A 72,089-nucleotide genomic window follows, 5' to 3' on the forward strand; every position below is an offset into this window, starting at 1 on the left:
ACTTTCTTACTTTCATACTTTCTTACTTTCTTTTGTATTAACTTACTTTCATATCTTACGTTATAAAGAGCATTACGCCCTACATTCCTCGAGTATTATTAGGGCTCGGTACCCTCTTTCCTCGAGTATTATTAGGGCTCGGTACCCTCTTTCCTCGAATATTAGCAGGGTTCGGTTCCCTAGTTCTCGAATATTAGTAGGGTTCGATTCCCTCTTCGTTACCATACAACCATACATCATACCTCGAGTATTAGTAGGGCTCGGTACCCTTTTCGTAACCATACAACCATACATCATACCTCGAGTATTATTAGGGCTCGGTACCCTTTTCGTAACCATACAACCATACATTATCATTTCTTTCTTCTATTATCTCTATCATGTTCATACACATAAACATACATAACATACTTACCTTATACATAGCGTTACAACCTGACAGTACGTGCAATATCCGAAGATCGTTCACGTACCTCAAGCAATCATTCATACATTTCACATTATCCACATAAGGCATACACTTATCTCTTAGGATAAGTGTATTAACAAACATATTGAGTATGCACACAGCCCCGAAAACGTAACACATAAATGGGGCTAGAAACTCACCTGAACACGGTTACGTTCACCGTTAATCGTAATCCCTTTCTTCAGTTGTGCACGGCTGACTGTATAACAAGTATACGTATCAATTAACTATCACTTCTCATAATGTATTTCTATCTTTATATGACCCACAACGAATGGGGGTCCGGGGGAAGCGCCCCTGGCAGCGGGGTCTAGGGCGGCAGCCCCTAGCAGGGTCCAAGGGGCAGAGCCCCTGGCTGGGGTCGAGCTGCCAGGTCAGCTTGGAAAAATTTTATTTCCATTAACTGTCTTAACACATATTTCATTAGATTTTTAATTTATTTTCTAATCGAACTTGACTTTAAGCGAAGTTAAACCTTAGGCGAACTTAGCTTTAGGCGAAGTTATCAGGCGAACTTGGCTTTAGGCGAAGTTAAACCTCAGGCGAACTTAGCTCTAGGCGAAGTTATCAGGCGAACTTAGCTTTACAGCGAAGTTGCCATCAGGCGAACTTAGCTTCAGGCGAAGTTGCCAGTTAGGCGAACTTAGCTTTACAGCGAAGTTGCCATCAGGCGAACTTAGCTTGCAGGCGAAGTTCATCAGGCGAACTTGGCTTGCAGGCGAAGTTCATCGCTTTGAAGGCGAAGTTGCCCAGATGAGGGCGAAGTTGCCCAGATAGCCGCTGTTTCGGTTTCTGTCCAACATTTCGAGCGATTTTAACACCCTTGTTACGGTCCAACATCACCCACTACGCTTCCCGACCATTTTCGGTCGTTTATACACTAAAAGCTCGGATCTTTAAACTTCAAAGATCAAGAATCATACCTTTTTGAGCTTGTTTGGGTCTTGTTTACTCGTTATCACAACTAATCTCTCTCTCTCTCCCTCGGATCTGCCGCCTTTCTCTCTTCCGGCCGGCCGGCGGTTGTAGTGTGTGGTGTGTGTGTGTTTTGGAAGTGTGAAAGGATAAGATGGAAATGAAGATATTTTGGGTTTAGGGGATATTTATATCCCTTAGATCCCATTCTCATTTAACCCATCTCAATTAATCCAAGTCCATGGTCCGCTCCTTACCCGACCTTAATTAATTACGCGAAATCACTAAACATAACTTCCTTTATTCAACATTATAAATTTTAGGATGTTACAAGTCTTCCCCCCTTAAAGAGGTTTCGTCCCCGAAACCTAACTATTACATAAACAAACTAGGGTAAAACTTGCGCATCTCATCCTCGGCTTCCCAAGTAGCATCCGATCCTTTGCGGTGTTTCCATATCACTTTTACCAAAGGTATAATCTTGTGACGAAGCTGCTTCTCCTTGCGATCAACGATCTCTATCGGTTGCTCGATGTAGTTCAATTGTTCATCAACCTCAATATCCATCAATGGCACGTGAGACGTGTCATCAGCTAGACACTTCCTCAGATGAGAAACATGGAAGGTTGAATGAATTCCTTCTAACTAATCGGGTAAATCCAGTTTATAAGCTACTTCACCCCACGATATACAATCTTGAACGGTCCAATGTACCTCAGACTCAACTTTCCTCTTTTTCTAAAACGGATAATCCCCTTCCAAGGCGAGACCTTGAGCATCACATAGTCACCCACGTTAAACTCAATTGGTCGTCGCCGCTTATCTGCATAAGACTTTTGTCTGTCTTGCGCGGCTTTCAATCTTGCTTTGATCAGATCGAACTTTGAAGACGTTTCCTGAACCACTTCTAGGCTTCCCATTTCTTTCTGACCAATCTCACCCCAACACACCGGGGTTCTACATCGTCTACCGTAAAGCATCTCAAACGGTGGCATACCAATACTTGAATGGTAACTGTTGTTATAGGAGAACTCTGCCAGATGCAGATGATCATCCCAACTTCCACCAAAATCTAAACACAAGCACGTAGCATATCCTCAAGGGTTTGGATCGTCCTTTCAGACTGTCCATCAGTTTGAGGATGATACGCCGTACCGATGTTCAACCTCGTCCCCATAGCTTCATGGAATTTCTTCCAGAACTTCGAAGTAAACCGTGTATCTCTATCAGACACGATCGATAACGGTACCCCATGCTTGGTTACAACTTCTTTGATGAACAAGCTTGCTAACGTTTCTGACGAGATGGCCTCTCGTATGGGCAGAAAGTGAGCACTCTTGGTCAAACGGTCCACAATCACCCAGATGGTATCATGTTGCTTAGCTGTACGAGGTAGCTTAGTTATGAAATCCATGGTGATGTGTTCCCATTTCCACTCAGGTATCTCTAGCGGTTGCATCTTCCCATAAGGCTTTTGGTGCTCGGCTTTGACTTGTAAGCAAGTTAAGCACTTACTAACATAATCCACTACATCATTCTTCATTCCTGGCCACCAGTAATCTCTTTTCAAGTCTTGGTACATCTTTGTAGCTCCAGGAAGGGATTGAGTACCTTGACTTATGAGCTTCATCTAAGATTCGACTTCTAAGATTACCATAGCGTGGGATCCACATACGGTCGAACCTAGTTTTAACTCCATGAGTGTTTTCCATCAACTCGTCTTGCTGGCCATAAATCCTTTCTTTCTTTACTAACCCTTCATCTACTAACACCTCCGACTGCACCTTGACGATTTCTTCAAAAAGACTCGGGTTCATGATCAACTTGTATGACTTCACTGCTGCAATGACTTCCTCATTCTTACGACTTAGCGCATCAGCGACCACGTTAGCTTTACCGGGGTAATACTTAATCTCACAGTCGTAATCCTTTATCAATTCTAACCATCTTCTCTGCCTCATGTTCAATTCTTTCTGTTCGAAGAAGTACTTTAAACTCTTATGATCTGTATAGATAGTACACTTAGTACCGTACAGATAATGCCTCCATATCTTGAGAGCATGCACTACAGCTGCTAACTCCAAATCATGCGTCGGATAAGTACTCTCATGGACCTTCAACTGCCTAGACGCGTAGGCTATCACCTTCCCTCGTTGCATCAACACGCAACCTAACCCTTGATGCGAGGCATCAGCACAAACAACGAAATCCTCGTCGCCATCGGGTAAAGTAAGGATTGGAGCTTGCGTGAGCCTCTTCTTCAATTCTTCAAAGGCTTCCTCCTGAAACTTCCCTCAACTGAATACTATCGACTTTCGGGTCATACCGGTCAGCGGTGCGGCTATCTTGGAGAAACCTTCGATGAACCTCCTATAGTAGCCAGCTAACCCTAGGAAGCTTCGTATATCAGTCGGATTCTGCGGAGTCTTCCAATTCGTTATCGCTTCAATCTTAGCTGGGTCCACGGTTATCCCCTCCGGATTAATCACGTGACCTAAAAATTGCACTTCTCTTAACCAGAACGCGCACTTCGAAAACTTGGCATACAGCTTCTCTTTCTTCAGAGTCTCCAATACCTCTCTCAGATGCTCAGCATGTTCAGACTCGTTCTTTGAATAAATCAATATATCGTCAATGAAGACGATAACCGACTTATCCAACATCGGTCGACACACCCTATTCATCATGTCCATAAATGCTGCAGGAGCATTGGTTAGACCGAATGACATTACGAGGAACTCGTAGTGTCCATACCGCGTTCGGAACGCTGTCTTAGGGATGTCTACCTCTTTCACCTTCAGCTGATGGTAGCCTGATCTGAGATCTATTCGTGAGAACCAACTTGAACCTTGCAGTTGGTCAAACAGATCATCAATCCGTGGCAAAGGATATCTATTCTTTACCGTAAGCTTATTCAACTCACGATAATCTATGCACATTCTCATACTTCCATCTTTCTTTTTCACGAACAATACTGGTGCGCCCCACGGGGAAACACTCGGTCTTATGAAACCTTTGTCGAGGAGTTCTTGCAGTTGTGATATCAATTCTTTCATCTCGGACGACGCTAGACGGTAAGGCGCTTTCGCGACGGGCTGGGCTCCTGGTATTAAATCGATCTGAAATTCTATCTCTCGCTCCGGTGGCAACCCCGGAAGATCCTCAGGGAATACTTCTGGGTAGTCGCGTACGATAGGAACATCTTTCATTTCTTTCGCCTCGGCCGTAGCGTTGACGACATACGCCAGGTAGGCACAACACCCTCGCCTTAACAAACCCTCGGCTTTTATCATTGAAATGACATTAAGCCCAGAACTTTCCTTATCACCATAAACTGTCACCGCACTACCATCCAATGATTTTAACCTTACCATCCTACTCTTACACACTATCTGAGCCTCAAACTCAGACAACCAATCCATTCCCAAAACCACATCGAACCCTCCCAAGGTCATAACGTACAAGGTAACAGGGAACTCATGTCCTTCCAATTCTATCTTACAGTTCTTAACCATCTTTGTTATTTTAACCGAAGTGTCACTAGCGGTTTCTACCACAAAAGTTTCAGACACTCGGCAGCCTTTCATTTTAGCGAGTTTACTAAATGTCGTCGCTACAAAACTTCTATTCGCACCAGAATCAAATAATACTGAAGCAGAAATGCCGTTTACTAGGAACGTACCGGTCACAACATCAGGAATCTGCTTGGCTTGCTCTTGGGTCAGCATGTAGGCTTTAGTTCTTGGCCCAGCTTGATCGGCATCCTTCCTTCTACTACCTCCAGCTTCACTCTCGGTACACTCCCTAGCAAAATGACCCATCTTACCACACTTGTAGCATGCAGGCTTAGAACTGCACTCATGAGCATAATGACCTGCCTTCCCACACTTGTAGCAAACATTCGACCCAAGTCTACATCCTCCGGCATGTATCTTTCCACACTTATGACGTGTATCCGAACCCTTTCCCCACCTACACTCACCACTGTGCGCCTTGCCACAAGTCTTGCACGACCTGTTCTCCCAAACTCTCGGCTGTTTGTTCTTAGGGTTCCACATCTGGGTACCGGGTCGTTTAGCAGGAGCGACCCATTTCTTCTCTTTCTTTTCATCTCCCACCACCACATCATCCGCAACCAAGTCTGCATAAACCATTTCTGCGAGTTTGACAGCAGAATCGAAAGTAGTAGGTTTACTTGTTCTGACTAACATGCGAACTCTCTGTGGTAATCCCCTCACATAACACTTGATCCTTTTAGCCTCAGTGTTGACCATATCGGGCACCAACCTAGACATTCGATTGAACTCGGTGGTGTACTCACGATGTGTCATTGTCCCAGCTTTCAAGTTTAAGAATTTCATCTCCGCCCTTTCAACCTCGGCGTCAGCACAGAACTTCATCATCACTAACTCCTTCAGATCATCCCACTTCATCTCTTTGATCTCTTCACGGGTCTTCCTCTGCTCCACACTCTCCCACCAATACATAGCCTCATCTACAAATGACTGAGTAGCATAACCCACAGCTTGGTCGGGACAGCATTCGCTAATGCGGATAACCTTGTCCATAGCGGTTATCCATTGGAGAGAAGCGATTGCGTCTCCCAACCCGGTCAGCTTTGGCGGGTCACAACCTTTGAAGGACTTATAGTTGCAACCGCCTCGGCCCCTCTTCCTATCATCATCTTTCACAGACCTATCCCCACTCGAGGCCTCTCTTTCACCTTCCCCATCCTTCCTACCATCACCACCCGCCCCTTCAGCAGTTCGTTCACGGCTTCCAGCAGATCCTTCGGGATTCAGGTTCTTCACAGCAGCAACTACAGCCTAAACGACGGCTGCTTGAACTGCGAGGCTAAGTTGAACTTCTTCGTTGTTGTTCTGGTCTCCTCCAGCTGCGCTTCCTTCAACTTCGGTGTGGGAAGCTTCTTCTACCGAAGGTTGCCGGACAAGACGAGGCCTGCCACGACGTCCAGTGCGACCCCCAGTTCCAGCAAATTCTCCAGCTCCAGCCATCAGTATTCTAAAAGGAAAAACACAAACATCATCACTCAAGGAACTATTTAGTACAAGGATAGCAAGCCTAACAGGTAATAACGGTGGCCAGTTGTGATTAGCTGATCACGTTACTTTCCGTGTCCTATACACTTCCCTTTATGAGTCTATTCGTGCTGGTTCTACTTAAGCAGTCTGTCACATCAAACAATCAATTATTCCTATCCCTGCCGTTCAAATATCTTTTCTTTCTCATTAACATATGTCATTTAATCATACCATATACCTTGACTGATCTTGCTTGAGCGACACATGGCATTCTTGAACTGGCATCTTCTTTCCTTTCTTACTTATATCCCAAACTCTGTTCGAGTCTAAGCATGTAGGATGCTTAAATCTCTCGAACTTTGCTCTGATACTAACTTGTAAGGCCCCGTTACCGGTAACCCTACTTTCGTGTTGGATTTACTCATAAACACAGTTCTAAATATCAGGGTTAATTAAAACATTTACGCGGAATATAAAACTTTCATAAAACATTACAATATTTCATAACTTGTCTCAAAACATCCTTTGTCTTTCACATTAAAACATTAAAATTAAAACATCATAAGTCTTCAGATGCCAGACTCTTGTTCAGTGCCACGTGTCTCCTCAAGCAAGCTGCCTCAATCTACTCACCTGCGTGCATACTAAAAGTCAGCTACGCTGAGTGAGTTCTAGTTAATCACATAATCATACCATACACATAAAATTATATCCTTTCATTCATACTTTTATACTTTCATACTTTCTTACTTTCATACTTTCTTACTTTCTTACTTTCTTTTGTATTAACTTACTTTCATATCTTACGTTATTAAGAGCATTACGCCCTACATTCCTCGAGTATTATTAGGGCTCGGTACCCTCTTTCCTCGAGTATTATTAGGGCTCGGTACCCTCTTTCCTCGAGTATTATTAGGGCTCGGTACCCTCTTTCCTCGAATATTAGCAGGGTTCGGTTCCCTAGTTCTCGAATATTAGTAGGGTTCGATTCCCTCTTCGTTACCATACAACCATACATCATACCTCGAGTATTAGTAGGGCTCGGTACCCTTTTCGTAACCATACAACCATACATCATACGTCGAGTATTATTAGGGCTCGGTACCCTTTTCGTAACCATACAACCATACATTATCATTTCTTTCTTCTATTATCTCTATCATGTTCATACACATAAACATACATAACATACTTACCTTATACATAGCGTTACAACCTGACAGTACGTGCAATATCCGAAGATCGTTCACGTACCTCAAGCAATCATTCATACATTTCACATTATCCACATAAGGCATACACTTATCTCTTAGGATAAGTGTATTAACAAACATATTGAGTATGCACACAGCCCCGAAAACGTAACACATAAATGGGGCTAGAAACTCACCTGAACACGGTTACGTTCACCGTTAATCGTAATCCCTTTCTTCAGTTGTGCACGGCTGACTGTATAACAAGTATACGTATCAATTAACTATCACTTCTCATAATGTATTTCTATCTTTATATGACCCACAACGAACGGGGGTCCGGGGGAAGCGCCCCTGGCAGCGGGGTCTAGGGGCGGCAGCCCCTAGCAGGGTCCAAGGGGCAGAGCCCCTGGCTGGGGTCGAGCTGCCAGGTCAGCTTGGAAAAATTTTATTTCCATTAACTGTCTTAACACATATTTCATTAGATTTTTAATTTATTTTCTAATCGAACTTGACTTTAAGCGAAGTTAAACCTTAGGCGAACTTAGCTTTAGGCGAAGTTATCAGGCGAACTTGGCTTTAGGCGAAGTTAAACCTCAGGCGAACTTAGCTCTAGGCGAAGTTATCAGGCGAACTTAGCTTTACAGCGAAGTTGCCATCAGGCGAACTTAGCTTCAGGCGAAGTTGCCAGTTAGGCGAACTTAGCTTTACAGCGAAGTTGCCATCAGGCGAACTTAGCTTGCAGGCGAAGTTCATCAGGCGAACTTGGCTTGCAGGCGAAGTTCATCGCTTTGAAGGCGAAGTTGCCCAGATGAGGGCGAAGTTGCCCAGATAGCCGCTGTTTCGGTTTCTGTCCAACATTTCGAGCGATTTTAACACCCTTGTTACGGTCCAACATCACCCACTACGCTTCCCGACCATTTTCGGTCGTTTATACACTAAAAGCTCGGATCTTTAAACTTCAAAGATCAAGAATCATACCTTTTTGAGCTTGTTTGGGTCTTGTTTACTCGTTATCACAACTAATCTCTCTCTCTCTCCCTCGGATCTGCCGCCTTTCTCTCTTCCGGCCGGCCGGCGGTTGTAGTGTGTGGTGTGTGTGTGTTTTGGAAGTGTGAAAGGATAAGATGGAAATGAAGATATTTTGGGTTTAGGGGATATTTATATCCCTTAGATCCCATTCTCATTTAACCCATCTCAATTAATCCAAGTCCATGGTCCGCTCCTTACCCGACCTTAATTAATTACGCGAAATCACTAAACATAACTTCCTTTATTCAACATTATAAATTTTAGGATGTTACAACAGTATTTAAAGGTTGACACGTACCTTCAACAGTATCAATGCGGTCAGCAAGGCTGTATTGCAGCTTCTTGGGACGATGCACTCTTCGTTTTTTCTTCGACGGTCCCGTCTCAGTATCCGCAGTCTTCACATTTGTGTGACCCGTCTGAGAAGCTAAGAAAGCTATCTTTTTCTCCAATTCTACTAACAAAGATGAGACAGAGGAAAATTCAGAAGCACCCTCATCAGAGTCTCCCTCTTCTTTCGAAGACTGAGAAACATCTCCATCATCATCACTTGATGATAAGATGGCAATCGTTCCGTCGGAAGTAACGGCAGTAAGGGGAGGAGGGTTTAGAACATACGCACCTGTTTCAAAGGTGGCATTCGAAGTTACAGGTTCAGCCCGAACCTTATTCGGAAACAGAAACTGAGACTTAGTTTTGTCAAGTATAGGTTGGTCCCCCGCCTCGCGGATGCTCTTGCGGACACAACCCCTGCCCTCAAAAAGAGCATTGAACATAGAACTTCGACCTGAAAAGATAGAAACTTAATCATCAAAACATTCAAGAAAGAGAAGAGACAATACAAGGGAACTTACGCTCATGCAGATCTGCAAAAATGGGTTCCATGAATTCCGTTGGCGACAAACGACTCATGCCTACCCACACTAATGCTTCTTTCGGTAAGGCACTCATAGGTGAAGGTTCCATGGTAAGCACATGATACCACTCACGACCTTCATGAGCGGCTGTGACAACCTCCGGAAGAGCAGAGTTCACCGGACGGCGAACCATGGTCAGAGGCACCACATCCTCAGATATCCAAAAAAACTTGTTGCGCCAATCTGAGGATAACTTCTCAACTTCGTACCCGATACTCCGGTCAGAAAACCCTTGACATGTATACCAACCGTTGCGGTTAGCAAGGCAATAAAAAACCGGAAATCGATCAATATGGGGCACCATATCACGTGCTATACATACAAATTCGTAGTGACGAATTCGCATCATAGCACGCGGATGCAATTGGGATAAATGGATCCCATAGGCGGTCAAAACTCTCTCAAAAAATTTTGTTATGGGAAAACGGAAATTCCCATAAACAAAATAATCAGCATACATAGCCATTTTTTCAGGCGGCGGGAAACTGGCTATGGAACCAGGGGAAGGAAACTCCGGCCCCCATTCAGGTGGAATACCATAAGTCTCCAGTAATCCTTCATACTCAGAGTAATCCCATGAAACTTCTATTTCGTCGACTTTAGTTTGGACGTTCGACATTATGGTAAAGTACAATAAGAGAGAAGAAAAGATGTATGAGAAATTCAGAGAAATTATATGGATAATCAAAGGAAAAGAGCGATAAAACTTCGAAAAGAAGGAGTCTCTCCCTATTTATACCCATCGCAATTAATGCGATGGGATATGAACATTAGAGAGAGAAAAACATCACCCAACCAGTGACTGCCACGTCACGCGGGAAATTCGAAAAAGAGAAAAAAGTTGTACAGTCGGGTACAGTGACAGCCGTCAAAAACGTCCCATCATCTGTTCACGCGCCTGCGAGTGGTCAACTTGTCCTTTATTCATGATTATTCATACCAACAGAAGATATTTTCTACCTAATTTCAAAAAGAATAAAAAATCCCCAACATACATTAAGTCCAGAATTTCACCCGCATAAAAACTTCACACGGAAGAAACACTGAACTGGGGGGACTTATAGAGGTAGGGTACCAAAAAGACCCAAATACCCTTAAGTACCACCCGCGGGTCACAGAGAATGCTCTTATAAGCCACCCGCGGGACATACGGATCACCCGCATATCACGATAGAGGAAGAACGTCATCATAACACGCGTGGAAGCATCCGAGCATCCTCAAAAGTCATCCGCAGGATAGGACACCCGTCCACCTAAACAACCGGAAGACAATGCCAGCGGGACAGCTGTCACCAATCAAGTACTCTCTAGAAGAAGGTTCACGATTCTTACTTGGGGAATACGTGACATACTAACCAATGAACAAAGGACACCTTGCCAGGTTGTTATAACAGTGCACATGGCCAGGGTGCGATCAGTCCTATCAATTGGTGACACGTGTCCAGGTTGTTATACTCATGCACATGAGACGTATAGCCCAACCTATCATAAGAGGACACGTGTCCAGGCGGTTATCAAAGATCTTCTAGAAGAGGACAGATGCCCCAATCATCTTCCATCATCCTTCGGCTATAAATACCTTGTCAAATGGTATGAGGTATTCATTCACTCACCTATATTCTGATTACACTTAGTCTCGATACTTCAGTACGTTCTACATTACGAACGTTACTGATTCTCACGCCGGAGGGTGGTTACAGGAAGACCCCCCCCCCTTGTCCTTCCTGTAACGAGACTCACGGTGTCTGTTTTGCAGGTTCCGGTCACTGGACTTTAGGAGGTTGTACTCATATTTTGGTTGTAATTATCGTATCCTACCTTGTGAACTCACTAGATCCAGGACCCATACCCGGAGATCAGATCTGTGTTGCTTCAAACATACACACTAGAACTAACGAAGTAACGAACCATAAAGAAAAACTCGGGTTTGTCGTTCAAGCTACCTTTACATCTATTCCATTTCCATCTCTATCCAATTTAATAGTAATTTTTGTTATTTTATTTCTCTTTCTTATAGTTGTAAAAGTTGAAGGTGAAAGAATGAGAAAATAATAGTGAATCTACAGTTCTAAATTTCGAAGGAAAAAAAACGAGAAACTAATAGTAAATCCCTTGTATATGAGATATGGGAGGCTAGAGGCGAGCCTGTAAATTTCATCTCTATTTAAGAGAATGGGATGAACGAGATGTGAACGCTTGCCTACATAAAATGAGATCAAACACATAAAGGTGACGAGTATATTAGAAAGATAAGGATGTGTCACTAAAGCTACACAAAGCCCACAGGCATGCACCCACTCAAAAGCTCTTCGAGAAAGCATAATGATAACGCATGCACTCGACCTAAGTGTACACAGTCTCTCGCTTGATATCGTCTTTTGCCTAGACCTTCCTTATTCTTACATTAAATGAGCTTTTAACAGGTATAAGATTATGGTTATGAAAAATATTAAGATGTACTTTAATTTTCTAATATTATTTAACATGCTAACTATTTAGGAAAACATAGCACACAAATTTGGGACCCAAGTAGATTAGTTATAAGCAAAGCCGATGCTAGTAGCATAAGGTGCTTATCTTCACTAAAGTGATGCAAGTTCGAGTCCCACAAAGTAGGCACCATTTGGGAGGGTGTTTGTTCAACATTAAAAAAAAGTATGCGATAAAATAATTTGTGAGTGTGGTTTTATAGGGTCCCACAATATGTTTTTTAGAACGGTCACTCATAAACCATCTAATTCTACTTGTTAATCTACGTTTTTTTGTCCATTACAGGATTTAAACCCCCAACACTAAGAGACCTTTTTTCCAACATCTTGACACCATCGGTCGTTAAATTTGGCATACGGATATAAAGAGGGATTTTACAAACATACCCTTTCCGTTGTCACATTAGTCATTTAGTCTTGCATACAGATATGCCAGTCTGGTTTACGGGCGTAAAGTCCTCAAATCAATAGGAGGTTGATTAGTAAAGAGGGGACGTATGCATAGCTTCGATAATCGCTAAACATAATTACCAGTCCTTGTGATTTTGACATGAGTTTGGTTTTTATTAACATAACTAACATCTTAGATAATTGACAACCTTGCAATCAAACTGTTCTCTCTCTAGATTTAATTTGATTATAATCAGATTATTAAATACTCACTCTATCTCAAAACAATGCAGCCGTGCGATGTCGAATGCGAAATCCGGAAGATGTCGGTCTTGATCCGGAAAGTTTGCACCAAAATCTTTCAAGTGGTGACTAGATTCATCCTCTCCCTTTGACTCCTAGCCCAGACCTTATACTCGCACCAGCGTCGATTGCATCCTTTACCTATGTCATCAAAGCTCATAGGTTATTTGATCCGGAAAGAAAGCTTTATATATATATATATATATATATATATATAGGGTAAGGATCCTAAGAGAACTATTTGAAAATTGAGAACTTTGAGAACCATTTTGGACCTCTAAAAAATTATTTAAAAAAATTATAAAACCAAAATTCTTATATTTCATTCCGGTTTCATAAAAAACTTCGTATTAAACACGTGTATAATTTCATTTAATCTCTAGTTACGTAATGTACACATATGTACATTATCATTTACCTCAAATTGTACATGTGTACAAAAAAAACATGTATGTACATATTATACATATATGTATAATTTGGCTAAACCGAGACGATTTTTTTAGAAATCGGGATGATAAATAAGAATTTTGGTTTTTTTTTACTTTTTTTCATTTTTGCGTTTTTTTTTGTTTTATGATTATTTTTTTATTTTTGGATTTTTTGTGGTCCAAAATGGTTCTCAATTTTCAAATAGTTCTCACATGATCCTGATCATATATATATTGTGTGTGCCATTGACCACTTGAGCCACATGTTTTAGGCTGTTTTAGATTTGATTATAGGATCAAACACTAATTACTGCAAAGTGTGTAGTCTTTTTATTTTTAACTATTTTGCTCATATGCAGATCAACTAACAAAAGACCTAGTGTGCGTCAACATACACAACATGACGAGTTGAATCAAACTCAAAACTGAAAACGGAAGACCTAAACAAAATCTGATATTTGCAATATTTGAGCATCAATCGACAAATGTGATGTCAAGTTGGGGTTCGCAAGAAATATAATAAACACGCAGAGGCGTTGATCGAGGTAAAGTCAACTGCTCTAACCAAATACAATTATCTGATCAATATTTTCAAATGTCATAGTGTGTGCACAAATAAATTCTTCTACAGTTGACTATTCACACTTTCTAGACAACAAAGGGGGTGTTTGGATCAACAAGAACTTCTATTGCCATAAAACTAATACATTTTTATCATGAATGTAAAATTACATTCAGGACCTCAGGTGCGGCTTCTCCTACAATAATCCTAAATTGAAAAAGAACCTATCTATGATCATGATGATATAAAGCACAAAGAAGAAACTAACCAAAAAGTAAAATAGTATACGAGAATTACTGTGTAGCTTACTAATAGGGGCGCTAACGAGTCGTGCCACTAGCGAGCTACTCAAGATCGAATCAATACAATGCTCAAAACAAGCCGAACCTTATTGAGCCCGAGCCTTGTATGGTAATATTGTTTAGGCTCGTCAATCGTCATGCCTAGTGTGTTTTAAAATTTCAACCTTTTGGACTTCTATTCTATGTATTAATTCAAGTCCCGTATCGATAATCAACACACGAATTAAACGAATAACTCTCGTTTATATTAATCAGAAAATATCACTCAAAAAACTGATTACAAACCCTCAAACCCTAACTCGGTTACACCAAACTCACCCCCTCTAATGTCTAACCATAACTCGGTTTATATAAGACTAACCTAACTTGTTAGCCAAGACATTACCATATATAATAAAACCTAATTATTGGGTTGGGCCTTACACTTGGGCCAAACAACAATTGACCCAACAATCACCCCCGCAATTGTTGTACCCGAGCCACCCGACTCACCCCCTAATTTCCTACTCGAAATTGGTGGGTCTTCACCTTCACGCTTGTCAACATTCTCTTGATTCTCCCGAGGCTTTACATGATCTCTTGCAATGTTCTTTCGGCTCCACTTGGCTAGAAGAGACACTTGCTTCATTTGATCATTAGACGCCTTCCCTTGGGCTTGAATCTCTTTCTTGACCACACGTTTAGTTTCTTGAACACTCTTCTTTGAACTTTGAATTTTGGAACTTGGATCTTTGATTGGAATCTGACTCGTAACCGGCTTGTCTTCTTTCAGTCCAATACTTTCAAGATCCCTACCTGCAAAATTCTTCATTCCACTTATAGCTCGTTTACCGAGACTTGTTATCTTGAGATTAATCTTGTACAATCGATTCTTGTTCCTTGTCACCTTCATCAAAAGCTTACCTGTATCATCTTTCATGGTTAGCAAATCATGTTTCATGTGAATCTCGCATCCACCTTCCGTTGCTTGACCAAGACTTATGATATTGCACTGTAGGCTCGGAATGTAGTAAACATCGGTCAACAAACGTTGCTCCCCCGTTTTTCCTTCAATTAAGACCGACCCTTTTCCCCGAATATCAATACAAGATTCATCTCCGAACTTCACCGTTCCCGTGACTTGTTCATTCAATTCATAAAAATACGATTTATTACCCGTCATGTGATTCGATGCTCCGTTGTCGAGATACCAAACATCTTTCTCCATCGGTTCGGTTTCGAAACGCTTTGGAATCACACCATCTTCATTCAGAAAAACCGTTTTCAGATCACCTTTAATCATAAATAAGCTTGGATCAAAATCATCTATTTTGTTCAGGTTAGATTCTTCCTTTTTCTTCATACGTTGCGGACACGTAGACGCAAAGTGACCAAACTCATCACAACGGAAACACTGAACCTGTGACATATCCTTTCTTCTCCATTGACGATCCTTTATTTGACCCGTATACCTTGACCCACGATGTTGACTATCTCGGTTGTCACAACCATCTTGATCCTCATCCTCTCGGTCTTGACCTCCGGTTTCACGGCCTTTTCCACGTCCCTGTGAACTCGGCCAACCCTTACCTCGGCTACCGGACTGATCATACAACTTCCCTTTGTAATTACTTTCTGTTCGATTGAAAAGTAATTGACCTTGTGAATTTGAAGCACGTTCACTCCCTCGTAGACGTTCCTCAAACGCCTTAAGTCTTCCAACAGCATCTTCAAACCTCATACTATCGAGATCAACCGTTTGCTCGATTGAGGCTACCAAGTTAAAGTATTTGTCTGGAACTGTGTCAAGTAACTTTTTCACCAAAACATCTTGCTCGAATACGTGAACAAGACCCGTTGCCTTTGAAACCATACCGGTTATTTTTCCCGCAAACTGATCAACAGTCTCGTCTTCCGCCATCTTGAGTTTCTCAAATTCACTTTTCAACGTTAGTAGTCGAGCCTTTTGAACTCGTTCGGCCCCAACAAACTGTGCCTTCAAAGCCGCCCATATTTCTCGAGCATTCTTGTATTGAGAAACCTGAAGAAGAATATTACCTTCCATAACTTGGAACAAAAACGACCTTGCCGTTTTATTCTTCTTCGCATTAATAACGGCACCCTCATTCGGTTGAACAATTTCTCATAACTCTTGATCATCCAAGATCGCTTCCACCACAATCGCCCATGTGATGTAATTAGTTTCGTTCAACTTTGGAACCTGCAACGATATCCCCCCACTTGCTTTGGGTTGGATTACCGGCTTTTCTTTATCACCTGCCATTGACGTTTTCAAACACCCTTGCTCCACTACATTGGAACAAATACGAACAAATCAGTCCCGAACAACTTTTCAGAACCAAATTCGTTTGCTCGCCAAACAAATCAAACCTTGTTTTTCCTTTTAAATTCGACGTAACAGTGTGCACAAAAAACTTTAATTGCAATAATTTCCTTTTTTCTTTTCTTCGTAACTTTGCACTGGTTACCAATCAAATAAGTTGACTTTTGTAATACATTCTTTAATATTCTTTAATAACAAAGATATACAGCTCACAAAAGTCAATCGAAAATCCCAACGCCGCTACGAAACAATTAAGTCACGAAACCGATTTCCGATAACAACCTTTTTACGCCTAACACCCCGATTGGAAACCACCGTGTTTCCAAGTTATTGCCGCACAAACAACCTACGCGTTGCCTGTCGCTATTTGATCGCCGGCTCGTAACTCCTTAGCCGCCTATACCCAGTTAACTCGATTATCGACTTCTTGAACTTGGCTCTGATACCAATTCAAGTCTTGTATCGATAATCAACACACGAATTAAATGAATAACTCTCGTTTATATTAATCAGAAAATATCACTCAAAAAACTGATTACAAACCCTCAAACCCTAACTCGGTTTGACTCTTGATGAACCCTAACTCGGTTACACCAAAATCACCCCCTCTAATGTCTAACCATAACTCGGTTTATATAGGACTAACCTAACTTGTTAGCCAAGACAGTACCATATATAATAAAACCTAATTATTGGGTTGGGCCTTACACTTGGGCCAAACAACAATTGACCCAACATTAATTTCACAATGCATAACCGAGTTTTGGCTTGTTTAAGGTACCGCACATGACCTTAAGCCGAGCTTAGGCTTGTTCATGTTTATTCTCAAAATTAATAAAAAAAATGTATTTACATTTATTAATAAATAACAAACGAGTCAAGCTCGGGCTTTAAAAAAGTACTTACGAGCTGAGCTCAAGCTTTACAAAAAGAGGTCAAAACGAGCCAAGCTCTCGGTCTCGGGCTGGCTCTTTGCATTTCTACTTGCTAATATTGCAGGATCCCAACCAAAACAAAAAATCTACCTGTAAACATACGCTTTAACCTAACTAAAATTTACTGTAAAATTAGACTATGACGAGCTCTATAATTTAATTTTCTCTGAAATCTGACCTCAAAGAGCAATAATAATAACTTGTTGAAACCAGTTCATCTCACTGCTATCTTAAAACAAACAAAATGCTATGATTCATGTATCTAATTGCAAATTAATCAATGCAAATTGGGTGAATTTGACCTAATTTCTTCTAATTATCAAATAATTGTAAAATTAGAAGAAGAATTGGTACCGAGTGGATGCCGGAGGCACTTAGGGTTCCGACAGTGGCAGTGGCGGTGGCGCCGACGAACAGAGAAGCAACGCCAAAAGCTTTAAGAGGCATGAGGCGTGAGTCGCCGGAGTAGCCTTTACGGAAGGAGTATATGCCCCAAACTAATTGGACACCACTCGCAGCTGCCCACCACCAGTAACCACCACCTACACCGCCGTTGGTGTTATTATTATTATTATTATTATTATTATTATTATTATTCTCTTTCTCCATTTGGCTGTTGTGGAACGGTTAAGAAAGTAGATGACGGAGTGTAACCGTTGTTTGTTAGTCTTGCTAGTTAAACCACGAATCACTTCAGTGTGACTTTAGCTAACTCATTTTTAGTTAGCATATATTGTGGATTAATTAACTAGTACTAACTAGTAAGGCATGGTTTAATACAAAAAATGACACTTTAATTAGCTCATCTTTAATTAGCACGTAATTGATTAATTAGCAATAATTAGCTCATTTTTTTAAATATATATGTATATATTTATTTGAAAAGAAAATATGTATTCTTAATGTTTAAACCAAATTACTAAACTAATTTAATGCCCAAATTTTTTCGTCTTCGGTTCGAAAAATTTCCACGATTTTCGGAGACAGTCCTGATAACTAGCTAGTTATTATGGTGAATGAAATAAATAAATAAAAAAAAGGGTTGATTGATTGTTAGTGGGTGGACTCACAATTTATTCGTTATCTGCCAAATGATTGTCCAAGTGAAAGCATTGGCCCTTTAATAACGCGGCGTGGTGTACTCGACGTTAAGGGGTTGGCACATTGCATAACGTCGATGTTTTTCATCCCTTACAATTATTTAGGGTCTTTATTTTCATTTTCTTTTTTATTCGACCTTCTAATATAATAACATTTGCTTTTCATCAACGATGACCAGTTTTATATTATTTAGGTCCTATTATGTTTTATTATAATAATATTTGTTATGTTGGAATACATTATCAAGTTTATGTAACTAATCAAGCTCGTCGTCTAACTTACTTATTAAATAAGTTATGGTAACTTGAATAGTTGACTCAGTGATAGAGGCTTATATTTTTTTATGAAAAGTTTCGATTCAATTATTGGACATAGAATTAATTTAGAATAGTGTAGTCTAGAAGTAGTGCAGAACCGTAGATTCGGGTTAATAAAAATGAGTTTCATCTTAGACGTGTTCATTTAAACTCGAACCAACTAGACTTACTACATGTAATCAAGTATTTTATAAGCATCTTGACTCATTTACATTGTACATGTATTAAAGGTTACTAGTATAAGTGTCCGCGCGTTGCGGCGGGCAGGCAAGGGATGTGTTCGGTATGGGGTCGATTTGCGGTGTGTTGGTGACGCATAGAGAATTCAGTCAGTAACTGTTTAGGGCAATGTAGCGAGTGCATGATCGGTGTAAGTGAGCAAATAACTTATATAATTGAATAAGAAATAGAGCTATTGTGATTAGAATTGGATGTAAGGAGTTAACTATGAATAATGCATAACTATACGATGTTATAAAGCAGATTAGTTGGATTAGGTTCCATCCATTAGTGGCCCCTACGTCGATTGTATATGATTTAGTTTGTAGCATAACTGGACAAAAAATGCATTCGAGAAGTAATAATAACTTGTTATCATAAAGACATGTTTTTATGTTGTGAAATTCACCCGAGCGGTGGTGTAATGGTTGGCTCGTTCTAACCACATGAAAAGCTAGTAAGGAGAACAATATTATATAGTTCAGGAAAGGTGGAACATAACATTCCTTTCATAATATCAAAATATTTTTTGGAAAACCACATGACCTGTTTGACTATTTTGAACCCTTTTTCCGGATTCATTTCAAGCACCTATTTGGACCTGCTTGATTTCTTAATTTTAATTCACTACCTGAACTGGTTATCACTAATTCATTATGTTTTGACCCGTTTCATTTTAATACACCATATTTTGACTCGTGTGTGTGTGTATATATATATATATCAGTTACAACTATACTTTGAACCTTTTCGTTTTAAGTCACTATGTTTTGTTCTGTTTAATTTTAATACACCAGATTTTGGTCGGTTTCATCTTAAAATGACATATTTTGGCCCGTTTCATTTTAATTCAACGTATTTTGGCCCGTTAAATTTTGTTTCCCCGTAGTTTGATCCGTTCATATACTCAACCGTTTCATTCTAATACACCATATTTTGACTTGTTTATATATCAGTTAACTATATTTTGATTCCTTTCGTTTTAAGTCACCATGTTCTGACCAGTTTCATTTAAATGTGTGTAACATCATCGGCTAATTCATCGGTGGGTCTTCTTTAAAGAAAACAAAAAACTATGTTATAGAAATTTTGAGTCATTGGTGGGTCTTCTTTAACCTAATCATGACAAAAAAAACATTAAAAAAATTATATAACAAAAAAAACATTAAAAAAATTTTAAATTAAACAAAATTATTTGTTTCTTCATAACAAAAAAATTTTCATTAGCTCGCGTTATAATATAAGTTAATTAAAAATGATTTGGTATTATAAAATTTGTGTGATATGAAAGTGCCTTTGTCAAAGAAACATCCCGACCCCACTAACAATAATGGAACCAGCCACGTTGGCGTCGGTTAAAAGTGTCGTTATTTTAGAGGTATAAAAAACAGTAAGGACGACAAAAGTAAACTCTTAAAAAGTTTAGTTATTTTAGGGGTATAAAAAACATCAAGAACGACAAAAGTTATCTCTTAAGGTTTCCGAAAATTAATATGAAGAAAACTATTGGTGTCCGTCTTTTTAATCCTAACAAGAACATTAAACTTTGTTAAGGACAATAGGACCGTTAGTATTAGAATTTCAAACCTCAAAAACAAAGTTTCTGTTTTTATTGGCGAGGACCGCACCATATTTCTGGCTGGAACTAGAAGGTGGTCAACTCTTTCAATGGTAAAACTTGACCCGACACCGCTAGAGTTGGTGAATTTGCTCTTTTTAAAAGTAAACATAAAAATATTAAATATTGTTATTGACATGGTACATAAACTTAGATTATAGGGGAATAAAGTTTATATACTTGAGCTTTCAAAGTGAAAGATGCCATAGTCAATATCAAAAACTATTACGCTGCCTCCCCTATTTTTGACACCAAATGAAAAGCTCTCCCTGCATCACCAAGCACCAGCACCAGCACCAGCACCAACAAAGACAAACGGTTTCCGGTAAGAAGAGGAGAGAGGGATGCGTCTCCATTCATGAGAACTCGAGCTGCAACTAAATGGTACCTTTCATAGCATCCTCAATTGCAGTTATAAAAGCTTCACAATTTGTATTATATTCAATCAGTTTCCCATCACTGTGCCAGGCACGTATCTTTGGCTAACCCATTTGGAACTGGGGGAAGCATTAAATACACGAATCCGAGAAGAAAACCAGAAGCGAAACCACCAAGACAAGCAAAATTATCGACATGTGACAGAATCCCAACAGCCTGATTAACTGCAATAGTGATCACAAGAGTCAATAATGCTGACATCTAAACATAAAAGTAACAAATTGTTAGAAAAATTATCTTTAAAATGCAGTTGTTGAGAAATGAGTACATGTGAGCACATACCTTATTAGCATATATAGTCCAATTAGTTATAAGTTCTGAAAGCATTCCACCCAACACTCCAAAAACTGCACCCGAAACATCAACTGATATACTGGACTGAAGGAAAAGTGCATATAACAAACTGCCACCAAACCCGGGGATCACATATTGCAAATATACAAGAAAATTATCAAATCAGTTAAGGTTTATCTTTAATATGAAGGTTACTTAACAATGTAATCAAAGTTGGTTACTTTATGATTTCTATATTTAGTAATGAGATGTATATTGATGATGAATAAAGTCATAAGCTTTAACATCATAGCCACTTCACTTACCGAACCCGAACTCTTGCTTAAGTCGAATGTCAATTAAGTAAAGACTTAACATGTTTGCCAATAAATGAAAAGGTCTACCATGCAACCAAATGCAAGTAATCAGACGCCAAACGTAGACGCCAAACCTGGTGATCATCAACCGCTTTTCTCACATCCAAAGCCCCAGTTTTTTCTAGCCTAAAAAGATATAAATGTGAATTTTCAGATTTTCAGTATATGAACAACCTTTAAAAATACCATAAAACATAGGCCTATTAGAATTTATGGTAGAACTGCAAAAGACAGCAATAAAAGTTACAAATTTATAGAAAATTGCACAAGTTTTTAAAAACTATAACTTTAGTAAAAAATAAAAATTAAACATTTACTATGTTACTACCAACCTGAGCTAGAGGATGCACTTGATCACAAAAGTCCATCGCCGCTTCCTTGTATGGTATGACAACACTATAAATAATGATCAAAAGTCAAATATTGTGGTCAACATGTATAAATAGACACATACTTGTAGCCAGCAAAGCTCGTTTCGGTTTGGTTTCTGCCTTTTCAATTTTGGGTCTTTGTTTTAGTTTTTTATTGTATGTTTCATTTGAATTCGATTTAGCCTTTTTGTTTCGTTTCGGTTTCAGTTTTCTTTAGATTTTAGTCTCGTTTCGGTTCCATATATTTTTGTTTTGGTTCGATTTCAATTTATTATTTTAATTCGATATCTTTGGTTTGAAATTTCATTTCGATGTGTTTGGTTGATGGTTTTGACTCATTTTTGTTTTAGTTTTGATGTTTTTTAGTTACTTTTGGGTTTGGTTTCAGTTTTTTTCGGGTTTTTTTAATTTCGTTTCCATTTCAGTGTATTCGACTACCTAGTTTCAGTTTGGTTTCGTTTTTTTTTTATTTAATTTTTGTTCGATTTGGTTTCAATGACATCATAAAAGAGTAATTAGCTCATATGACAGTTGTTGGTTGGGTTTTAATTTTCAACGGTTCGATTTCGGTTTTCGATGATAAAAACCGTTACTAACGGTTTGGCTCAAATTTTGCCCTAAAAAAGTCTAAACCGGACTGTGAACAACCGTAGGTGTGGTCATGGCGCTTGGCATATCGGTAACTTTTTTTTCTAAAAAACCAGTAAATCTAATAACACTTAGAAAAAATAGAAGCACAAACAAAAGACGAAAAAAGGGCCAATTGTATTCGGTCTAATTCAAAACTTAAAGATTTACTTACATATCAACGCATATGAATTACGAAGACGGGTCTGGTAGTAAAATCAACAAAAAACCAGTTAAAAGGCCACTTATATCGAAAAGCCAGTTGTATTCGGGCTCGGCTCATTCACACCTGAATCAAAATCCATAAAAACCGAATGCAGATGAATTACGAACGCGGGTCTGGTAATAAAAATCAACAAAAAAACCAGTTAAAATGCCACTTATATCGAAAAACCAGTTGTATTCGGACTCGATAGTTCACACCCCAATCAAAACATAAAAAACGAATGCAGATGAATTACGAAGACGGGTCTGTTTAATTCCGAGAAATCTGATAGAGTGGTTAATGCCACTTATGTAGTAAAATCCATAAAAACCATAAAAAAACCAGTTAAAAACAGGAAAAAAAAAGTCTGGTTATGTTATTTTAAAACACAAAATTACTGTTTGAATAAAAAAGTCCCGGCATGAAGTAAGATGTACACATATCGTTGCATAAATAATCTTACCTGTTTGAATAAAAAACAAGATAAACTGAAGTACGATTGGCCCCGAATCAAAACAGAGCATAAGAAAGAATTAGATCGAATACGATTGGCCCCGAATCAAAATCCAATGAAAAAAAGGAAAACCATAAAAATCTATAAAAAGTCAGTTGTGTAAAATCCATAAGATTCTACCAATCACGAAGCCTAACAAACCGTTACCTGTTTCGCTCATTTTCCGAATACGAGCTGCACAATGTCATTCGTCAATATCGTTACTCTTGCGGCTTCCATTAGAACAACTACAGTGGACAAGCTTTATTCAAGTTTGTGTTTCAAAATATACCAATGAAGTGAATGAGGCAAAAAGAGATTTGGTGAAAAAACACTAACCTTTCGGCTACCAATCGCACAACAAAATCACTCGTAATCAGATGACGATCAGTAAGGAAACATAAATCTTAATCAATTCACTAAGCTACAGTTAGCATACGATAAGTGATTAGTAACACAAGTATTAATAAAAAACACTTTTTTTCTCAGCAGACAACAAAAAAACAATTAACACATACAAATACACATAATCAGACTATGAATTTGCACACAAAACCACAAAATCAAATCAATAAAAAAGAAAAAATTACGATTCTCCTCTGGAGTGACCAAGTGACTGCTTAAATTCGGAGCTACCTTAAGGGTGCTCTCGTAAACGTGTATAACACGAGTTATGAATAAACTGAAATCAAACAGACGGAGAAAAATAAAAACAAAATAACCACTTCAGCCGATGTAAATGAACCATGATAATGCATAAAAACCGAACCACCAATTAACCCGATTATTGTTGAATTAAACTCAAACTAAAATAGGAGTGGAAGTACCTTGAATCACACGAACGATGACAACCCGAACAACAACAACCTAAACAAATGCAAAGAAAGCAAACGATAACAAATAACCATATTACATATTGAAATATTGCATTTAATTAGTACTTTTGCATGTTAATTTAACTGAATATGTTGAGAATGAAATAGTGTGCATACCACACAGATGCCCAAATCTCAGAATTAGGATTTTGGAAGCCGACATGGAGAGTTAGCAGAGCAACATGTAAAGATTTATGGGTATCGTGTTGGCTGCAATTAAATTGAACAATGAATAAAACTGAAGATTCCCTTGAACCGACAATGAGAATGAAGGAGCCAGAGGTCTTTGATGACAAACGATTCAATAGAATGTTTATATTACAAGTTTGGTCTCTAACCTTGAGAAATCGTATCTATGGTGATCAATAGTTTGAAAGTGCAACACTTATGGTCCCTAAAATTAGTGAACGTTAGTTTTCTAGTTAAGGCTATACAAAATGACTATAATGTCCTTGTTATTAAAATTTAAAAGTTACAAACAAAAACATATGAGCATCAATGACGATCGACTAGACCATAGCATCCTCCTAGACACATGGGCGTACGTTATTCCAACTAGTTTTAGTAGGCTTTATTAATGACTCGAGCAATGTTACCTTGGCTTGAAGTCGGCTCAAAAGATTATATGAGTCAAATTAGCTCGCACTAAGTTTCTTTAGAACTTTCTTCAAGATAAGCGAGTTATAAACCTTGTTTTTTTTAATAAAAAAGTAAATTTCATTATAATTTACTATAAAACGATTACAATAGAGTGGCAGACAAACGGGCAACAAGCTGCGCCGCAACCCCCTTTTGAATAACAAAGTCAATCCTGCTAAAAACGAAGTTTTGGGACCTAGAAGCTGAAGAGGTTCCGTGTACGACGCGCTGAACCCTACTCAAAAATTTCACAGCCTCTAGGGCCAGTAAACCAAATATATCAAAGGCAAATGGTAGAAAGACATGTTGATTATCTAAACAAGCTTTCTCGTGTTTAACAACTTTGCCCGATTCAGCCTTCAACGCAGCCTGACCCACAACAAACCCACGGTCCCTGAGCCCAACAAGAGGAGACACTCCTGTAAGATCCACACAGGCGTGTTTCCCCCTGTCCACCCGAACACAAGAATATCAGCTGGTCGTAAAGTGGACCTCCCTTCAAGAGGATCCGTGAGAAAGTTAACAGGGGCCTCCTTTTTAGCAGAAATCCCTGCCCGTTTAAGAACATCACACAGAACATCCCTAACCAAATCATGTCTGTATTTAAAGCCAGGCAATTCTTTGCAATGCACCGCATGGTCACCAAAAGAATCCAAATAGACCTTGCGACAAATTGGGCAAGGTTCATCAGTCGGGAACATAGGGATCATTAACCAGTACTTAAGGATAGCCCGATACTCCAAACCCGACATACGTTGGCCTAATCCTTCAATGGGGATGACCGTTAGAAAATCCTAAGCCCGAGGAGCCCGAAGGCATTCAAACACCGCCTTTTGGCGAGGGGATAGATCAAACTTCACTTCTAAACTCTTGACGATTCCACTAAATAAGGCACTCGCCACAACATGTTGGGCTTTAGGGGGGCGGTGTCCTTATTAGAGAACCCGCTAAGATCAAAATCTGGAAGTGAAGTACGTAAACGATCCATCGCACACCCATAATCAGAGTCCAACCCATAAATATCACAACCCCGAAGAAAATGGTCTTGAAAACACCACGACTGTGCTCTCGAAGCCACAAAAGCATATGTAGATACATCCTCAACCGAACAGAGACCCAAACCCCCATAACGGGTCGGAAGTGAAGCCAACCTCCATTGGAGATCCCCAAAGAACGGACCTCCACAAACCACGACGTCCTCAATCGCCCTTCGAAGACCATTGTCAAATATAGAAACAGCTTCCCCCACATACATAGGTTGGCACGTTCTCAAACCGAACAAAAGCTTGGCGACTCCCACACATGAGCGAAGCAAAAGAATCTCGCATTGAGGATCCCGAAGTCTTGGGAGACAGCTCATCAGTTTCACAGCGCTAGATGCCCTTTTCATAGCCAAACTGCTGATAAACCCCGCATCCCGGCTTACAGCACCACCAAGGAGTTTCACGCCAATCACCGGCCTTCCAATCCCGCAAGGGAACAACCCCTCCTAAACCTTCACCCCATTGCATGTTGGCCAAAATAACTCTTTTTTCTTAACGTTTAATTCAAGACCCAAACGAGGCCCCTCAGACCTGATAATATCTAATGCTTTCGCCACCTCTCTAGTATCCCCGATAATCGTTCCATCATCCAAGTACCAAGCATGAAAGAGAAGCTTGCACCGATCTCTGATTTGGTGAACAAGTGGGTGCAAAACTAAGGCAAAAAGGAGAGGCCCAAGAGGGTCCCCCTGTTGAACCCCAGTGGTGGATTTAATGTAAGTATCACCCACATATAACCTAGCCGACTGCCCATATAAAAATCCACCCAAAGAGAAATGGAAGGACATCGACTCCGTACCTCGTGTAGAAGGGTCGTCCTATCTACTAAGTTGAAGGCATTGGAGAAATCAACAGTAAGCATAGCCAATGACCCATCCGAATAAAACTGATTTAGAAACCTGTTCGCGCTATAGAGCACGGCCTCAGCCACACTGGGGACTCCCACCCCAAATTGAAAGTCACCGATGTATTTAGCCATCTCCTTCCCGACACCCCTCATAGCCACCTTAGAGACCAACCTCCTCCAAATGTCCCCAACAGCAATAAGTCTAGTCCCATTTGTCCGGTTTAAGCAACGGCGTAAGTGGGGCAGACGCAACAAACTCTGCCAACACCTTAGGACACCTTCCCCCCAAAAACAAATTAACCACCGCAGAGATAGCCTTGAGCAAACCATCCGCAATCGGAGACCCCTCTCCGCACAACGCATCTAAGATGTGTTGGGCTCGCAAACCGTCCCGCCCACACGAAGTCCCTTTAGGGAAAGATTTAATGCACCCAAACACACTATCAACGTCCACAACAAGGGGAGACTCAGAAAGCAAGAAAGCAGGCATAATCGGAGGCGCCATGATGGGATGCTTAGACAACAAAGCGTTCAAAGTATCCTTACCGAAAGGTGCAACCCCTGAAGAGCATAATACCTTAACCGCAGCAGTGAAATGCCCGTCCGCAACTTTCCGCAAACATTGTTTAACATTGGCGCCCAACCCGGCGTTGTCAGACTCGGGGACAAACGCATCACCACCCGGGGCATCCCCAAGGGGTTGGTCAAAAAGCGATATAAGGAGCTCAAAGAAACCGTTACGGTCACCCCAAGCGGATAGCGACCGTTGAATAATTCGGCATTGCTCAGACTTTCTATTGCCAGACCTGCGTTGCAACGTGGTAACAACAAAAGTTTCACCCACGCCTCAACAGACTCTGGCATAGCTACAACATTGTTTATAATTTGTTTACATGTTATTTAGCTACAACATCTATATGGCATATGTCAACATTAAAATTTAATTGCATATGATCACTTAAATTCTTAGTTTTAATCGAATAGCATCGAATTAATATTAAATATTTTCCTAATTAAGTTTCTTATGCTAAACTGACAAAAAAAAATATTTTCCTAATTAAATTCAACAAAATATTACTAATTGAAGAACATTCACTCAATAATAAATCTATCTGTGCTTCTCAATCAAAATGTAGTTTCCTAGAGCAAATGACTAATCTACATATTTTGGTATACAATAGTCTATGTTAAGTAGCTATGAAAATAGATGCGACTAAAAACATGACAACGAACTGCTAGAAACCTAGAGGTGTACGGGTGCAGACTGTTGGAAATTATGCCTCGAAAATTAAACACGAAGAACACGGTATTTTTATGGTAACTTGTCGTGACTCTTTCAATAATAATAACTCAAATGAAAACTTGAACCCACCAAAAAATACAATGACATATAACCTCTATTAATACTAAAATAAAATAAACTTGTTTTCTACTCTGGCTCTAATTCCCAATAATCTTAAACAAATAATAAATAAACTTTAAGGCTAGGGGTATGCCACACGTGTGATCAACCGGTAACTGATGTGGCTCACCGCTCACGTGAGCCTATTGGAACACCATGCCGGTGGTGCCCACTGCCCAGGCCACGCGTGACGGGGGCTAAATGGACCAGCCCACGCGGCTTGCACACGACTCATGCACCCTCTTACCCAATCAGGTTTTTCCCTTTTTTTCATTTCTTTTTGATTTTAAAAATATAAATAAACGAAATGTTGGAGAACGGAGTATGACATAAATTGAATGGTGAGATTGAAGGGTAAAGGAAAAGATGAGGTGACGCTTATACGAAGAATGATCCAGAGTAATAAAGTAAAAAACATTGCCTAACGAATCTACGTGTACTTCGCAACCAGAATGCATACGAAGATTGGTCCTTGAGCAAGTGACCAATCTATGCAAACTGGTATACAATAATTTATTTTAAGTCATATAAAACTAGATGTGACTATATATCAAGTGTAATACACTGCATATTTTTATACAACATATGTGTACCTTGTTTGGTTCTTAAAACACTATTAATGAATTGATTAACTTCTCCCATAAAAACTAAAATAGTAATAAAAATGCTACCTATACAAACATTATAAAATTAATAATTCATGTTTTTTTTCTAAAACTATTCACAAAAGGAAAAGGTTATGAAAGCTTGTGCTGTAACATATATTGCATATATGTCTATGTAACCTGGAAGCTTCCGGATCATGTCTTCTTGCAATATCTCGAAACTTACCGATCCTTCATTCCCATGGAATACCGAACACTCCAGAAATCCCTTTTCAATAATATATAAACCCAACAACATACACGGACCATTATTACAGATACAATTTGGTTTTTGATTAATATTTTCTGAACACCCCTACCTAGCTATACACATCAACACAAACTAATAAACCCACCAAAAATGTCGTCAAAGACGTGCATTTTCATCGTGTTAACAACAATGTCATTAACAATGCTCGCATTTCCAACGAAAACCGATGCCTTAATCCCTTACAACCGAGCTCTACACGACTTATTAACAGTCCCATCCGAAGACCCATTTAAGATACTAGAACAAAACCCACTCAGTCACCCCAAAAAATCCCAAACTCAACCTGGCTCGGGCCGACTGGAAGGAGACTCCAGGGCATCATGTGATCACATTGGATGTACCCGGGATGAAGCGAGAGGATGTTAAGATTGAGGTGGAGGAGAACCGGGTGTTGAGAGTGACTGGAGAGCGAAAAGTGGAGGATGAAGGAGAAGGTGACAAGTGGCATAGAGTTGAGAGGACAAGTGGCAAGTTTTGGAGGCAGTTTAGGTTGCCAATGAATGCGGATATGGAGAAGATAACGGCGCGTCTTGAAGATGGTGTGTTGAGGATTACGGTTGTGAAATTCGCTCAGGAAAGGATGCAGGCTAAGGTTATTGATATTGTGGAGGAAGCAGGGTCCGGGGAGAATATTAAGGCAACCAAGGCTACTGCTTGATCCAACTTAAGTTACATATATATTGTTTATTAACATTAAACATAACATCTTATTATGTTGGTTGAAATTTGTGGTTGTATTTTTTATGACGTGTTATAGAATATGATGGTACAATATGGTATGTGATTATGGTTGTAATCTTAAATACAATTTGTTGAAATAAATTAAAAGATTTTGTAATAAAGATTTAATGTTTTGCTTCTATGAAGAGTAATGGATAATGGAAAAAGATAAACTGATATGTGGTTGGTTGAGTTGTTGACTTTTATTGGTTTATGGTTTGACTAGAAAAAATGTATAGAAAAATTAAAAACACAATTTTGTATTAAAAAATTAAAGGATTTCGAATATAATATATACATACTGAGTATGATTTTATTTTTAAAAATGAAAAAAATAAAAGTATAACAAATGCTACATGGCCGGTTTTTATAACTTCACACAACCAGTTTCACTTATCGAATTGTAAACCGGCACAACGTTAAAACTAAGCTGTGAATCGAACCATGTTTCACGTCTTGAATTATAAATTACCAGCAAAATGTAAAACCGAATCATAAGTCAAAAACTGTGTAGTGTATACTTCAACATGGTCTATTAACCAGTATACAACCGTGCATAATAACAGTTCTACCTTCGGACCTTCATTAACAACACTTATTAATCAAATAGATTATTATACTTGTCGATCACTATTTATTTAAATTTAAAAAAAAATATTTTTATATGATACAAAAATGAACGGAATACGTGGTTGATTTTAGCAATTGTATATCCAAACAAAGTATGGATATAATGCTTGCACTCACAAGGAAAAAAGGTTGTATTAACACCGCAAACATTATTGCACACAAAAAGATCCAATGACATCATGGAAACATACCCGATCTGGGTTTTTCCGTCATTAAATAAATATAAAACCATCGATGATGATAATAATAATAATAATAATAGTAAAACCTATAATATAAAAGAAGGCCAAAAAGAACCATAATTAGAAAAGACATCACGTCCAAAACAAGAGAGAAACAAACAAGAATTAAGATTGAACCATAGGTATTATTATTATATTATTCCCAAGCCCAAACCCATCTATACAATAAATTAGGGTTCTTGTTCTTCCATACCTTCTTCCACAAAACGTTATCAATCTTCAAACTCTTGTACCTCCATCTTAACCTTTCAAGTTATTATAAGATCATCCCTCAGCACATGTTTTATATCTTTGAACGAGCTTCAGATACTTTGTATGTATCAGCGGTTATTGAACCCAGCCACAAACCAGGAAACAAAGTCTGCAAATATTTACAGCATGTTAGATCCACAAATTACTTTTCATTTTTCAACTTTTACATGAATAGTAAATCCAACAAATCATTAACTCAATAAAAAATACTAACTTTATACAATCTAGCAATGAGCATTTTTTTCACCAAATACCGGTACCGTGCTTAACCGATAACGCTCGAACACAATAAGTGCCAGAATTCAGTTTTTCATGTTTTTGGTACCGTCCGAGGTTTCGGTATTTTCAAGAGCACAGGTACCAATCGTTGCCGAACCAAAAAGAAATGGTGTTCGGTTTTTCATGTTTTCAGTATCGGTACCCTTCGTTTTCGGTATTTTCAACGGCACTGGTACCGATCGTTGCCGAACCAAAAAAGAAAATAGTACGGTATTCAGTTTTACATGTTTTCAGCATCCGTACCCTTCTGTTTCGGTATTTTCAATGGCACCGGTACCCTTTGTTGCCAAACCAAAAAGAAAAATGTTACGGTATTCGATATTTCATTATTTTTAGCATCGGTACCCTTCGGTTTTAGCATTTTTTCGGTATTTTCAATGGTACTAATACCGATCTATGCCAAACCGAAAAAATCCATACTGTATTATTAGTTACATGGTTTCAGTTGTTTTTCGGTAATCAGTATTTTTCGGTACAACACCGATTCGGTACAGATCTCATCCCTATCAGGGATGAGACCGGTACCGAACCTAACACCACCGGAAAATACCAATACCGGAAAACAACAAAAACCATGACCTAATACAGTACGGATTTTTCCGGTTAGGCACAGATCGGTATCGGTACCATTGAAAACACCGGAAAAATGCCAAACCGAACCGAAAACATGAAAAACCCAGTACACGTACAATTATTATGCGTAACCTTACATCGAGTTGTCTCTGAATAGTCCTCGGCCTCTTCTTCGGCCGGCGAGAAGGTTTCGCTCCTGTCAATGCAAACATATCCTCTTCAATCTCATCCTTCGAAAGCGAAATCGATAACTTATTATTATTCTTCTTCCTCGACATCATCTGCATACTATACTCGTTGCTTTTAGTTTTACCTTCCAATACTTCCTTATTAGTCTGATTATTATTACATTCTTGAGAATAATAATATCTATTCTCCTGCAATGTTAACGAACTAATATTATTCTGCTTGTGACTTATCAACGGCCGTCTAGGTCTCAAGTTCCATATCTTCGGTGACGTGTCATCTTCTTCTATTGACTGAACGACGTCGTTTTGCTGGTTTTCCTCCGTGACGTCATGTTTAACGTCATTCTTCCGGATACGAATACAGATCTTATTATTATTCGTTCGTTTGCCTTTACTGTTATCCATCGGTTTTATAACCTTTGTTAATATCTTTTTGCTAGGGTTTATACTCCGTACGACGCCGTTTTGCTCAGATTCAGACTCTGAACGGCGTGACACGTAAGCAGATGACTGATGAGTATGATGAGATGTAGGCGATGATGATGACGTGTCACCGGCGAGTTTGTTACGGCCGGTGCGGTGGTTCCGCCATTTGAGATGCGGTAACGAGAAGTTGTGAAGCGGTTGTGATTTTGCTGGTGCAGGTGATGCCATAAACCCTAACGCGAATCAAATCAAAACTGATGAACAGATTGAATTAACTGAAATCAATCATATAGAATCACAGTGAAATTGAATCATCTAATGATTGATGAACAGATTGAGTGGATCGGAATAATATTATTATGATAACTGAATGGTTAATAATAATAAGAAGAAAAATAAGAAGATATAAACAGAGAAGATGGTGTGTTTGCAGGGTATGAAATATATATTTTTATATGACGATATTGCCCTTACTAAGGTGGGTATTTACTTGGTGTGCCATTAGGGCGGTATCAATGGGGAGTGGACCGGTTCTTGGTGGTTGATAAAATGAATAAAATTAGGAGTGACTCGTTTTTGTTTTAATAGACATATGGTTGTGAAGAGTTTTTATTAATTGATATATAGAACTAGGTTGCAACTCGTTGCGTTGCGGCAACGGACACGAATTCGGTTGTTAATGATTATATGTCACAATTTAATTGTGTGAAGTGTTTGCCAACCAACTAGATAGATTTACTGGTTTACTTGTGCCTTCATGTATAGGACTGGGAGTAAATTATATCGAATTTTTTGGTGATTTAGGTGATTTGAAAGAAAAAGAAGTGTTTTTAGGTGGTTGACTAGGATTTAAGTGATTTTAGGTAATCCTCTATCTGAGATAGCGGATTACCGGTACACGTAAGCATACTTTCCACGTGTCTCTCCAAGTCATCCGATTGTTGTCCACGTCAACAATGTGTAACATGTGGAATCCTTTATTTGAGATAGCGGATTACATAAAGTCTTTTGCATTTTACCTCCCGGACACGTGGCACAACCCTTGGAATCCGCTATCTCAGATACTGTTGATGTGGACACCGCTTGTTGAACAATCGGATGACTTGGAGAGACATGTAGAAAGTATGCTTGCGTGTAGTGGTAATCCGTTATCTAAGATAGATGATTACCTAAAATCACTAAAATTCCAGTCAACCATCTAAAAACACTTCTTTTTTCTCAAACCACCTAAATCAACAAAAAATCAAATTATATATTTGTATTCATGCACATAAAAACAATCTTTGTCGTACTTATGCGTATTTCTAAAATAAGAAAGATATAACAATAAACATATTTGTCTCGTTTGAAAGTGTAAATAAAATTCAACACTTGTATGCGTATGAGAATAACAACAAATAAAGAATGAAAATGTGCCTATTTTGTTTATAAGCCAACTTTAGGGGTGTGTATGGTTATGAACATTATGGGTCCGAGCCAATTCACATACATGACATCATAATGGACCCAACTTGGCAACCCAATTCAAGAGTGTGTAAGGGCCAACAAATTATGAAGGCGTGGGCTAGCTAAACCAAACAAGTGCTTTATAATGATCAAAGTAAACTCAAAAATTATGTATTAGCTTAGTGGTAAACTTGTGTGTTGCTTAATTGTTGGTCATGATAAGTAGACTAGATCTAAGCATTTTTTGTATTCGCAATTGTCATGAAAAGGCGGATTTAAGCAATTTTTTTTATCACAACCGGCATGAAAGGGCCACAAAATAACATTTCGATTTAGATCTGCAGAATCGTTAAGCTGTCCTGTTAATGTGGGTTAATTACAATCGCATATTAAAAGAACAATTAAAATAGAGTTTAGGGTATGACTGAATTTGTAGAAGAAAGTGTAATCTCTCACCTCCTTCTCTTTATAATGGGATTATGTTTTTGGAGAAGGTGTAGTGTAAATGATTATTGAATTAAACTTGCATAACTTGAAGATTACAATACTGAAATTTTGAGAGATTACCGGTCTACAATAAGGTACTCCACTACTACATAACTTAAAACACTTGGGAAACTTTCAAATACAAAATGACCGAGCCAAGCTTATTCTGGTTCGGGTCGACCCGACCTTATTCGCTTTTACAACAAATTCTTAAACGCATGCACCAATAACAACTTAATGTTTAATCAATGAAATCACTAAATTATAATTCATCCCTTTGTTGGAAGCCAGATGATCATCTGCATTCTCTTGGTACTTTTCAAATAACACATCCATTATGTTATTCCCAAAATGAGCTGCCATCATTGGCTCGATAATAGCACGTATGAAGTTTGTAGTGTTTATCCCCGGTGTGGGCCAATCAAGCGCAAAACCTTTCAAACTATGAAGATAAAACGAACCCTCTTTTTGAATAACGTCCCAAACCTCATCCTCATATGGTGTATATTGTGGTACGTTAAATGAATGTACTTTAGATTCTTGGACCAAGCCCTGTAGTAGAAAATATTGGTACATTAAACTAACCCGACCCGAAAAAACCTGAACCCGAGAAAAGGTCAACCCGAACCTGAACCGGAGTAATCCGGGTTGGTTCTTGGGTCTGATTTCTAGGTTTCGGATCAACCCAAATAACTTTTGTTTAAAAACATGAAAATAATATTAGGTATGTAAAATGTAATACGGAACACTCTACACATTCCATTTGCTTATATTCCACCTATTATAGTTGATCGACTATTTATTGTTATATATATTTTCTAATATCATCCATAATAGAAGAAAGTGTTGCTTTACCGGGTTATGTTTATTTATAATTTGATTATTTACAAAACGAGTAAAAAAGAATATGTTGCTTTAGTTTTCGCATAGTAGCTTTTCTTTACTTTTTTATTTTCTTTTTGTTTTCTTAGATACCCGAAACCTGATTCACCCACCCAAAAAAACTCGAACCTGAAAGAACCGTGAGAGATTTGGGTTGGGTTTCAGGTCTAAAATTAAAACTTTGAAACCCAAAGAACCCGACCGAAAAAACCCGAAGAACACCCTTAGCTAGTAGCCAGAATTGAAGTAGTTAGCCAACATCCAACAAGACAAACATGTGAATACCCAAAACTAGTCACAACTTGTTAGATTTCGCTAACTATCTCGAGATCGAAAAAACATTAAACATGGATAGAAATAGACCATATACCTCTTTGGCCATGTCAACAAGTGATTTGGCTAGAAGTTCCCAAATAACGCAACAATCTTCGCTGGTTGGATCAGCGATGCTCCGACCTGCAAGTGTTAGAATCATACGCCCGCCACTTATCATTTCCTGAGAACGTGTGGCTAAAAATTTTGTGAAATCTTTATCGAATTGTTTCCTATATGCTTCAAACACATTTGTTGGACTGGTTTTCGACATGTATATATTAAGCTTGTTGTTTTCAAGGCCTTGAGGTACCTACAAATAAGTACATGCAACATATGTTCCTAAAAATGGGTTATGTTACAAAGCCATAAGAACAAATAAATTATTGCGAGAACAATAAGAACAAACTTAAATCGTTTATATTTTTTTATCGATTGCTCATATACTTTATTTTTTTAGGTCTTACAATGAGTATGTTATGTAAATAAAATACAAACATTATACTAATATGTAACCTATTTTTTTAAATGTTTACCTACACATATGTATATAGGTTATATGTAGGTAATATATCATACACATGACTTGCATGTGTGTGTGTGTTAATTTCATGATAGACGAATAAACATTGCATTTTAACCATTTTTTTTATTTTAGAAAATTTTAAGACAAAAACATGAAATATTTATTTTGTTCTTCATGTTCTCGAAAAAAGGAAACTATATATGTTTTTTCTAGAACTCTCCCCTATATGTGTATAATGTATGTTTATCAATCTAATTGATGGGACAGTCACTAACCTGAGAAAGCCAATGAATAGAATATGACGAATGAAAAAGATGGATACTTTCATCCGGAAAGAGTCTACCATAAAAGTTTATGAACCAGGAACAGCAGAAACAAAGCAAGATCCACATTTATCTCCCTTATCCTCCTTCAACTTTGAATGGAATGCAGGCAGAGATCTGAAAACGATATTAAAATCGTTTTCATATAGATCATTTAAGATCACTTGAAATTGTGGCACTTGTGAATTATTTTTTGAACACATGTCATGGACTATATCAATTATGTTCGTTACGACGAATAAGGTGTTCGGCCCAGAAGAACAACCCAGGTCTGCCATCTTGAAGCACCGTGGGAAGCCATTAAAATCCTTAGCGATTCTATTAATTGCGTCATGTAATACAGGAAGCGTTCTCTGTAATCCACTTCCCTGAAATTAAAATCTTAATATGAACACAAGTGTACAAGTCATTTTTGTATCAAATGCCAACACGTTTTTCGGTGAAGCCCTTGTTTTCTAGGAAAGTAATGCGAGAAATCAATGTACCTGAAGATGAGAGTTGGTTGCATAGCTAGATTCGCCGTTTCCGGTATTCATGTGGAAGACCTCTTCAATCAACATGATTTATTGTTTGCTGGAACCTGGTTGGTTTCCTTATTATTACTAATGCTATATAAGCGATAAGTCTATGTTCAAATTTATGACTTATATGTTCAAAGTTAGGTTATACTTGAATTAGCTTCGCAAGTTGGTATATATGACTTTTGCGGGAGAAGACAAAATAAACTACAGTTAGCCGAATATTTAGAGCAACTTTTTTTGTATCGTGTAGTACTTATCTCTAGTTTTCATTAACTAGATGATATTGGTCTGAAAATAAATACTAAGATCATTTGCTCTAAAGTCTAAACTACTACAGTAATATTCTTCACATAATTACGTGTCTAACTTTATAATATATAAAGAACAAAAGGTGACTATTATTGATATCATAAATCATCTTAAATGTTCCCAAAAAAGCATCTTATCTTTATCATAATAATTTGTCAAGTAAGGTGACCAATAATAAGTATATTAAATTATATGTTTTTTTAATAACACACACCATAAATATACATATATAGCCCTGCTTGCGGTGCGCACATATGATGTATATATGTGTGAACCCTCGGGTGGACAAAAGTGAAATTGCACTAATTTTGACGTTATTTTACTAATCTCGTGAAAATAACGTTAAAAGTGACGGACGGTTAATCAGGCATCATATAGTGGCGTTGATAGCCGAAAGACAAGGGTACATGCACCGATCAGCCGGTGTCCCGATGATTGAGTGCTATGTGCCTTATGTCCAAGGCTTGATGCAAAACTACTATCGAGCCGGGGGTCTCACCGGAAGCAGCCTCTCTATCCTTATGGGGTAGAGGTAAGGCTGTCTACATCTTACCCTCCTCAGACCCTACTATAGCTTTGCTATTGGTGGGATATACTGAGTACGATGATGATGATGATGATGATGATGATGATGATGATGAATATACATATAATTATGATTTCTGATTTGTTTAAGCTTTGCTTAATATTGTACTTAACAAGTTAAAGAGCATTTACAAATACGTTTTAAATATAACTTTACAAAATTGCTTAGCACTTTCTTATCTTTTATAGTAACGACAAGAAAACCTAGTCCCGTTCATCTCGAACTCATTTAGTTTTTCAAAACAAATAGTAGGTGACTCATACTTTTTGTTGATATTTTTATATGTTAAAGTTAATCAAAATTTTATCTTGTTAGAGCATGTGTAGTGGGACGTCATGCTTTTCCCATAAAGACCCTATAGCACCTTCTGCACACCCCTTTGGACTTTATGGCCATTATGAGCACCAATGCGTGATGTAGGTAGCGCTCCTTGTTCACTCCACAACGTATTTATGATACAAAATATGATTTGACAACATCTCTACCAGATATTAGGAGATATTCTTACTAGTTTAAGCGAGCCAACTCATTTACAAACCAAGCCCCCCTTGGCTTGATTGCTCAACTCACTTTCATACCAAGCCGATTTGTGTGTTTCTTTAACGTGTTTTGAGTCACAACTCACTAGAGGTGCACAAATCTGGTTTTTCTAATACTCGATTTCAGGTATGATACCTGGTTCGGGTATGACCGTGTATTGGTCATACTCAAGTTGGGTTTGGGCCGGGGTATTGTCTCTAAAACCCATACCTTATGCACCGGGTTCGGGTGGGGTATAGAAGCGGGTATTTGAATACCCTATTTTTGGGTATTGAAAATAAAATCCTATTTTTCGGGTATTAACTCAGTTTTTTAAGGGGATTTCATTATTTTGGGGTATTTTTCGAGTCTTTTTCATGTATTTTTCGGGTACTTTCAGGTAGGGCTGACATATTGTGTATACCCCATACACGATAAGTCACGAACACAATATGTGTATACCTGTACACGACACCGCAAACTTATCGTGTACTTGTATCCCAAACACGAATACGAACCTGTTACTACATGGTATACACGATAATACACAATAAGAGCTGTTTAGAAACACATATTTGACAACCTATATAGTTAAACAAAAGTCGGAAAGGTAATGTTCGTGAGTTGTGAGTGGTGACGGTTGAGAAACCTTAAGTGAGAATGTTTTAGGAATTAAAGGTTCAAGTTAACTTATAATTATATATATATATATATATATATATATATATATTTAATTATAAAAATATAACCAAGTACTTAACATGGTAAACAAGTATTTTATCTATTTAGACACGGAAATTAACCAGTAAATTAATGTCTACCTGTTTAGTACACGAAACCTGTTAAGGCCTTACCTATTACATGCTAAAATCGTGTAGGTATGCGTCATGCATTCGTGTCTCGTGTATAAATTGTCAGCCCTATTTTCAGGTATAGACTTGGTATTTGAAAAATCCGGTTTCAGTTTCGGGTATTACAAGATACAAATAAGGTCTAGCTCCAACTTCCAAGTACGTGTTTTGATACTGAAATGCATACCCTACATATAAGTCCGGTTCCGTGTCGGTTTTTTTTCTCCTCTACTACTCACTAGGGATGAGATCGGAACGTACCGGTCGGTCCCGGTCTCGAAAATCCCGGTCCCGAAATTTGCGAATTCTTGGTTCCGGTACCGAAATATTCGGTACCGGTACGGGACCGGGGTTGAAGGTAAAAATTCAAAAAATACCGGTCCCCGTACCTTAACGGTACCGAAACTTAAAATCTTGGTACCTATTCAGTACCAGAGTTACCAAATCCGATTTTAGTACCTGTACCCATTTTTCTCATCCTCGTGCATAATAATATGTTTTTATGATGCGGTGACCAACTGACCATCGAGGCCGTGACTTGTTAAGCAGCCGCTCTTTCGAACAAAATCCCTAAAAACGATGCGATGATCCAAATTTCACATATTAATCGGCATCATAATTAGTACAAATTCAAGTAACGAAATGTCACCGAGCAATGCGAATGTGCCGGTGAGTGAAGTCTACTGGTCACTCGTAGCTAAAGCCGACAAAAAGTTCTCCAAAATTAGGGATTTGCCGTATTACGAACGCAACAGGTCAATTCCGTTACACTTGTTGCAGTTAATTTGTATGATATTATATTGAATTAGAGTTGATCATGTTGATGAAATTTGATTAGTTAATGTTTGTGATAGTGGAAGTAGACACTGGTATCATGATAATTTGCACTTTGTTAGGTTATTTTGACTTACATGAACACACCTATAGTTGTTTGAAATGATTATACAGCTTTATATGTGTGTTGAAGTTATGATTCCCTGAAGTAGGGGTGTGCGTCGTTCGGTTAGGTTAGGTTAGGTTATTAGCGTAAAACAAAACCAAAGGCATAGGTTAATCTATTTTCGGTTAGTCGGTTAGTTGAACTTGTTACTGTTAATTCATCTGATATTATATATTTATATTGAACTCGAATTGATAATTGAGATGATATATTGATAGTGTTAATTGCTTCTTTTCATGAAGTTTGATCGGTCAATGTTTGTGATAGTGGAAGTAGACACTGGTATCATGACAATTTGCAGTTTGTAATGTTATTTTGACTTATATGAACACACCTATTGTTGTTTAATATGATTATGCAGCTTTATATGTGTGTTGAAGTTATGATTCCTTGAAGTAGGGGTGTGCATCGTTCGGTTCAGTTAGGTTATTAGCGTAAACCGAAACCAAAGGTGTCGGTTAATATATTTTCGGTTAGTTGAACTTGTTACTGTTAATTTGTATGATATTATATTGAACTAGAATTGATCATTGAGATGATGTATTGATAGTGTTAACTGTTCATGTTCATGAAATTTGATTAGTCAATGTTTGTGAGAGTATAAGTAGGCACTGGCATCATGATAATTTGTAGTTCATAAGGTGATTTTGACCTAACAAACCTAGAGTTGTTTAATAGGATTGAATGATTGATTATAAAGCTTCATTTGAATTTTTGAAGTCTAATTTATCAGATATTATAGACTTCTAATTGTTGATCAAAGGGATATTTCCAAGGCTGTAAACAAACCGAACCGAAAAGGCCTTATTCACGTTCGTATGTTAAGCTGTTATAAGACAAGCGAATGGTGCACGAACAGCTAACCACAGAATATTTTGTTCGTGTTCGTTTGTTATGGAAACGAGCTTGTTCGTGAACTGTTTACGCACACAAGTGAACGAATACGAATGAACGCAAACAATGTTTTATTTGATTTGACTAACTGAAAATGGTCAATTTCAAGTTGTCAACGGTTCGCTTCCGCTGCTAAGTTTGTGTTATTACATTCGTTTTCATATGTTAATTTTATATATAAATTAATCACTTAATACTCATGTATATATTTGTTATATAGTTAATAACTTTGCTTAAATCTATATGATAAGAGTAGAAAAGTCATCAAAAAAACCTTTAATGAACAAACATAAACAAACAAACATTATTGAACAAAAGCGAACACATTATCGAACGTTCACGAACGCAATTGGACGAGCATGGTCTCTGTTCGTGTTTGTCAAACAAAATTCTTTGTTCATGTTCGTTCATCTATGAAACGAACAAACATAAACGAACTGCCCGATGAACAGTTCGCTGAACGTCGGTTCATTTACAGGCTTACAGCCCTGGATATATCTAGTACTGCAGTTTGCATGCGAATTGTTTGCAGATGAGATGAACTAGGATAACATGTATATGATTCTCTGAGGTGACTGGTTGATGTTTATATGTTTTTACTACGCTATTTAAAAATAATGTAGTTTTTCACCCTGTAGTTAGGCCAAAGTGTGCCAGGTTTGTATGGTTTTATATAGTTTTGGTACCTTTAAATTGACTCTAAGCTAAATCATATTTAATTTTGAAGAAATCTAAAAGAAATGATAATGATAATAAATTTCAAAGATATTGCACTCATTGCTGTAGAAACACATTCTTCTTATGATTTTAAGTCTGTCACCGTACTAAGTAATATACCTATAATTGATAGTGCATAAAAGTTTAATGACTCTGAATACATGAACAAAGTGGTTTCTTTTCAGGTATGATACATACTTCTACAAGGTATTCAAGGTTTATACACAATTATGGAAATTTCAACAAGAGAATCGGCACAAGCTTGTGGAAGCAGGGCTTAAGAGATGGGAAATAGGTGATATTGCATCTCGAATAGGGCAACTTTATTTCGGGCAGTATATGAGAACAAGTGAAGCCAGTTATTTGTCTGAGTCATATATCTTCTATGAAGCTGTCTTAACCCGAGAGTATTTCAAAGATGGAATATTACAGGATCTGAATCTTGCCAACAAACAATTGAGATTTTTTGCAAGATTCTTGACTGTTTGTTTGGTTTTGAACCGTCGGGAAATGGTTTATCAGTTGGTGAATCAGCTCAAACTGTTAGTTTCAGACTGCAAGAGGACATTTCAGGTAATTAATCTTTTCATAACCTCAATAACTGTAAGCTTTAGTATCCTCTGTGAGTTGAAAACTTGAAATGATATTGTTTCAGGATACCGACTTTAAAGAATGGAAGCTAGTGATTCAAGAAATAACTAAATTTCTCAAAGTGGACACTGCTTTTATGAACATAAGGCCTTTAAGATACAGCCTCGCGTTAGATCTTCATCCTGATAGCCTACCACAAGTTGTCAATGTCAAAAGAAAGCTCAAATTGGCAGATGCCATACTTTGCAGCTACCATCCTAATGAGGTTAGGTTACTTCTGTGTTCAGTTGCAACGTAAAATTTGTATTTTCTAATTGCATTTTGACTTTTAAATCAGGTCAAATTCTCCGAGCTCACTATTGATAACTTCAGAATGCTTCAATGTTTGGAATGGGAACCCAGTGGCTCATTCTACAAGTTAAGCGGAACCACTGGCGGTCAAGGTGTTAATTATTCTCAGGCGATATCTGATCCTATACTGCCACCAAACCCGCGGAAAGCTGTCTTGTATCGTCCATCTGTCACTCATTTTTTGGCGGTAAGTAATAAAAAAGTGGTTTCTAACTTTCTATTCGCTATAAACTTCTACTATATACTATAAGGCATGTGAATTTGTTATGTGGTTTTGATGACAGGTTCTGGCTACCGTGTGTGAAGAGCTCCCTCCTGATGGAGTTCTATTACTCTACTTATCTGCTTCAGGTGACATTTCTGTTCAATTTTTCGACTCTTTTTTTATGTCGGTTAATCTGTATCTGCAAGCTATTCATAGAGAATTTTCTTGGTGATATAGAGTATATTGGCAATAATGTACAGCCTAATACGGTGCAATCAGATGGTTGTGATAACACTGCAGTTTCACCAGAGATGAATATTATGAACTGCTCAGGTTACAATTCTGGAGGCATAAACCTTGGTGCTAAAGGAAGTGGAGGTACTCAATTGCAGATTGAAAATAAGACTTTTGTGTCTTTTAAATAGAATGTTTATGCTTAATAATGATCTTCTTTTCAGGTTTAAATCTGATTTATCCTTGTGACTTGCTTCCATTTACAAGAAGGCCACTTTTCCTTGTTATTGACAATGACAACAGTAACAGTTTTAAAGTAAGTGTTTGAAACCATACATTAAAAGATCATATATATTATTTTAGATGAATATATAAAATTACAAAAAAATGATGGAAATTTAGTTTTCTGTAGTGTAGACTTTAAGAAGTTGACCTTTGATTAATATAGTAATATTTACATGTTTTTATGAAACTATATAGTTTAGTAGCATATAGCAGTTATTTTGGGACAGGGGCATAAATGCGAGCATTCCATGCATTGAAGATGATGCATTGATGTTAATATTAAGCATATTATCTACAGGCGTTAAACACAGCGGTAACAGGAGAGCCAGTTGCAATGCTTCTATCTCCAAGTTGTTCAAGTCCTGCTCGTGGCGCCATAGATTCTCTACAGCAAAGTGGAAGCCAGTTCACAAGCTTTTTGACAGCCCCGTTGCAGGCTTTTCTCAACTTACTTGGCTTTTCGGGTTCTGACATCCAGACGGTATGTGTCTCTTGGTAAAATGGGCAGGTCGGGTGGGCTGGTTAACCAGTTGAAACGGGTATATTTGTTTGGTCAGAAATGGGCCGGGTTGATTCAAACCAGTTATGTTAGTTGGTTAAAAACTTAAAATACAGATTATGTTTTCAGGATAATCTCAACAAGGCTGAGAAGATTCTTTCATCATCTTTAAATCAATGGGGCGAGACTTTGGCATCTTCAGACACGCTTCATCCGGTCTGGGCTCAAGTTTTAGGTGATCCGTTTCTGAGACGACTGCTTTTAAGGTACATTGCATAATCATCTATTTCTCTTTTACAAGTAATGATTTTGAGGAGGGGTGGCAAATGGGATGGGTTGGGTTAGGTTGGGTCGAAACGGGTTAGGGTCGGAATGGGTCAATTAAAATAAGGGTTGTTTTGGTTCAGGTTGGAATGTGTTAGGGTCAACAGGTTTGGGTCAGAACGGGTCCAGGTCGGAACGGGTCAAAACGAGCTTCAGCTCAGTTTTTTTTAACGAAGGCAACAAACGAAACGTTTTAGTTTTTTTACATTTTTGTTTTTGTTTTATATTTTGAGTTATGACTTTTTATTAATTTTTTTGAAATTTTTTTTGAGGGTTTTTATTAAGATCAAAAACCCCTAAAAAAATTTAAAAAAAACAATAAAAAAATCATAACTCAAAATATAAATAAAAAACGAAAAAATTAAAAAAAACTAAAATGTTTCCTCCGTTGTCCTTGTTAATCAAAATTTTTGAGACATCGTCACTTCATCGGGTTGATCCATTTCATAGACGGACCACTTTTTTTCCTTCATTATATAACTTTTTGATCCATAATCTAAACCGACCCATTCATAAGTAAAGAGATTAAAATAGTTATTATTACTTTGGATTCAGGTTCATATTTTGCCGAGCGGCGCTAGCACTATACGCTCCGACATTCAACAAAAAGGAGTATCTTCCGGAATGCTCACCCGCTCTCCCTGATTCCGTGCTACCAACGACTCACTCATCCATTGCAGCAGTTCAACAAATGGCTGACATTTTTGATGCAGCAACCATGTTTAATCTTTCACAAGAGTTCAATGCCACCTTATAATTACTTGGTTTCATATTATATTGTAGAATGTGCGGTATTTTTTTTTCGTGATCTTTACTTGCGCAAATCGCTAAGTCTTTTTTCCGACGCTCGTATATGTACATCAAGATTTTCGAATAGTGTGGGAATATAGGAATTTGAATGGTAATTTTGAAGTCAATTCATGATTAGTGAATGATAACTATATGGTTTAAAGGCTTGCATGAGGGATCATTCATGATTAGTGAATGTTTACACAGAAATACGTGTAAAGAGTAAACTTCGGTTTCATTTCACTTGCAATTAAACCCGACTACACTAACCCCGTTAAGCCATGTCGTTAAACCCATCAGCGTGCCCATCACGTGAGGGGTAGTTTTGTCTTTTTTCTCCCCAAATAATTCCCGGTCCTAATTTACAAGTCCCCTCATGTGAGGGGTGTTTCTGGGAAAAAAAGGACAAAACTACCCCTAACGTGAGGGGCACGCTGATGGTTTAACGGCCAAACTTAACGGGGTTAGTGGGTTCGGGTTTAATTGCAAGTGAAATGAAACCGCAAGGGTGAAAATCACAAATTTGAAACTATTAGACTAAAACCGCAAATTTAGACAAACAACAGTGACGAAAATCACAGTTTACTCATGTGTAAAATATAAACCTGACAGATAACATTAATTATCACATGCAAATATTAATTAATACAAAAAACTATCAAATAAAGACTTGAAACAATGTTTAACACAACCTAATGTTTAATCAAAGAAATGATCAGGTTATAATTCATCCCTTTCTTGGTTGCTAGATGATCAACCAGTCGGTCTTCGTACTTTTTGAATAGCATGTCCATTACGGCGGTTCCAAAGTGAGTCGCCATCATCGGCTCGATGACAGCTCTAATGAGTTTAGCCGTGTGTATCCCAGGAACATCCGTGTTCATCTTGTCTGTGTCGTATGGTTCCCAATTAAGGGCGAAACCGATCAAACTGTGAAGAGAAAACGAACCCTCTTTTTGGATAATATCTCTAACCTCCTCCTCATGTGGTGTATGATATGGGATGTTAAATGAACTCACTTTAGATTCTTGAACCATGCCCTATTAGCAAGATTTCAAAGCCGAATACAAAATTTTGCGAAAACAGTAAAAACAAAATAAGTCGTTCATTTTTTCAATCTTTGAAAAACTTTACAATAATGATTAAAATGCAATGTTTATTCATCTCTTATAACATTCTAAAAATATTTATATAAACATAGTTCGTTTATGTATGAAGATACACGTGTATATATATTTTTTACACATAATCTACACATGTGTACGTAAACATTTAAAAGTAAAAAAAAATGAAAAAAATGATCGAATTAATTTAACGGTATTTTTCATCATCATCATCATCATAATCGTACTCAGTATATCCCACCAATAGCAAAGCTATAGTAGGGTCTGAGGAGGGTAAGATGTAGACAACCTTACCTCTACCCCATAGGGATAGAGAGGCTGCTTCCGATGAGACCCCCCGGCTCGATAGTAGTTTTGCATCAAGCCTTGGACATAAGGCACATAGCACTCAATCATCGGGACACCGGCTGATTGGTGCATGTACCATTGTCTTTCGGCTATCAACGCCACCACATGATGCCTAATTAACCTTCCGCCACTTTTAACGTTATTTTCACGAGATTAGTAAAATAACGTTAAAATTAGTGCAATTTTACTTTTGCCCACCCGAGGGTTCACACATATATACATTATATGCGCGCACCGCAAGCAGGACATTTAACGGTATTTTTATGTACATATAAAGAATCTCAAGAATCATTTCAAATATCTTTGTATGTACAATTTGACAGCATTCTATGAGATTCTAGCTACATTTACATTTATTCTATATTTCTAACATATAATCACAACTTCTAGTTAATCATCTTGAGATAACATATATAGATAAAAGAAGACCATATACCTCTGTGACCATATCAACAAGTGATTTGGCTAGAAGTTCCCAAATAACGCAGCAATCTTCGCTAGTTGGATCAGCAATACTCCGAGCTGGAAATGTTAAAATCATATGCCCACCGTGTATAAGTTCCTGAGAACGCAGTCTTAAAAGTTTTGTGAAGTCTTTCTCAAGTTGCTTCCTATATGATTCAAACACATTTGTTGGACTTGTTTTAGCCATGTATATATTAAGCTTGTTGTTTTCAATGCCATGAGGTACCTACAAACCAAATATTATTATGTTAGAAGGTAGTTCTACCATTATTTTTCATAAATAATATTTTAAATTTTCAATTTTAAAACAAATGTATAGAATAGTTACGTTAAAAACATAAAACATGAAGCTCATTTCTCTTTAACTTCTACAATTTGGCATAAAATAACTAGCGGGTTTGAGTTACGACGTAAAACATTTACTTTATTAAACTATAATAATAAACAGGTCAACTCACAAACATGCCAGGTTGGCCCAAAGAAACTAGACCATTAAGTTAAACTGGTTCGATGGTTCTAACCCAAAATGCCAAAACTGATTTGAAGTATATAAACGAGCCAAGCCAGGCTCGAACTCAGCTTGTTTAACATACGAAAGCTCATTTATTATGTATTTTTTTATTGTTCTATTAATATATTTATAATTATATTTTTGATATATAACATAAAATAATAATAGTTATTATGTGTATATATATTGAATAAAAATAATATAAATAGCATGCTTGTTTAGGCTTGCAAGCTCGACAAGTAAGTTTGGGCCCCATTTGAACTTTTAGCAAGCCAATCTCGTTTAAGCATTAGGCAATTACCTGAGAAAGCCAATGAACCGCATATGATGAATGAAAAAGGTGAACACTCTCGTTTGTAAAAAGTCTATCATAAAAGGAACCGGGAACAACTAAAACAAAACATTCATCTCCCTTCTTGTTAACCTTGGTATAGAATGCAGGCAGTAATCTGAAAACCGTATTGAAGTCATTTTCGAAAAGATAATTTAAAAACACTTGAAACTGTGGCACTTGAATATTATGTTCCGAACATATAACATGGACACTATCAATTATGTTGGTCACAAAGAATAAGGTGTTTGGTCCTGAAGGACAACCCAAGTCCGCTATATTTAAGCACTTTGGGAAGCCGTTAAGATTGCTAGCTATTCCGTTAATGGCTTCATGTAATACAGGAAGCGATCGCTGAAATCCAGTTCCCTGAAAATTTCATATAAAGTTGATAACAAATTTTTATACGCATTTTTTTTCTAATGATAAAATTTTAGTCACGTTAAATCCACCAAACCTTATATACACGTACCTGAAGATACGAGTTGCGTGCATAACTAGACTCGCCATTGCCCGTGTTCATGTGATGGACTTTTTTGGTTGTCATCATGGTTTGTTGTTTATTGCCTTTGTTAGAGTTGTGTGTGTTTGCTTTAAATAAGAGTTTGGTTTCTGTTTAAAGTTAGGTTATATAGTTATAACTAGCTACAACTCTTTAACTTACTATTATTAGACCAACTTTTAAGGAAATTAGCTATTTAAAAAGAATAATAATATTATTAATATTATTATAATTAGTAGTAGTTTTTATATAACTGTTAAACTTTGATTTCCTTTATTTTGCTTCATACACATGTACCTAGAGCCGAGGGTCTCTTTGGAAGCCACCTCTTTATTCCTTTGGATAGAGGTACGGTGTGCCTACATCCCACCCTCCCCAGACCCTACTTATAGCTTTGCTGTCGGTGGGATTTTACTGGGCATGATTAATTGATTGAAAAAGAATAATAATACCATAAATAGAGACGTTTATTTTTATTTAATTCGACTACAAAATTGCTATAGTTTTTTTCTTTAACTATTTATTAACAGTTACGTGATTATGTAGGTAGTGCGTAATAATACGCGATCATGTAATCCATTACGTGATTACATACAGGATACAACGTTATTAGTCTATAAATTATGACACATAATTATAAAATTCGTTACATGATGATCTGTGGTGAAGCTTGGTCTAAGACATCAGAGGAGGGGGGGGGGACTCAAATGTATACGAAGTTTCACAAACAAGGGGTCCGGCTCAAATTTTCAGCCGAAAACTGTTAAATTTACACTACACATAAAATTTTTCAGTCAAAAACAGATAAATTCACGTATACGGACGTTTATGTCTCTCACTACATTGTCACTCCATTCAGTTTTCCTAGGTTTCTCACACTTTTGTGTCTTTGCATGTAATCTCACCCACATAATAAAAAAAAAATGCATAATTTAAATTGGAATCGAATTTCGAACTTTTGGAGTCCGATTCAACTATTGATTTATTAAACACCTCTAAATCTCTAATAGTGTGGATATATATGAATTATGATATAAAGGTTTATCTACACACATAGAAACTTATTAGAAATGATATAATTTGCAATTTATCAAGTTTAACATTTTGACTTCAATCTATGTTGATGTTGATGATCATTAAATATATGTGAAGAAAATATTTATTGATTTTGAACCATTCATTTATCCATATTAATTGTTATTTGTGAGATCTATATACCAACATTATGGATGTAACTAACATTGAGTAGCATGAATAAATCGTTGTTTATGTTTTTCATAGTTTGTTGACACATGAACTAAGGAGACAAACATATGCCCATGTTTTTTATGTTTGCAATAAAGTCACCTAATATGGTGAGGGGTGCCTATGCTCATACATAGGTTGGTCCATAAACATAGTGAAGAGGTAGGTCCCAGCAAAGCCCAGTTGGACCCGCAAGACTCACCTTAAAGAGGTACGTCTACGCAAAGACCAACTGGATCCGCAGGACCCACCATGCTCAGAGAGAAGACCTTACACGCAGTAAGCCAGCTGTTCCCGCAGGAAAGCCTCCCTTGGTACAGTACCCTGCCTGTTCCCGCAGCTATAGGTACAAACCAAGAAGGAAGGCTACCCGCACTAACAGTAAAGCTACACTCATAAGGCACTAACTCTTATACTTCAGCAATATCACCTGAAGAAGGAATGAGCAGGGCGGGAATATTCCCGCCCAAAAGAGCCAGTCCGTACGCTTCCAGAAGATCTTTTGTACTATACCTACCAAGGTATGGACAAATAGACAAGATCTGGTAAAAGCGACCCATGAACCAATCACAGGGTGACAGCTCACCGACAATAGTACGAGGAGGAGCACGCTCCAGTACAAAACGTCGCCATCAGCCGCTGCCTACCCACCAACTCCCATCGTGGCACGAACATAGCCCGTAGTTGGTGGAAAAGGAATATTATACAGCTGGCCGTACCTGCTTGGAAACCTACCTTCGGCTATAAATACCACAACACCTTGGAACGGTATTATCATCTCATATCATCTTATCTTCTCTCTAGCTATTTCTCTCGATATACATTTATATTCAGGGCAATCTAGTCTGATTCTCACGCCGGAGGGTGGTCACAAGGAGGAACCCCCCCTTCTCAGTGACGAGCTCACGGTGTCTGTTTTGCAGGTCGAGAAGAATAACCATTTTGCCGGACCTAACCCTCGTGGGAAACATCTACTTAACCCTAAGATTATCCGTAATCTGCCGGGGTCATTTAGTGTTTCTTCATTGGCGCCATCCGTGCATTAAGCTAGAACTAATTCTCTCAGTTTTTTCAAACTTCTGGGAAGATGGTTAAGGTTACTCCGATGCCAAGGCTACCGAGTGACCAAGAAACTCCGGTAACCACAACCCCAGCTACTGGGGGGAACACCGGTGAATACACGATTTTTACGAACACTACCCCGGTTACCCAAGCGGGGGCAAGTGCAGTAAACAATCCTCCCCTGGGATTCATTGATACCCAGGTAGAGAAGCAGCAGACGAGGCTTCCCCGCCAAACACTAGATCAAGTTAAAGCTTGGGCGGAAGCACGTCAGAAAGAATTCCAAGCTGAGTTGGATGAACGTTTACGTTCACTCCAACAGGCCAATGGCGAATTCGGAAGCACTCGACAACAGCTCAACATGAGCAATGATTGCGAGTATTCGGATGATGATTGGGAAGAATCTGACAGTGACGCAAACCCTCGTCATAAGGCGAAAGGGAAGCGTAAAGAAGCAGACTTCCGCTCGAAAAGAAGTTTTGGAGAAACTTTCAAGCCAAAGAGCACGGGGGGAAACCCACGTGACTTCTCCAAAACTTTCAGACCAACTGTTGCAAATGCGGGAACGTCCAAGTTTGCAAGAGACATTGCGGAAGCAATCGCTCCAAAGAGTGCCAAACAGATGTCCAACATAGGCACTTACGATGGCGTATCTGACCCGAACGATCACTTGAACAGATTTATAGTGGGGGCAACCGTCAGCAATTGGACGGAACCCACATGGTGCTACATGTTCCAGATGACGCTCGTCGGGGCAGCCAGAGCGTGGTTTGATCGTCTACCGGTCCACCACATCTATGATTGGGCAGAATTCCAGCACAAGTTCAGCCAGCACTTCAGTCAACAAAGAAAATATACTGAAGAGTAGTGGACGATCCTCAACTGCGTCAGAGAGGAAGACGAATCTTTGCTAGATTTCATCACTCGCTTCAAATCAAAGAAGCTAAGTCTGGGCACCATTAGTGAAGATCTTGTTCGCGCCGCTTTCATCCAGGCGTTGAATACCCAGAGCTCATCCTCACGTTGACGGGTAAAGATGGCATGCCATCCACGTGGGATGCCATCATGACGGCAGCTAAACGCTTCACCGAGACGGAGAAGCAACTGGGTAGAAACCTTCCCCAAAGCACAAACCTCTACACGCAGAAAACAAGAGAAAATAACGTCCGTACCGCCCGACAAAATAAGAAGAGGAAGCTTGGTATTTGGCAGTCAAGGATAAACTTTGACACCTCATCCAGCTCTCGCCCTCTCTTAGACGGAAGGGACAACACACACTCGTCAAACCGGAATCCCAGATGGACGCCACTCACCAAAAGCGTCACCGAGATATTTGCCACCGAGAAACTCCCATGGCCAAAGGCTCCAATAATCCGACAGCGTCATAACGCTGATCAGAGCAAATCCTGTGACTTCCACGGGACCAAAGGCCACACCACTGAGGAATGCACATCTTTGAAGGATATCGTCGAAACATTCGTCAAAGATGGGAAACACACACACCTCGTGGCGTCAATCAAGAACGGAGGGAGGAATGACAATCGGTACAAGGGCAACGGACGAAAGCCCGTCGACATCAACATTCACATGGTTCATGGCAACGTCAGAGGAAGAAAACGACGAACAACAGAGCCAAGTGCGTGGAAGCAAGCTGAAGTGCGCTTCCCGCGTGTGCCAGGAGGACCCAACAAAGAAGGCCCCATAGTCATCAAAAGCCAGCTGGGGCACTACATCACCTCCCGTACTCTTGCTGATAACGGCACTTTGTCAACGGTCATGTATAGGCAGTTCTTCGACAAGCTAGACGACGAAGACAAAGAACGCCTAGAAACGTTTTACGCCTCGATGGAAGGGTTTGACGGCAGCACAAACACCCCCTTGGGTATCCTATCTTTCCCCGTCACTCTCACGGACGGGAAGTACTCCCGCACAGAAGACGTGGACTTCGTCGTAATGAGGAAGCCACACCACACATACGACATTCTCTTCGGGAGAGATGGGATGGAAAGATTTAATGCCGTGGTGTCTTCGGTCCATGGCATGATGGGATGGCCAACAGCTGAGGGTGTCGCGATGATCACGGGTATTCCCCAGGTATGCATCGCATCTGTATCATCTAAACCCAAACCAAAGATGGCTAAACCGACCATTACCGAGCCAGAAGAATGGGCCTTCAATGGCAAATACCCTGACCAGGCCGTTACCATTGGCCCAACAATCACTAATCCCACACGCACCTTACTCAAACGCTTATTGCAAAAAAATGCTGACATCTTCGCGTGGACACCAGCTGACATGACTGGTGTACCCCGAAGTAAGGCGGAGCATAAGCTCAAGTGTGACCCGGCTTTTACGCCAGTCATACAAAAGCGTCGCGTAATGGGTGCGGAACAGGCTAACGCGTGTAGAACCCAAGTCAAGGAACTCATTGACGCAGGCATCGTACGCGTTAGTAAATATCAAACATGGGTTGCAAATCCCGTCATGGTACCGAAATCCAACAAACAATGGCGCATGTGCATAGATTTTAAAGACCTAAACAAAGCATGCCCCAAGGATTGTTACTCGTTACCCGAAATTGACCTTAAGGTAGACTCGTTAGCACCGTTTCGCCTTAAATGCTTCCTTGATGCGTATAAAGGGTACCATCAAATCCACATGGCCGTTGACGATCAGGACAAAACCGCGTTTCGGACGCCCGATGGCACATTTTGTTACCAAATAATGCCATTCGGACTTAAGAATGCTGGGTCCACGTACCAACGCCTGATGGACAAAGAGTTCCACGCCCAAATCGGGAGGAACTTAGAAGTTTACATGGATGACTTGGTCATCAAAAGCCTTGAGCCAGGAGCGATGTTGAAAGACATCGAAGAAACTTTCAACACGCTCAGAAAGATAAACATGAAGCTCAACCTGAGCAAGTGTTCTTTTGGGATGGAAGAAGGGAAGTTCTTAGGAGTCATCGTTACCAAAGATGGCTTCAGAGCGAACCCTGAAAAGGTCGAAGCCATTATGAATATGGAATCACCTACTACCATCAAACAAGCCTAGACACTGAATGGACGACTAGTCGCACTTAACCGCTTTTTGGCAAACCATGCGGATAGGTCGTTCCAATTCGTGTCAACATTGAGAAATTGCTTAAAGAAAACGCACTTCCGCTGGACACCAGAAGCGGAAGCAACTTTTCAAGAGTTTCGGTCACGCTTGATGGAACTCCCAACACTTACAGCACCAGAAGTGGGGGAGGAATTAATTCTCTACCTCTCCGCCACAGACAGAGCAACCGGGGCATCCTACTAGTAGAACGAAAAGGCATCCAGATGCCCATCAACTATGTAAGCCGCGTCTTAACGGACGTGGAAACCCGGTACTCTACCCTGGAAAAATTAGTCTTAGCACTTGTACAGGCTTCACGCAGGCTAAGACGATATTTCCAAGGTCACCCAATCACCATTCTCACCAACTTCAAACTTGCAAACGTTCTAGGCAAACCCGAGTTGTCGGGACGCCTAGCCAAATGGGCAATTGAGTTGGGGGAATACGCGATAAAGTACAAGCCAAGACCAGCCATAAAAGGCCAGGTTTTGGCCGACTTTATTGCGGAAGTCCCCGCATCGCGGGAAAAAGAGTGCCAGGAAGAGGCTCAACCCTCTCCAGCACAAGACATTAACGATGTCTGGCGACTCTATACTGATGGAGCAGCCAACAACGAAGGTTCAAGCGCAGGGTTGAAATTAATTAACCCAGCAGGCCAAGAATACACTTACGCTATTCGGCTTGATTTCCCAAGTACGAACAATGAAGCGGAGTACGAAGCATTCTTGGCCGGATTAAGAATTGCGCGTAAGATGGGAGTGAAAAACTTGGAAGCCCACGTGGACTCCATGCTAGTAGCCAACCAGATAAACGGGACATACACGGCCGTGAATGACATAATGGCCCTGTACCTTGCGCAAGCCAAATCCCTTATGCGCGATTTTAACGATTGCAAAGTTGTGCACATCAAGCGAAGCGAAAACAAATCTGCGGATGCGTTAAGCAAGCTTGCATTGTTAGCCTTCACCCACTTGGGAAAGGACATCCGCGTTGAACTTCTTGGAGCACCATCAGTCCCGCACAAGGAAATTTGTGTCATCCAAACCGGCATGGAAACATGGATGACACCAATCATAAATTACCTTGCAGCGGGTATACTACCAGAGTCAAAGACACAGGCAAGAAATATACGCTATAAATCACTGAACTATCAACTTGTTGATGACATACTTTACAGGCGTAATTTTCTGGGCCCACTCCTCAGATGCGTTGACGACCAAGATGCCGATTACCTCCTAAGGGAAGTACACGAAGGCATCTGTGGAGTACACGCAGGTCCACGCGCAGTTGTAGCTAAGCTAAACAACGCGGGATACTTTTGGCCGGGGATGCATACGGATGCGCTGGCCTACATCAGAAAATGTAGGTCCTGCCAGCTCTACGCACCCAAGACGCATCGCCCGAAGAACGAACTTGTTCCAGTCACTTCTTCATGGCCATTCCAGAAGTGGGCCATCGATGTGACAGGCCCATTTCCCACAGCAGCAGGGAACGTTCAGTTCCTAGTGGTAGTCATCGACTACTTCACCAAGTGGATAGAAGCAAAACCCTTAGCCCAAACAATCGCAAAACATATCAAAAAATTTATTTGGGAATTTATTATTTGTCGTTTTGGACTTCCACAGAATTTGGTGAGCGATAACGGCACCAACTTTGCTGACCAGAAGCTACAAAAGTGGCTGAAAGAATTTCAAATCACCCACACATTTACCTCAGTGGCATACCCGCAGGGTAATGGTGAGGTGGAAAGAGCAAACAAGAGCATCGTCGACGGCATAAAGAAAAGACTCTTGGAGCATAGATCCGGCTGGGTGGACGAAGTTCCACACGTCCTTTGGGCGAACAGAACGCTAAAAAAGGCAAGCACGGGTGAAACCCCGTTCAGCCTCACCTATGGCACTGAAGCCATGGTTCCAGTCGAGATCGGTCTACCCTCACCAAGAGTCATAACTCAACCAGAAGACAATGATGCGGAAAGACGGTTAGACCTTATGCTAACCGAAGAACGCAGAAACTTAGCCGCAGCGCGTGAAGAGAACTACAAGCGACAAATGCAAAAGTACTACAACACGCGGGTAAAACTCTGCAACTTCAATGTCGAAGACTACATACTGCGTAACAACGAGGCTTCGAACCAAGAGCGCCCAGGAAAGCTGGCCCCGGTCTGGGAAGGGCCATACATTATTAAAGAAGTTTTGGGAAAGGGCGCATACCGGCTCGAAAGGCTCGATGGCACTCCCATCCCAAGAACATGGAATGGAGCTCAATTACCCAGATGTTACATGTAGATCAATTCCAAACTTGTAAAGAAAAGGCCTAGAGCCACTTCTAATGGAAATGATTCTCCTTATCACATTGTGTTGATAGCCTTACCTTTAATACTTATGAACTGACCACACTGATATGCTGGTATTCACCGCATAAATAAGTGGAGGAGGAAGTAAGTCGTTGCGTGTGGAAAGCGGCAAAACCCGCATAAACACAAAAACGGTAGAAAATTTCTAAGGAAAAGATGAGGAAAACCTTCACGCAGGTCAGATATAGGTGAAGTTTGGTCATCCTACTAAGTGAAAGTAACGGTCCTACCCGCACAATCATGATAGAGGAAACTGAACATTAACCTATTATCAATCACGCGTCGAAAGGTTAACTTATTCAAAACACTTAGAAAATTGCTAAGTTAAACTAAAATATGCATGAGCAAGTCATATAATGTTTACAAGGCAAGGCGTTAACAAAACATTTATATTCACAATAAAAGTTCAAACATTACAAAATGGCTAGGTATATACCCGCCTACAAGAATACAAATCTACCCTAACGGTTGGAAGGGGTCTCAAGGTTCAAGCTTCGGGACCACTCCCTCCGAACCCACTTGAACCCACACCATCAGTTGGCTGCGGCGGTTCAAGGAAAGCTTTGAGAACAGCTAGCCCGTCATCAGCAGCAGCAATTTCATTCACCTTCTCCACAACCGGATGCGGGAAGGCAGCATACTGGTTCACGGCTTGGTCGTAGCCAGCTTCAGTGTCAACATCGTGTAAAGGAAAGTTAGAAGGCGGGATGCCCTTCTCTGCAAATCCTAGACCAAGCAGGAAACCAGCTTTCTCCCCATCCTCATGAGAAGCGTTGAGGGCAGCACTCAAGGCATCGTCATAAGATGTGTTCGCGAAAATCTGATGCACAACCTACAAATATATATATATATATATAAAACTTCTAAGTATAAAGAAGCGTAAAGCAAAGAAATTAAGGAACTATGCGTACCTGCGGCAACGCTTCTCGTAGAAGCCATCCCTTATTGGCCAGAGCTTCTTGAAGGGTAGCTTCAGCTTGATCGTGGGCGCGTTCGGCTTCATTCTTGTTGAGGTTGGCAAGCAACACATCCTTGGCAGCAGCCTCTTCAACGCCCTTAAGCTTGCGCTCAGTGCGATCAAGCATACCCTTCTGATCCAAGAGCTCTTGCAGCTTCTTGGCATCTTCTAAAGCCAAAGCATCATGAGCCTGCTGAAGCTTCTCTAGTTTGGCTTTAAGCTCTTCGTTCTCAGCGCGCAGAGGCTCAGCAACGGCTTCAGCTTTGGTGGCCCTTTCGGTCGCATTACGCGCAGTTTCCTTGGCCAACCTAAGCTGTTCGTTAACAGCTTGGGTAGCCTTGGAACGGGCCTCATGCCTGGCCTGGATCTCGACCTCAAGGTCCTTGAAGGCCTTCTCTTTCTCCGCAGCAATGGCGGCGAGCCTCTTGTTTTCCTCCCACAGCGAACGCGCCTGAGCCACCTCCAGGCTACGCGCAGTCTTTAACTTGTCGTTTTCACGACAAAGCTACTCGACGCGCGGCTGCATCCGGGCGAGGAGGATTCGGAGCTCGTTGGACAGCCTACCCTCCTGGTAGCTAGCCATTGCCTCCCCCAACGCACCGCTTGGAGCGGCATGGCGCGCCCAGTCGACACAGTCCGCAGCCGTCCTTAGGGTTGTTCCTCGGCGGATATTCCACCTTGGAGCATACACCTCATTGGAATCCGAAACTGCAAAAACAAAAAACAGTTAGGAAAAAATGATAAGAATGGATAAAAGGCCAAAGTAACCCTACGCACCTGTAGGGTCGACAACAGGCCGATAGCCGCTAAACCCATCACCTGAACCTAAAGGATATCCATCCAAGAGGTCAAGGAGATGGGAAGGAGGCAAAGGTTGGACTCCCTCATCAACAGAGGTAAGTCTAGAGGTCCCAACTCTAAACATACCTGAAGCACCGGCCGAGGACGAGGTAGTCGCTGGCGTCGAACGCGGCAATGTAGAAGCCATGGAGGCGGAGACCATCGGAGATGAACTCACAACCGTGGTAGCCGCCGCAGCTGTGCTCGCGGAAAATGTCACTGCCGGTCCGGTGAAGGATGTAGTGAAGATGGCACTGACGGCCGGCGGAGATGACATCATAACTGGAAAAGTTGCTTCAACAGTATGAGCAACTGAACCAGCACCAGAAACAGGCGCAGCCGCCTGGGTCATCGCTTCGGATAGGTTGACCAAACCTATCGTTGTGGGTCCTGAACTGCTTCCTCCCGCACCGCTCTGGAAAGCGGATACGTCCACTCCTGTATAAAGAACAATATTAAAAACAATGGCGGAAAGAAATGCGGAAAAGGTACATAAAAAATATACTTACGGGTTTTCTTAATCTTGAAAGACCTGACAGGCGGAGACGAACCCGATGGAACTGGCCTCTTCATGCCAGTCACCGTCACAACGCTTGGTTGCTCGGAGGTGACAGCCGTCTCAACCTCCGAGACAATGGTCTCGCCACCACCAAGGTTCCCCGCCACCTCCTCACTTTCAGTCTCGGAATCAGACTGATTTCCCAGGTCGACGACGGAAGTAACCTTCGCCTTGCCCTTCACGCCAGCAGCCTTCTTCTTCCTCACAAAGAAAGGCCCATCTGTGGATCCCTCATCAGAAGATGACAAAATCAGAGGAATTCCAGCAGAAGTTTGAGCATGAAGAGGACGGGGATTAAAAAACTCCTTACCTGGTCGAGTGGCACTCAAAATTTCATGGCCCGGCGGGTAGACCTCTACGAATCTATCCGCCGTTTGCTCCAGAATGGGCAACTCGTTCTCATCGAGATCACGAGTACCTAACCGTGCGGGACCACCAGTCTCCCGCGGATGCAAGAGCGACTGTAAGTCGTTCCCCTCTGAAATAAAAAAGATAATGTTAGAAGAAAAACCCTAAACCAACACAAAAGACAGAGCATACCGTAATGGAAATAGTTCAAACCGTATTCAAGGACGATGGGTATTTGCGGCGTCCCAGACCCAGCATCCTTCCACACGCGGCTCATACCAAGCATCACCATCCCAGACTCCGTGAAGTGATAAACCGGAGTCTGGATCTGGGAGATCTTGGCGAACCATTCCGTCTCCTGGTAATTGGAAGCGTGAAGGTTGGGGAGCGCCCGCCCATTCTTGAACGTCATCGCGATGGGGATGACGCGAGCGGAGATGAAGAAAAACTCCCGCTTCCAAGAACGAAGACTACGCTCGGTAGCGCAGATCTTCAACCCCTTGATCCGGGTAACAAGGGTATACCAACCCTGGATGCACCTCCAGGTGTAGAAAGTCATCAGACGGTCGACGCGGGGCTCGATGCCCAAGATACGGCACACCCATTCGAAATGGCGAACTTTAGCGATCGCCATTGGGTGCACCTCCGTCAAATGCACACCGTGTTTCTCCAAAACACGGTATACGAACTTCGTTAATGGGAATATTAGATTCCCATATATGAAGAACGAGGCGTACACCCCTATCTTGCCCTTTGGGGCATCGTACACCGTCTTGTGGGGCTCCGGAAACTCTGGCTCGTACGGCTCCAGCATGAACTTCTTGACGATGTAATGATACACATGACAGAAAGTGTACACTGGCACTCGTCAGCAGTACTCTTATCGTCCTTATCGGACGTAGACGTCGGGTTCTCGAAGTAAACGTCAGACTCCTCGACGTTAACCTCAGGATCATGAGTGGAAGAAGACATATTTTAAAAGTTAAAAGAGCGGTTTCGGAAGAATGCTCGCCGGAAAGGATGAGTATTCGCCGGAAATCGCTTTAAGAGGAAAAGAGTGAAGTGAAGGTATGGAATGAGATGCACCCTCTCCCCCCTTATATACTCATCGCAATGAATGCGATGAATTTAATGCGGAGGAGAGAGAGAGCGCAGGTGCAATGAAAGGGCGACACGTGGATAAAGCAAGCTGGCAACAGGTGTCAGAATGGCGCGTGACATGAAACTCGCGCCCACGCGCCTGAAAAAGCGTCCTGATTGACCACATGCTGTCACGTCGTCATAACTCCCTGCACGTCCTGAAACCGTCAGAAGACGCCAACGTCCCTTCAGCCGTTTGGATTGTCCTTATCCTTTCACCAACTCTTCGAATTTCAGAAAGATTCAAAAATAAGAGGGAATATACCCCCTTACCTTGGAAATCAAGAAACCATAAAACAAGTGCGGGTACAGTGTCAAGGCGAAACCCTTCACATACTTAACACTTGCAGGGAATTGAAGCCAAGAAAATACCTTGGAAAACAAGGAACCATAAGACAAGTGCGGGTACAGTGTCAAGGCGAAACCCTTCACATACTCAGCACTTGCAGGGAATTGAACCCAAGATGGATCTTACGGGTCATGCTTGCGGAAAGGGAAATAACACCCCCGCATGGCGGGAACGTTGAGAACTAGATTGTTTGAAGCTTCAAGGTGGAATTGGTTGTTTAACATAACTGATCACTATGTCTAAAACTACCAATACCCCGCGGAGAATCTACACAAGTGAAACTCGACGCTCCCGACTTGCGGAGAAGTTACGCACCTACCCACATCATACCCAAAGATCAGGCAGAAAAAGTCGGGAGTTTTTTGCAAGTGACATTAGGAAAACTGCGGGAAGAATCCCCACGGAGAACCTTAAAAAACGAAAACCCCATTTCCAAAACCCCTTGCTTATAGTCCAAAAGTTCACCTCACTTATTAAAAATTCATGAGAAGAACAATGGACTGGGGGGACTTGAAGAAGTAGGTCCCAGCAAAGCCCAGTTGGACCCACAAGACTCACCTTAAAGAGGTACGTCTGCGCAAAGACCAATTGGATCCGCAGGACCCACCATGCTCAGAGAGAAGACCTTACACGCAGTAAGCCAGCTGTTCCCGCAGGAAAGCCTCCCTTGGTACAGTACCCTGCCTGTTCCCGCAGCTGTAGGTACAAACCAAGAAGGAAGGCTACCCGCACTAACAGTAAAGCTACACGCATAAGGCACTAACTCTTATACTTCAGCAATATCACCTGAAGAAGGAATGAGCAGGGCGGGAATATTCCCGCCCAAAAGAGCCAGTCCGTACGCTTCCAGAAGATCTTTTGTACTATACCTACCAAGGTATGGACAAATAGACAAGATCTGGAAAAAGCGACCTATGAACCAATCACAGGGTGACAGCTCACCGACAATAGTACGAGGAGGAGCACGCTCCAGTACAAAACGTCGCCATCAGCCGCTGCCTACCCACCAACTCCCATCGTGGCACGAACATAGCCCGTAGTTGGTGGAAAAGGAATATTATACAGCTGGCCGTACCTGCTTGGAAACCTACCTTCGGCTATAAATACCACAACACCTTGGAACGGTATTATCATCTCATATCATCTTATCTTCTCTCTAGCTATTTCTCTCGATATACATTTATATTCAGGGCAATCTAGTCTGATTCTCACGCCGGAGGGTGGTCACAAGGAGGAACCCCCCCCCCTTCTCAGTGACGAGCTCACGGTGTCTGTTTTGCAGGTCGAGAAGAATAACCATCTTTGCCGGACCTAACCCTCGTGGGAAACATCTACTTAACCCTAAGATTATCCGTAATCTGCCGGGGTCATTTAGTGTTTCTTCACATAGTCAAATGAGGTAAGCTAGATCTCTCATAATAATGCAACCATCTATTTTAGGGTTGGGATTATTTATGACATAAAACTAGAGTGGACACAATATTTGACATGTTAAGGGTGAAGATACATCATATTTTATGTGAGATATAAATCATTTAATGACTTATGATATTGTCAATATAAGAAAGAAGGCTAAATCTTGCATTTAATTTTTATGACTTTCTGCATGGTGTAGCGAGGTCAACAATTTTGTTTATTAGAGTAGTCGGTTAAGTTACCTGACTGTTGTAATGGTGTTATAGACGTCTCTATTATTCATCTTTGTATACACCCTCTAAAACAAAAGGAGAACACGTCATTTGTTGAACAAAAGGGCGGATCGACCTACGCTTGTGGTATGGCCTACGGGGGTCGGTTGTCCCTTAAATATTTTGTTTAGTATTATTATAATGTAAAAATTCCAACCGATTTCTGTAAGTATATAGGGATAGTCAGCTAAGAAAATTTCTTACCCCCATGAAAAAAAATTTCTAGACCCGTCACTGGCTGAACACAATGTGATTGATGGGTTTGTCTTTTAAGTTTTATTGTTTGGTTTTATTATATGCTAGATTTCACTAGAGGATTTCATGTTTTAATACATTAGAGATTTACTGTCCTTTTGATAGTTGAAATTATATCTATATTATAATATATATAAACGAAACTATAAAAATCCTACGTGTCGTGATGTGGTCGCTCTTCTTTTTTTTGGAGTCATCAGATTTGCTTGATTTTTAAATGGAGGCTTCTCATCCATTTGACCCGAATTCATGGGTATGAGTCTTATCAAACCTAGAAATTTCTTAAACGGGTTATAACATCTCATTAAATTAAAACCCAATCTCACCAAATATTTGATTTAAAAATCCTATAAAGTAGGGATATACTAAAAATTAATATCTGATTTATTTAAAAATATATATTATTTATAATTAAAAAACCAATTTTTTAGTAAAAAAAAATAAACGGGTCTTGGGTCTCATCAAACCCATATAGCTTTTAAACCGGGTTATAACATCTCATTTATTTGTGAAACAATTTATCATCAAACCATAAGTATATTATTAACTTTCATACGATAAAAAATATAAATATTCAAAAAATAAATAAATAGTAGAAACAAATAATATAAAACAACCCTCATAATACGGGGGATAAAAGCTAGTTTTGAATATGCATCTATAACCATTGCAATATCACGCCCTGCTTGCGGTGCGCACATATAATGTATATATGTGTGAACCCTTGGGTGGGCAAAAGTAAAATTGCACTAATTTTGACGTTATTTTACTAATCACGTGAAAATAACGTTAAAAGTGGCGGAAGGTTAATCAGGCATCATGTGGTGGCGTTGATAGCCGAAAGACAAGGGCACATGCACCAATCAGCTGGTGTCCCGATGATTGAGTGTTATGTGTCTTATGTCCAAGGCTTGATTCAAAACTACTATCGAGCCGGGGGTCTCACCGGAAGCAGCCTCTCTATCCCTATGGGATAGAGGTAAGGCTGTCTACATCTTACCCTCCTCAGACTCTACCATAGCATTGCTATTGGTGGGATATACTGAGTACGACGACGATGATGATGATGATGATGATGATGATGATGAACCATTGCAATATCGGATGAAAATAATCTTTCATGTTTCTCTTTTGGAAAGACATGATTTGACTACACAATTGTCACATAACTCAAATAATACTCAAAATAAAGCTCACAATAAAGTGTGTCAACAAACTATACATCAAATCCAACCTAAAAACGATCATGAAGAATAAGAATCAAAGACAAGAACTTAACAAAACACTATTTGACCCGTGCATGTGTATGAGAGAAAACGGGTCATATGCAGGTCACTAACAACAACTTTGGTCACATGCGGGTCGCCAATAGCAAGCCCGGTAGATAAGCCCAACAACAGCCCAATCAACTCAGCAACAACTTAAGATCTTATATATGCAAAACAACACATAACAAAAACACATTAGGGAAACAATTAAAAACAAACAACCCAGTCATTCTTGATCCAAACCATTTCAAATAGGTTAATTTAGGTTGTTTAAAAATTAAATAGGTTGGTTTGGGTCATAGATTTTAACTAAGTGGGTCAAAATTGGACACTTGAAATTCCACCATCTTATTTTCAGGTCAAAATGGGTTGACAAGTTTAAAGAAATAGGTCGATGTGGGTTAGTGTCTTGAGGAAAAGTGGCAGGTTCGGATTGAAACAGGTTTTGGAATGGAACGAGTTCGGTTTAGGTTTTGGCTCGGATCAGGTTTCGAGCCGACACGGGTTTTCACACTGGACGAGTTGAGTTTCGATTTCTTTTGTTTCATTTTGATCGATTTTTTCGGTTTTGATCAATTCGGTTTAGTTTGGCAGGTTTCGTGTTGAATTTTTTTGAGGGGTTTTTGATCTTAATAAAAACCACTCAAAAAAACATTAAAAAAAATTAATAAAAAAATCATAACTCAAAACATAAATCAAAGACGGAAAAAGTAAAAAAAAAACTAAAACGTTTCATTCGTTGTCCTCGTTAAAAAAAAAGGACCTGAAACCCGTTTTGACCCGTTCCGACATTGAGCCATTCCGACCCGGACCTGTTCTGACCTGGACCGGTTGACTCTAACCCGTTCCGACCCGAACCAAAACAACCTTTTTTAATTGACCCAACCCTAACCCGTTCCGACCCATGACCTCTTTCTACCCGACCCAACCCATTTGCCACCCCTACAACAAATGGCTGACATTTTTGATGCAACAACCATGTTTAATCTCCCGCAAGCAGGGGCGGATATATATAGCAATTGGGTGGTTCCTCGGAACCACCCGAGTTCGGAAATAATAGTGTATTGATATATTGAAAATGCTAGAGGAACCACCTTATAAATTAGAAAGGAACCACAATATTAACAATTCAAGTGCTGGAGTAGTTGGTAATTTGTTGGTTTTGTAAACAGTACGTCGCGGGTTTGATTCCTTGCAGAAACAAATTTTAGAACCTTTTTTTTGTTTATTATTCAACCTTATATATTACTTTAGGGTTTTATAAAACACACACTTATACCGCAGTAGCTACTCTTCCTAGAATTCTTCCACTCTAAAGGCTAGATTCATTTGTTAAATGTTTAATTGTTCTTCAAGTAGTAAACCGTCAAAAAATAAATTTCTTAGTTTTTATATTATGTGTTTTTTAATTTCTAATGATTGTGTTTTTTTAATTTTTTCTATCATATTTTTATTATGTAATGACTTTGCCCTTATCATCGAACAGAACCGAAATTTTTTATACTCGACTCTATGAAATTGAAACATCAAATAGTAGTGCACCACCTGAAAAAAATTTCTGGATTCGCCACTGCCCGCAAGGGTCCGATGCCACTTTATAATTATTACTTGGTTTCATATTATCATATAATTGTAGAACATGTGCGGTCTTGTTTTATCAAGATTTTTTAATAGTGTGGGAATATAGGAATTTGAATGAGAATTTGAATAAATATGTGTACAATGTAAAGAAGGTAAAATACTAATAATGACTGAATGCGAACTAGGTGTTAGAAAGTTGCTAAAGTTTGTGTTGCATAGCATTATCACATGCAAATATTAACTAATACAAAAACTATTCAAATAAAGACATGAAACAAGATTAAACACAACTTAATGTTTTATCAAAGAAATGATTAAGCTGTAAAGCATCCCTTTCTTGGTAGCTAGATGATCAACCAAATGCTATTCATACTTTTTAAATAGCACATCCATTATGGAAACTTCAAAATGAGTAGCCATCATTGGCTCCATGGCAGCTCTTACGAGTTTAGCTATGCGTATCCCAGAAACATCCGTGTTCACCTTCTCTGTGTCATATGGTTCCCAGTTAAGCGAGAACCCGGTCAAATTGTGAAGAGAAAATGAACCCTCTTTTTGAATAACATCTCTAACTTCCTCCTCATATGGTGTATAATATGGGGAATTAAATGAACTGATTTTAGATTCTTGAACCAAGCCCTGTGATAGAATATAGTGTTAGAATATATGTAAATATAGCAAAAATTCAAAAAAAAATAAAAAATTATCAAATCTTTAGAATATATGTAAGAGAATATAGTATTTTGCAAAAAAAGTAACAAAATAAATCATTCGTTTTTCAGTTTTTGAATATTTTTAAAATAACGATAAAATATTGGAAGTTAAACTAAATATAGGGGTCCATGTGTCATTAGTAGAAAGTATGTTTAGAATGTTTTTATGTATTTGTTAAAGTAGAAGGGCCTAGTATGTACTTTTGAAAGTTAATATTTGTTTTACAATTATTCTGGATGGCTATATAAACCCATCAACATCTTGTTGTAAAAACATGATTGATACATATCGATTCATCAATAAAGAAAGATTTGAGACTCTTGTTCTTCCATTCTTATTCATCATATTGTGTGCTTGTATGTTCTTGATTACCAACATAAAATGCAATGTTTATTCATCTCTTGTAACATTCTAGAAAATATATGTAAACATAATTTCTTTATCTATAGAGCTGCACATGACACATTAGTAAATCATGTATAGGTTACTTTTTTTTTAATATATATGAATAAATTAGCTAGTTTAGTGGTTTTTAATTTTTTATGTACATATAAAGAATCTCAAAAATCATGTGCATGTATTATTAGATAGGATTTTTAAGATTCTGGCTACATTTACATAAATTCTAACATATACTAAATCACAACTTCTAATGTTTTGTTAATCATGTACGTTGAGATAAAACATAGATTAAAAAAGGAAAAAAAAAAGAAAAAAAAGAAAGACCATATACCTCTTTGATCATATCAACAAGTGATTTGGCTAGAAGTTCCATAATAATGCTGCAATCTTCACTAGCTGGATCAGAGATACTTCGAGCTGGAATTGTTAGAATCATACGTCCACCGCGTATAAGTTCCTGAGAACGCAATCGTAAAAGTTCTGTGAAGTCTTTCTCAAATTGCTTCCTATATGCTTCAAACACATTTGTTGGACTTGCTTTAGCCATGTATATATTAAGCTTGTTGTTTTCAATGCCTTGAGGTACCTAAAAATATGAAACATGCATTATAACTTCCCAAAAACTGTTTATTTTAGAATGTAGTTTTTAGATTATGAACCCGAACAGGACACGTATACGCAAGTTAAACGTGGTCTATTAATCTGTAAAAGATATCTTCTTTTTCACAAAATAATATTTTAAAGTCACAAATTTAAAACAAATGTATAGAACACTTGCGTTTGAAATATACAACAGAAGCTCATTTCTTCTTTAACTTTTAGATTTGGCATAAAATAAGTAGCGTGTTTAAAATCTTACATCTTACAATACTAATAAAAGAAAATGTTGAAGCTTAGGTGTTAACCCTAAATTACTTCTAATTTCTAATCTCTCATCTCATTCATTCTAGATATCCATGGGTCATGGGTCAAAATCATTTTGTTAATTGGGTTATAACATAGTGTGGATTTAATTCATCATTGAGTTAAGTGCCTTTTCATACCCAGGGTTTGACCAACTATGCAACTTTAGTGCCTTCTTTTAAATTTCATGCAAATAAACACCTGACGTTTCCGAAATTATGATGCTTAAGTACTTTTTCTTAACCTTTTTGTGTTTTCCATTAGGGATAAAATAGTGTTTGTTTCTCTCATTTATTTAACCATTTGGTCAAATATAAATAAGGCAAACTACTTTAATAAAAACACAAACCGAATCACTTTTTTTAACAAAAAGAAACGAACCGAACCACTTTTAACAAAAAAATAACTTACTGAACTGCTTTTTTAACAAAAATAAACGAATTGAACTACTTGAAAATGCAAACAAATCGAACCACTTTTTTTTTGACAAAAGTAAATTAACCGAGCCACTTTTTTAGCAAAAATAAATGAACCAATCACTTTTGTTAACAAAAAAAATAAACAAACAATGACACTTAACTCTTCATTGTTTAAAGATTTGTAAATTTCACATTTATAATCACCTTTAAAAACAATTGATGCTAAATATAATCAATAATTGGGTTGGTGGTTGTTTTTCAGCACAATAGTAAATATATATTTAGGGGTTTGCATTTATATTGTTTAATGACATTATGATCTAGATTATTGTCTATACACATTAATTATTATCTTTTAAATATTGTTACACGAGAAATTACATTAAGTTCAAATTTTCAATCATGTATAGTACATGGGGTGAAATATGGAAAAGATACATTTCATAAATCGTGAACTGAAAAAAATAATAATTCATAATTTACTTTGTACATTAAATTAATTCGTAAATATTTTGAGACACAATTGAAATAACGACCTTATTATTTTTATCACTTGACAAATCCCGTGTAAAACACGGGTTCAAAAGCTAGTATGATATAAAACATATTTTCAAAAACTATAATAATAAACTGGTCAACTTACAAACTTGTTAGGTTGGCCCAAACCAGACCTATATATTTATTAACCTGGTTTGTCAGTTCTAACCCAAAATTGATTTGAACTTTATAAACGAGCCAAGCACGAGCTCTACCTCGAACTCTGCTTGTTTGTTGTTTATTATTTTTTATTGTTATATTTATAATTATATTTTTGATGTATAACAATATATATATTATTTTTTAGGAAAATTGGTTTTTATTCGTTCCAATTATCGTCTTTTGGTCACTGCCGGTCCCAACTAACGAATTGGCTGCTGACGGTCCCAACTTTTAACGTATTTGTTCCTAACGGTCCACGACTAACAAAATTTTAACGTCGTTAGTTCCAGGTCGTTGGAAAAACGTTTTTGGCAGGAAACCACACATTTTTTTCCCGAAAACTCAACAATTTTGTCCCAAACATCATGGTAACTTTGTATTGTACCTTTAGGAACATTTTTCTAGTAAAAGCCCCAATTATTGAGGTCGCCGGAACCCTAGAACCGTCGCCGGAACCCTAGAACCATCGTCGGAATTAGTTGATGGTGCTTAAGTGACGGTGGTTGGTTGGCGGTGAGTCAATTGGTGGTGGTGGCGGTGTTCAGGTGGTGTTTTCCGGCAAAAAAAATTGACTTTCCCGGCCAAAAACGTTTTTTAGGCGACCTGAAACTAACGCCGTTAGGATTCCGTTAGCCGCGGACCGTTAGGAACAAACACATTAAAAGTTGGGACCGTCAGCAGCCAATTTGTTAGTTGGGACCGGCAGTGACCAAAAGACGATAGTTGGGACCAATAAAAACCAATTTTCCTATTTTTTATAATAGTTTCATGTATAATAATAGTCATTTTATGTAAATACATATCAAACAAAAGTTATAAAAATAGCAAGCTTGTTTAAGCTTTTAATCTCGACAAGTGAAGCTCGGGCTTAGGTTCGTCTATGAAACTAAATTATTTTTTAGGCTCGAGCTAGTTTAAGCTAGACTCGGTTTAAACTTTTAGCTAGCCGATCTTGTTTAAGTGTTAGGTGATTACCCTAGAAAGCCAATGAACTGCATAGGAAGAATGAAAGAGGTGGACAATCTCGTTTGTGAAAAGTCTAAAAGGAACCAGGAGCAGCATAAACAAAACATACGTTTCCCTTATCCCTCTTAACCTTTGTATAGAATGCAGGCAGTAATCTGAAAACCGTATTCAAATCATTTTCGAATAGATCATTCAAGAACACTTGAACCTGTGGCACTTGAATATTATTTTCTGAACATATGCCATGCACACTATCAATTATGTTGGTCACAAAGAACAAGGTGTTTGGTCCAGAAGAACAACCCAAGTCTGCAATATTGATGCACTGTGGGAAGCCGCTAAAATCGCTAGCTATTCCGTTAATTGCTTCATGTAATACAGGAAGCGATCACTGTAATCCAGTTCCCTGAAATTTTTATATAAAGTTGATAATTATTTTTTAAACATACGTATCTTCTTTTTTTTTTTGCACTGCAAATTTCTTTCCACCTTAAATCAACCAAACCTTTTATATGCGTACCTGAAGATACGAGTTGCTTGCATAACTAGACTCGTCATTGCCCGTGTTCATGTGGTGGACCTTTTTGGTTGTCATGATTTGTTGTTTCTTGCCTTTGTTAGCTTTGTGTTAGTTTGCTTTAAATAAGCGTTTGATTTCTGTTTGAAGTTTAATCTACAGCTTTAATTAGCTATAAATTCATTAAATATATGCAAAGAAAATATTCAACAATTTTGAACCAATTCATTTGTTTATTTTAATTGTTAATAATTATGATTTCTATGACTTCTTCCCCATTGAGGTAGACATTCATCGGGTGACTATTGTTTCAAAACGTGTTGTTTCGGACACGCAAACTGGTTCATGCCAGACCGTCCCATGCCTATCACGTGAGAGGTAAATCAACCTCACTCAGCGGAAAGAAGATTGGCGCTTAGGATCGGTTTTGAACCCACGACCTCTAGGTTATTGTTCCAACTCTTACGCCCACTTAACCAACTAAGCTACACAACGGGAACTATGTTAGGGGTGACTAGCATATTGGATAAGATAAAAGATCAGAGATTCAGATGACTTAGACATATGAAGAGAAGACAAGCGCCAAAATGGACTTGAGATGAGAGAATTAGACATATAGACTAGTACCTCTTATATCAAGTCAATTTGGGTCGGTCTCTACCCTCCTCTCGTGCCTTTTTGAGGACATGATTAAGGATATATATATTTTTTAAATGTAGGATTAAGGTTAAAGATTATTAAGGAGAATGTATAGTTTCTTTTTTTTTCTTTTTTTTTATAAAAATGTGTCTCAAATGCTTTTTTTTCTTATTTTTGCCTTGTGTTTTATTATTTTTGTTCATGTCCTCATGCATCTTCAAGTTTTTGTATTTTTTTTATTGTATGTAATTTATATATGTATTTATATATTTATTTTTCAATACAACATGATATATTATTATAATATTTTATTTCTTTAATTTATATCTTCTATTTTATTATTCGTTACTATTTTCACTATTTTTATTTATTTATTTATTTATTATTCTTATTATTATTATTATTATTATTATCTATTTATTGTTTTTACTTGTTATTCCTCTGTTGTCTAGAAGTCTAGTGTTGATCTTTGTGTTTTTTATACGGTTTCATATCAGGCTCGGCTATGAGGCAGAGCCGGGTGGTCTACGTAGGGGCCCGATACCCTGATAGGCCTGAATTTTATTTTTTTAATATTAATTATATTTATTTTTTGGAAAAAATGTATTCTTAATGTTTAAACGTAATTATTCAGCTCATATAAAGCCTAAAATTTTTCACCTTCGGCCCAAAATTTTTAACGGTTCTTGAAGACGGCGTTATTTCATACATATGGCTCTAAGACAGATGTATGGTTTACTTACATCTCATTCTTCCCGGAACCTATATATATACTAATACTTTTACTATTGGTGAGATTTTTACCGAGTATGATTGTTGTTACATTGTTGATTCCTATACACAACCTTATAGAAGTAACTAACATTGAGTAGCATGAATAAATCGTTGTATATGTTTTCATAGTGTTTTTAACACATGAACGAGAAGAAGACAAATACATGTCCATGTTTTTTTATGTGTACAAATGTACAATAAAGTCATCTAGTCTGCAAGTCACCTAGTATGGGGTGAGCTAGCTCTCTCAAATTAATGTAAACATCTGTTCTGAAGTTGGGATAATTATGACAAAAAAAATATAACTCTAATATCCGGCATCTCGTACCATCAACACTGTATGGTTTGCCCCTTATGTGACATCTGCCCTGATCCGACCCGACCCAGGTACCCGTTTCTCTGACCCGATCTCTTTCTTTTATGATTTAATATTTATTTATACTTATATTTTACTTTTAATAATAAAAATATATATTTCCTTCCCGCCTTTTTCTCTCTCTCTTTCTTTCCGCCGTCCCCTCCCCCTTCCTTCTCTCTTTCCGCCTTCTTTTCCCTCTTGTCGCCGTCCCGCCCTTAAGCCTTGTTTCCCTCAACTCTTTGCTTGTCCTTTGGTTCTTCCCGCCTAAGGATGTCTGCAGCTCCACGCGCCAGACTCCTTACATGGAAGCCTGCGTGAAGACATCTTGTTCCTGCGATGCGTGAAGAGAACTCTTCTCGCAGCGCGCTAAGAATGCATGTTCTTCCCGCAATGCGCTAAGAATGTATGTTCTTCCCGCGATGCGCTTAGAATTCTAGTTCACGCAGCACGCTAAGGATGTGATTCTTCCCGCAGTGCGCTAAGGATTGTTGTGCCAGCCTTCGCGCTCGCGCACTCAGCCTTCCCGCGCTTAACCCTTGTATCTTCTGTTTAAATCTAGCCGTTTGCTTTTGTGTTGTCTTATCTGTTGTGCTGTTGACCTAACCTATCTAATGTCTGAATAGTTACTTTCGGCGCAGCATGCGTACCAACCCCCATTGGTTGGTAGAAAAAGTGACTGACATTATCTTTTGAGATCTGCTTT

General features: G+C 39.0%; 4 protein-coding genes and 3 pseudogenes across 5 annotated transcripts; 2 read left to right on the forward strand and 5 right to left on the reverse strand.

The window, feature by feature from the left end:
* Positions 1-12,516: 12,516 nt before the first annotated feature.
* LOC143593026 (uncharacterized) lies at positions 12,517-17,950 on the reverse strand. Its single transcript, XM_077072775.1, has 2 exons — positions 17,658-17,950; positions 12,517-12,891 (listed from the first exon to the last, which is right to left on the reverse strand). Exons 1-2 carry the CDS (start codon positions 17,910-17,912, stop codon positions 12,826-12,828), a joined length of 321 nt encoding a protein of 106 aa, XP_076928890.1. The 5' UTR covers positions 17,913-17,950; the 3' UTR covers positions 12,517-12,825.
* An 11,173-nt stretch (positions 17,951-29,123) lies between these two features.
* On the forward strand, positions 29,124-29,721 carry LOC143593027 (18.1 kDa class I heat shock protein-like; annotated as a pseudogene).
* A 1,217-nt stretch (positions 29,722-30,938) lies between these two features.
* On the reverse strand, positions 30,939-32,978 carry LOC143593022 (uncharacterized). The gene is made up of 2 exons (XM_077072772.1): positions 31,897-32,978; positions 30,939-31,016 (listed from the first exon to the last, which is right to left on the reverse strand). The coding sequence occupies exons 1-2, from the start codon at positions 32,599-32,601 to the stop codon at positions 30,939-30,941; spliced, it is 783 nt and encodes a 260-aa protein (XP_076928887.1). The 5' UTR covers positions 32,602-32,978.
* A 1,386-nt stretch (positions 32,979-34,364) lies between these two features.
* LOC143593033 (putative jasmonic acid carboxyl methyltransferase 1) lies at positions 34,365-36,996 on the reverse strand (annotated as a pseudogene). Its single transcript, XR_013146033.1, has 4 exons — positions 36,834-36,996; positions 36,301-36,716; positions 35,558-35,812; positions 34,365-34,857 (listed from the first exon to the last, which is right to left on the reverse strand). The product of XR_013146033.1 is annotated as a putative jasmonic acid carboxyl methyltransferase 1 (transcript).
* A 2,662-nt stretch (positions 36,997-39,658) lies between these two features.
* Positions 39,659-44,944, forward strand: LOC143593032 (uncharacterized). The gene is made up of 10 exons (XM_077072783.1): positions 39,659-39,889; positions 41,871-42,258; positions 42,341-42,541; positions 42,614-42,814; positions 42,912-42,978; positions 43,070-43,210; positions 43,291-43,382; positions 43,650-43,832; positions 43,980-44,116; positions 44,730-44,944. Exons 1-10 carry the CDS (start codon positions 39,777-39,779, stop codon positions 44,929-44,931), a joined length of 1,725 nt encoding a protein of 574 aa, XP_076928898.1. The 5' UTR covers positions 39,659-39,776; the 3' UTR covers positions 44,932-44,944.
* A 711-nt stretch (positions 44,945-45,655) lies between these two features.
* LOC143593023 (benzoate carboxyl methyltransferase-like) lies at positions 45,656-48,289 on the reverse strand. Its single transcript, XM_077072773.1, has 4 exons — positions 48,215-48,289; positions 47,713-48,111; positions 46,872-47,126; positions 45,656-46,003 (listed from the first exon to the last, which is right to left on the reverse strand). The coding sequence occupies exons 1-4, from the start codon at positions 48,287-48,289 to the stop codon at positions 45,656-45,658; spliced, it is 1,077 nt and encodes a 358-aa protein (XP_076928888.1).
* Positions 48,290-65,286: 16,997 nt separating this feature from the next.
* On the reverse strand, positions 65,287-69,693 carry LOC143593028 (benzoate carboxyl methyltransferase-like; annotated as a pseudogene).
* Between the last annotated feature and the right edge of the window lie 2,396 nt (positions 69,694-72,089).

Source organism: Bidens hawaiensis, unplaced genomic scaffold, assembly GCF_021521415.1.
Source record: "Bidens hawaiensis isolate Kalapana, Puna unplaced genomic scaffold, B.hawaiensis_p1.1 tig00041622_1, whole genome shotgun sequence".
NCBI lineage: Eukaryota > Viridiplantae > Streptophyta > Magnoliopsida > Asterales > Asteraceae > Bidens > Bidens hawaiensis.

Coding starts and splice junctions, on each gene's coding strand:
- LOC143593022 (XM_077072772.1), bottom strand. CDS start 32,601: ATGGCATCACCTGCACCAGCAAAATCACAACCGCTTCACAACTTCTCG. Junction 31,017..31,896: donor CTATTCAGAGACAACTCGAT/GTAAGGTTACGC, acceptor AAATATTTGCAG/ACTTTGTTTCCTGGTTTGTG.
- LOC143593026 (XM_077072775.1), bottom strand. CDS start 17,912: ATGGAGAAAGAGAATAATAATAATAATAATAATAATAATAATAATAAT. Junction 12,892..17,657: donor GTGCCTCCGGCATCCACTCG/GTACCAATTCTT, acceptor TTGATGACATAG/GTAAAGGATGCAATCGACGC.
- LOC143593032 (XM_077072783.1), top strand. CDS start 39,777: ATGTCACCGAGCAATGCGAATGTGCCGGTGAGTGAAGTCTACTGGTCA. Junction 39,890..41,870: donor CCGTATTACGAACGCAACAG/GTCAATTCCGTT, acceptor GTTTCTTTTCAG/GTATGATACATACTTCTACA. Junction 44,117..44,729: donor CTGAGACGACTGCTTTTAAG/GTACATTGCATA, acceptor CTTTGGATTCAG/GTTCATATTTTGCCGAGCGG.
- LOC143593023 (XM_077072773.1), bottom strand. CDS start 48,289: ATGACAACCAAAAAAGTCCATCACATGAACACGGGCAATGGCGAGTCT. Junction 48,112..48,214: donor CACGCAACTCGTATCTTCAG/GTACGTGTATAT, acceptor TGAAATTTTCAG/GGAACTGGATTTCAGCGATC. Junction 47,127..47,712: donor CGGTTCATTGGCTTTCTCAG/GTAATTGCCTAA, acceptor TTTGGTTTGTAG/GTACCTCATGGCATTGAAAA.